We start from the raw sequence: 72,089 nt of genomic DNA, 5'->3' as shown, positions 1-72,089 counted from the left end.
TTTTAAGGTGGTACGTAGGGAAATGTTATCTAATCAATATGAGATCTGACTCAGTAACAAAACTAGGTTTTTATCATATCAAAATTCAATGTCAATCAATCGAGTACTATAGTACGATCGGTAAGCAAGCTATTAAAAAGGATGTTTCACAAATAAAATGGAATATCAATCATAATAGTAAAGAAAAACTGATGATGACACCATAAAATATATCAGCAAACGTACATTGGTGTCCTACGTTAGTAAAATGGTTGCAACACTATTAGGACCGAAAAGGTGAGATTGTTTAATGATGTATAGGTGCCACGCATATGGAACACATTTACGACTCTACACTACACACTCTGCATGCAAATTCTAAGCTTTTCTAATAAAGACATGGGATCGGATGTTCAACAATTGAGTCAGAGTGGCTGTGCAAGTTACAGTAAAGTCTGCCCTACCTTTCGCAAATTTCCACAACATGACCCACACAACCACAGATGCGTTTCCGTACCATGTAGAAGGTAATGATCACTAAACTCTAAACATCATATTAGATCTTCTGTAAACAACCACAGACAACATGAACACACTTGGCACTCAAAATTCTACTATGGCACATTTCACAAGTCACACACAATTTCATCATATTTTGATGCAAAATTTTACATGAACACTACTATGTTAATAATCAGATGACATGTCCCAATGAATTAACCCCTTAGCACTGAGTGAGAACCCATCCCTTACAATGATTTGGCGCAAAGCACAAGGCTCCACCAGTCACCCAAGGACACACACGAAAATGCCATCAAGCACACTGACAAGAAGCATTTTTATTTACTGGTTCGTATTGATGTAATTAAGCACTGAAGGGGCCTTTAGTCACTCATCTGCTCTACTTTGCGACCACAGCGGTTTGGCGCGAAAATTTGCAGTCACCCACAAGAAAAATTCCTCTATTTCAAAAGATATTCTCAAAGCGCGTGTCAGACTGAAGTACTTGATGTAAACTATTAATTTAACAAATACAAATAACTGAAATCCTAAAAGATGCTAACTATGCTGAAGGCAAATGCCATCTGTTTTAAGTGAGACCTCGCAAACGTAGCTATTTCAATATTTACAATAATTACAATTATCCAAGCTCTACTTGAATGGCAACATTCTGCGTAACATCTAACACAATATAAGTCATTTTTAACCAGGTTATCTCACCATTTCTGCTGCCAAACATGGCGGAAAGCTACCCCAACGACCACCTATTCGAACGAAACGAGGAAGATGCCGCTCACTGGCTTTTTACTGCCTCGTTCTCCAGAAACAGGTGAAACTCGAGCAAGCCATTGCCAACTCTACTCTTGCACCACCTTACGTCAAAGATTTGATAATTCAGTTCCACCACCACCCATTTACCTTTGGATAATGATCCATCTTTTACTCACAAAATAATTACTTTCAGTCATTCACACACATACAGGAAGGATGAAGGAATGAAGGAACTGCTCATTGCCCTCAACCTTCGACGTTCCGCCATTTCCTGACGGAATGCTCTTCTTCTAACCACTTACGTTCTCATTTGTATTTGCTGTCTGAGCTATCGGGGGTTCTAGCGAACGACGCACGGGCTGTCGGCATCGTTTTACTTCTATCCGTCCTACCAATATGGCGAAGGACATTTAATCCTTAGTTCAGGACCTCCGTTTCTCTATGGCGTATTTTACATGCCTTTCTCCACGTCCCTGTTTTTAACTGTCTTATCTTCCGTCCCGATTAATTTCTCTCTTTGCCTTCGTTTTCTACAATTCGATATGGGCGCATATGATCCTAGTTGTTTTGCTCCCCAAAACAAAATGAAAACAAACGGGTTCCTCTATATTGCCAACCTCTTCGGCTCAGAGTAGCACTTGCAACCAACGTCCTTCATTATTTCTTGTATGTATTCCAGTCTCTGCCCTTACAGTTTTTACTCTCTACAGCTGCCTCTCGTACAACGGGGACTATCCCTTACATCTTAACAATTGTCCCATCATCCTGGCCCATCAATATTTTCCACACGTTTCTGATTTTCTCGATACAGCGCAGAACCTCTAAATTTTTATCTTATCAGTCCACCTAATTGTCAACATCCTTTTGTAATTATCAATCCACCTAACTGTCAACATCCTTTTGTAAGACCACGTCTCAAGCGCATCAATTCTTCCTAGAATTCCCGATTCACTTTCATTCATTTCTATGCTCCAGACATACAAATTCAGAAATGTTTTACTAAAATTAAACACTGTAAGATTATATTATTGACAGGAGTGACCTGTTTGCCTGAAGTAGATTGCTTCTTATAACCTACTTGCTCCATCGACCACGTGTTTTTCTTTTCCAAGGCAGCAGAATTCCTACACTTCTACCATATGCATGGTCACCAGCATCCAAGTTAAGTTTATCGCTATCTCATTTCTGCTACTCTTATTACTTTCGTCTTTCTTCGGTTTACTCTCAGTCCATTTTCTGTACTCATTAGACTGTTCACTCCACTCAACAGATCCTGTAGTTCTTCCTCACTTTCATTACCATGGCAGTTGTGACATTACAGCCTTTATCACTGCGATTTTTAATATGTAAAAGTTTTTTTTTCTGGATTTGCGTCAGTATGTGCGAACTTCTAACATATACCAATGAATGTTGTAACCAGATATCTTTGCCGCGCTCCTGAAAAGCGCAGAATATCACGATAGCTATAAACTGTTATACGCTGCTATCGATCAGTAAAAAAAAAAAAAACCGATGCACCTATGTTTCAAAATAACAATTGCCAATTTTTACTTCTTCAGGGAGCCGCGCCGCTCTCTAGCTGTTCTGTGAATGTGTTGCGAGTCGGACGCAAAAGTATTGTGCTCCATACTGATATAACCATTTTGTTGTAAATTTAAGAGTTTAAGTGATTGAAAAATATATGTAGCCACAAACAAGCGAGAATGTGTATCATGAAAATTCGCTCCACCGCCACAATGGGTGGCCATGTTAATGTAAGTTTCCGTTTCATAATATAATACTTGAAGCCTTGAAGTTTATTTAATTTCAAAGAAAATCTCTCAACTTTATTTTCATTAGTTATACTTGTGATAATCTTTCCTGTTTAAAAGATTTATGCAGCTTATGATCCAGCGTGTGTTCTGTCGGAACAGGAGGCTGTCGTGACGACATCGCTATAGTATTTATTCCAAGTTCTTTCAGTTCCGTTTATATGTTCGTACAAATCCAATCAGTTGGTCCCTTAGATTTCTTTCATGTAACTTCTGTCTGTTTTCTCCGCGCGATCTTCCTCCGAAAAAAAATAATTTCTGTTCATTTTTTAGTAATTTTCGATATCGCGAATGAGAAAAGACAGCCGCCTCCTGCTCCGAACGGAACACCACGACTTTTCTAACGTCGGAGAGTACCGCACGAATTTTCCGCTAAAAGGTAATAGAATTTCTTAAAGCTGGATCAATTACACATGTTGCTGCTGTTCTCCGACAAATCTGGTGTGATTAATAGTAATTTATTCTGTCACGACAAAAAGAACCAATTTTATTTTTACCAAAGCAACAAAGCTTTCAATTAAATTACTAAAAATCATGCCAGATCTGGCGCCCGAACAGGGACTTGACTAAAATATTGAAAGTGTCACGGTACTAATATATGATTGTCTTATTTCATGTATCGCTCTTTGGAACCCAGTGCTGCATAAAATTACGGATGAGCAATAAATGTACGCAATCTTGAAGGACGCGGTATGTACACAAATATCTTGGGATTTAATAAGACGCAGATTCGCAGTTTTGAAGACAACGCTGAGTGAGTACCAAATTTTCGTTTGCCATAGTTCTGTCTAAAGAGTAGCTCATTGACCTTCAAATTCGACCTCACTCTATCCTTTCTGTAGCTTAACGTAAAAAACCATTTTTTTTCTATGTAAATATTTGAACATTTTCTGTAACCTTTTGCTTGGCCTATTTGTTTTATACTGTAGTTAGTATTCTCGTGTAAGTTCAAGATGGATGCCATTTCAGTCTTTTCTGTGTAACAGCGTTGGCAATCAATTGTTTCAACGGCGTTGACTCCATCTTGTCTTTTTGCTACAGACGTGTGTCAGTTATTACCCACGTAACATTAGACATTTGACGAACGCGCCGCGACTTTAACTTGCGCGGCAAGAATAATTGACAATCAGAATTTCAGTTGGCAGTACCCATTTTAAGTTGGCAATAGTTGAATTTCATTATGGCGGACGGACAATCGAGCGCGAACTCTGCAGACGAAAGCGACGGCACCGTTAACAAACATTACCGACTCCGCTCACGCGGAACGACGGCCAGGACAGACGACAGACAAGAGGTAGCTAACGTGGACGACACTCAGCAGGAAACACCCACCTGCCCGATAACGGTATCAGTTGACATTGTCAAAATGTTACAGGAATTGATACTAGACAGACAGGAGAGGGAACAGCGCGAACGTGATCGCGAACAACATGAGAAAGACAGAGACAAGTTTTTATCAGAGCTGAAAACGGATATGACAACACAGATTGACTCAGTTAGGAATGACGTAAACACCATCATTGATGCGAAAGTAGGTACCCTCACTACGCAAGTAGGCTCTCTCACGGCACAGATAGATTCGGTTAAGGGTGACGTCACGGCACAGATAGATTCGGTTAAGGGTGACGTCACGGAGCAAGTAACCACTTTGACAACCCAGATAAGCACTCTGAATAACAAAATTGATAACATTGGTCAGAATCTCACAACTCAAATCGAAGCGTGTCGAAAAGAAACCGATTCGGTAAAACTTGCGTATAAAACAGTTGCACGACAAGTAGACGAGTTAGCGACAGCGGTAGCCACTGTAGAATCAAAAGTAAGTGCAATGGCGAATGACATTTCGGACCGAACTATTGAGGAAAGAGTTAACAGTAGTGTTGCTTCGCACACTAAAGCACTTACCGAACATTACAAAGAATGGATTGATGTACAAGAGAAGCTAGTTGAGGAGAAGGTTACACGTGACTTGAAAGATGTTGTTAAATCCGCAACCTTAGACATATTATCTGCACCCGGCAGTTCAGGAGACACTGTTTGTACTGAACTAGGCCAAATTAGACGAGTGTTTACCCGGGATTTTCCGGAATGGCGGAAGCAAGTAACAGATGAGATATCCGACCTGAAACAGCAAATTCAAACACTACAGTATGATAACCAGAGCGACGGGAACACTCACTACCTTCTGAGCCAGATGAACATCAATACCAGACAACACAACAACACAACACACCACAGTACATTCCGCGACCGAAAAATGAATTTAACGATCCACACAACAACAACACTGAACAATTGACACTCACAACCCTCATGAAAGAGGAGAGTGTATTGAAACACAGAGTTTTTCAACCATTCCAACCGGAAAAGCGAAATATTCATCCAGTCGTTTTCCTAAAGAACTTTTCAGGAGTCTTTCCAGCTGCCTGGAATGACAAACAGAGAATACAATTCATTACCGGATATATACAAGGAGAAAGTGCTATATGGGGAACCGAGATGGTTGATAAGTGCAAAACATTTAGCGAGTTTGAGAAAAACTTTTTAAGCAAATTTTGGAGCGCAGGTGTTCAGCAACGCCTACGCAAAGAGGTCTACAACGCCGAACCTTTCCATTCGAACAGTGGCGGACTTCGCCGGTACTTTGAAAAGTACTTGAGAAAGATACAATATTGGGACACTCCCATAACAACAAAAGATGTTATTATGATTCTTAAGTCAAAACTACCCATTTCCATACGCGAAAAATTAGTGAACGTGTCAGAGGAAGATCAGGACGCATTTTTATCCGTCCTTGATTCGCTCGATCTTATACACGAAGACGCGCGTGCGAATGCTAACCGTAAGAACAACAACGCAGGCACGTATTCGAATGGAAACGGTAGTAATGGAAATGGTTCACACGAAACACAATACGGAAACAAACAGTACAATAACCGCAATAGAGGCCGAAACAATGGTTACCGTAATGGTAAACACAAAAACAAGCATTACGGCAACCAACGGTACAATCCAATATACAACACGCAACAACAGTATTACGGGAATGCCCCATACCAATCAAACAATAATGGTAGTAACTTCTACCAGAATGGGAACAAATACAAGGGTAAACGTTGCAACAATCAAAATTGCGGAGGTCAGCTACCTCCACCACAACCCTATGGGCAGCCACAACACCAGCAACAACAGCAATACACGCCTCAGCAACAACCATTCATGCAACAACAACAGTACACGCCACCACAACAGGACTTTAGATACGATAACAATAAACCAAGAAAACAATACAATCCACCGGTATATTTTACGCAGGCAAGTAATGTACCGATTTTTCAGCCTGGTAAACAAGTGCAGTACCAACAAGGGTTTGATACAAATCAAAACACACAATGGGTAAAAAACCAGCGAGAATGGTCAAGTGATGTGACAGAAGAATCAAATCAGTCGCATCACAAGAAAGCGGAAAACTAAAGGTGCTTTTACGGACACATTTTAAGCCATCGAAGTTGTTGAAAAGAAATCGGAAATGGAGGCTATTGTACGACGGACCATTTGTAGTAATTAGAAAACCACACACAGGATGTTATCTAATAGCGGATCCAGCATCTGGCAGAATTAAAGGATTGTATCACCACCAGGATCTCAAGAAGTATAACGAGGCAAAGTAACAAGCAAAGGAACATTAGCCTAAGGTTTAACCTGTGAAACACCTCGGTATTCAAACACACCAATACGAGTACTCACACTTTGGCGAAAAAACTATGGAGGTAATTGAAGATTTGGTTTATTATGGCGTACGAAAAAGAAAGCACATTCCATTTGAGAGGACAGATTCTCAGTTAGTTTTAAGTTAGTCATAGGTGTAAGCAGTCCAAGTTGGCTGTTGGCATTGAGGAATGCCGTTATTGGTGAAAGGAGATACGGAAGGAAGTAGCAGATTGCCACCTTCCAACTCCAATGAATATATATGTATGTGAAATGTTAGGTTAAGCAATTTCTTTTTTCAGCCCTCAAGATGGAATGTTAGTCTTTAAGTGTACAGAGTACAGCCTGTTGCGTGTAAACTGTGCGTTATTGTAACACCGCCATGAACTATACCTTTTGTTAGCGCGATCTTTAGAATTAAACAGATTTGTGTAGCCAAGTGTTTGAACTGTCAAAAGCAGTAAATAACAGAGAGAGTATCACGTAGTATTTGATAGTTTTCAGGAGATTCAATCTCAGATTCAAAGTATCATCTACGAACAGTAAGCCTCATAAAGATTTAATAGCTAAGCAACAAAGCATTTCCTTTATTCTGTTTTACAACAGCTGTTAGGTCATGTAGTCGCGAGTGCCACTACATGGAAACATATACGTCGTACTGACAAGTCTGAAGTATTCCTGATGGTAAACGTTTCTTCTTTAAACATATATGATGCACTAAAGTAATTAGTTATTTCACAGCCAAGCCCGACAAGCGCCCAGAAGGAAGCGTGATAAACTAGAAAGCTGTCACCAGATATGACTCACATTATAATAATAAAACTAAGATCTGATATTAGATTAAAGATTAACCACTTGAAGGCACACGTGACGCATGTCATGCATCTAAGGTCACAAAAAATATCCTAGTGTAGTTGTGCTAGAATTTGTATATGTATATAGTATATTTATGTTCATATTTGATCCTCTCCTCTTCCACTTCCCCATCCTATCCCATTAAAAGAAAGTGAGGATTAGAATTTGACAGGCTCATCTGAGTGCTCTTTAGACTGTTGAAGTGGAAACGAAATTTGTGGGAGAGATCCGTTAGCGAAAGTTTTGTTCTAATCGCGTATCGCGAGTAGCAATGTTGAGAGATTATAATACATTCCGCGAGTAGTACTTGCTGCCAGTAACTTTATGAAGCATGAATCTTCCGGAGAGAAATGCATGAGTATGCTCGACCAGTAGAGACAGAATTTGTTCAATCTGTGCTCTACATAAACAGTGACACTAAATTTAGAAGAGAAACGAAATAACAAGCTGCTTAAAAGATTTGTTTAAAACAAAAAAATTTTTTTACCTTTGTAAAAGGGAGAGAGAATAACCGAAATAATCGTGCCTTGATGCACAAGTAGTGGTATTCAATACGCTAATCCGGCGTGGCGTGACTGAAAAGGTTAACAGAATTTTGTGACTGTAAGCAAACTTAAGAAATGTATGTATGTATGTATGTATGTAATTTATGGACATTGTTTAATCTTGTAATGTATGTACCTGTGAGTAACTTGAACTGTGAAATCACAATGTGAGATGGGAGATGTGAATTTGCAGACACTCTAAGACGTTCTAAACAAAATGCGAGTGATAAAGTGTACAAAATACGTGTGCAGTGACATGTGTACACGCAAGTGCAGGTAGTGACAGCGATCATAGCAAAGCATTTTGCAAACTATATGTAAAACGTTGGTTTCACTTACCTGTGTGTAAGCAGCATGGCAGGTCGCAGGGACTGTCGTGTGAAATCCTCGATACAGACGATGGTATTTTCTACCCAAGTTTTCGATACGCCGATCGACGATGGAGGAAGGACACTAGACGTGTGTTTTCCGCGTGTTCTCATTTTAGCAGAGCGCGAGTGACACACGTTAAACTTCATACGAGCATACATGAGCGCGTGTTGCACTGGACTAGTAACCGGCAACAGCGCGGAGCTGCTTGCAGTTGGACTCAACAATTAACATTTGAAACACAACCGACGCGCGCGCTGTGGAGGCGTGTCATTGACCTTAGAATGTTTTCCGTCTCACAACTACGCAAGAGACATTGCTAAAGCTATCACAGTGAAACTTAATTATGAACTTTATTTATTCTGTAAAAAGAGAAGTCTTAGCTTCAAATTAATTTCCATTTAATCAGTCACGTCGGATATTTTGCGATAGATAGTTAAATAAAGACAAGGCATTACTGAGCACTGAAACGTTAACTGGAGGGGAAGGTTATCAATCCTGTCCAGAATCCTATAAAACCTTTACCTGTAAGTCTACATTATAGCACGAACCTAACACAGGTTTCTTTCTGTTTATTTGCATGTAAACGACATGACGCTTGATGCGAGACACTAGAGAGGCAGCACGAGCGAACACAAAAAAGACGCTACCCAGGGTCGTGACCTCTCGGACGACGCCGCTCACCGAACGAGAATAGACGTTGCAGACTCCGGTTGAGTGAGAGTGTGACAAATAAAAGTGTACAGTGTAGTGTCAAGTGAAACGTCCTGATTAACAACGACATTCTAAAAGAATCTAATGAAACGGATAAAAAAAAAAACATTCCGAGACCAAACAGGTCACAGACAATTTTAGAGGACTGTTTAAATAATTATTTCAATGTATCTGTGTATGTTTGTCTACTGACATGTTTTGTTTTCTATATAGAGTATTATTCATTTATCTTTGTGTGTGTTAGACTTAAGATTGTTTTTTGTCATATTTTGTTTCACAGTAACAGCAATTAAGATGACAGTGCAAGGACACCTTACAATGAACTGAGAGAAGTGCCAAAGTGCACAAAAGACACTGAAAGACATTTGTTTTCATAACTGTACTGGAAGCATAAAATAACTAGATGACAAACTCATTCCAATTTTATGTTACAACTAAAGTAAACAGATGATAAAACCCAGTAATGTCTTGAAACTACATGTGAGTCCTGATGATCCTTCCGGAATCATCATGCCTCACATGGGAGGCATTGTGACATTACAGCCTTTATCACTGCGATTTTTAATATGTAAAAGTTTTTTTTTTCTGGATTTGCGTCAGTATGTGCGAACTTCTAACATATACCAATGAATGTTGTAACCAGATATCTTTGCCGCGCTCCTGAAAAGCGCAGAATATCACGATAGCTATAAACTGTTATACGCTGCTATCGATCAGTAAAAAAAAAAAACCGATGCACCTATGTTTCAAAATAACAATTGCCAATTTTTACTTCTTCAGGGAGCCGCGCCGCTCTCTAGCTGTTCTGTGAATGTGTTGCGAGTCGGACGCAAAAGTATTGTGCTCCATACTGATATAACCATTTTGTTGTAAATTTAAGAGTTTAAGTGATTGAAAAATATATGTAGCCACAAACAAGCGAGAATGTGTATCATGAAAATTCGCTCCACCGCCACAATGGGTGGCCATGTTAATGTAAGTTTCCGTTTCATAATATAATACTTGAAGCCTTGAAGTTTATTTAATTTCAAAGAAAATCTCTCAACTTTATTTTCATTAGTTATACTTGTGATAATCTTTCCTGTTTAAAAGATTTATGCAGCTTATGATCCAGCGTGTGTTCTGTCGGAACAGGAGGCTGTCGTGACGACATCGCTATAGTATTTATTCCAAGTTCTTTCAGTTCCGTTTATATGTTCGTACAAATCCAATCAGTTGGTCCCTTAGATTTCTTTCATGTAACTTCTGTCTGTTTTCTCCGCGCGATCTTCCTCCGAAAAAAAATAATTTCTGTTCATTTTTTAGTAATTTTCGATATCGCGAATGAGAAAAGACAGCCGCCTCCTGCTCCGAACGGAACACCACGACTTTTCTAACGTCGGAGAGTACCGCACGAATTTTCCGCTAAAAGGTAATAGAATTTCTTAAAGCTGGATCAATTACACATGTTGCTGCTGTTCTCCGACAAATCTGGTGTGATTAATAGTAATTTATTCTGTCACGACAAAAAGAACCAATTTTATTTTTACCAAAGCAACAAAGCTTTCAATTAATTCAATTATCACTAGCATCCTTTCAATGTGAATTTTACTGTCACTGTTGAACCTTTCTTTTGTTTGCGTCATTGCTTCTTCGATGTATAGACTGAACAGTTGAGGCGATGGATTACATCCCTGTCTTACACCCTCTTTCAATTCTTAGCTTTCATCTTTGATTCTTACATACATTCTATAGTCCCTGTAGCTTACACCCATTATTTCTCATGATTTCGAATCTTGCTCATTTTTGCATAGTCAAATGCTGTTCCCAGGTCAACAAGTCCTATGAACGTTTTCTGATTTTTCTTCAGTCTTGCTTCAGTTATCAAGCTCAAAGTCTCAACTGTCTCTCTATAATTTTCACCTTTCTTAAAGCCAAGCTAATCGTCAATTAATAAGCTGTGAATTTACTTATAAACTTTTCAGTAAATTGTTAATGATAGGGTGCATGAGAAGGTGAGGTGAATGTGTGCTGTTCCTTTTCTGTGTACTCTTATCATCTAAGCACTCTTAGTTCTGCGTTTAACAGTGGAATTTCTCTTATCGTCGTAGTGTAGAAACCTTTGTTTCTAATTTCGCCTACGGTTGTTCTAACTTTTCTATATGCTAAATTACTTCTCTCGGTGACCTTTTCCTATTTATTCACATTTTTCCTGCAGTCTGTACTTTCCTGCGCGTCCTGTTTATTTCATTACTAGTACAGTTTATTAGTGCACTCCAGTCTTCGCTTGAACATACTTATGCTTTCTCTTTCGTCGATCAATTATAGTATTTTGTCTTTAACCCAAAGTTTCTTCACAGTTACCTGTAAGGTACACTATGGTATATATGTTAGCGTTTTTATATACACTACCTGGTCAAAAGTATCCGGACACCACAGTATAATGCCGAATTGACCAGTAGCGAAAGAGAGGCGGACGCGCCAGGTGGGTAGTTGTGAGTAGGGAAGCATCAATTTCAGCATGTGTCTGTCGGAGTGCTTAATGACTTAAACGTGGATGTCAACTGAGTAACAAGGGAGTCAAGGATATTTCGAAGCTATTAAAAGCGCCATTGTTGACAGCTGGGGATTTGACGGTGAAGTGGGTACGTGAAGGGCCAACCACAGCTAATCCAAGTCAACTCTGCACCATCATCGGAGACCATGGACTTTTGGATTAATGAATTTAAACGTTGTGTGATAATCACCGAAGACGAAGCGAGCTCCGGCCGTCCTATTGAGTTCTCCACAAAGGAACCCACTCCCAAAATCCCCCGATTAAAAATTTGTGAGACTGTTGATACTGTACGTATCTCAATTAAGTGAATGCATAACATTCTACACGGAGATTTGGCTATGAAGAAGCAGTGAGCGGAGTCGGTCCCGCGATTGCCCCTGTCTGCCAAAATGTATCCGGCACAGCAACTCAACAGAGTATCTGGCGATGTTTGATCGCAATCCACAAGACTTTTTGTGCCGATTTGTGACTGTTGATGAAGCCTGGATCAGTCATTTCACATCAGAGTCAAAGCGGCAGTCAATTGGAGAAAAAATACTGAAAAAGGCAAAGACCATTTTGTCAGGTGGCAAGGTGATGACCACTGTTATTTTCTCCTTTCTAATTTTTTTTTCTTACTTCTAAGGAATACTCCTCATAGATTACTTGAAAAAAGGCAGAAACATATCTGGGATCCAATTACCCTTCGTTATTGGATCGTTCGAAAGTTGCGTTGCCGGAAAAGAACCAAGATTTTAAGCAAAAAAGTGCTTCTTAGCCAGGATAAAGGGTTATTCCACGCATCAGCGACAACAATGGCTAAAGTGCATGAATTGAGCTATGAATTGATTCCCCCTTCCACACTATTCACCAGATAAGCCCTAGAGTGTCCTTCCTGTTCCTTAACTTGAAACTTTGGTTTGCTGGGACTAAATTTTCATAAACTGAGGAGGTGATAGTTGCAGTGAAAGAGTACTCTGCACAGTCTGACGAAACCAATTTTTTGCAACGGTATGAAGAAGATGGAGGGTCGGTGGACCAAGTGTATATCCCTCAAAGGAGACTATGCACAGAAGTAAGGTGATTTGTTTGTTAAAAGTTTTTTTCTTGCTATTTTACCAGACTTATCAAAGCAACCTCGTACATGCTTTCCATCAAAGAGTTAACACAGTAACGCATTTGATGAGTAATTAGAAGCCGTGTGCTGCGATACATGGGAATTCGATTCTTTAACGAATCGATAGAGGGATACTGGTGAAGAGGGAAAAAAATGCCACTCATGATATCGAAGTAAAACATATTTGAGCACTACATTTTGTCGCAATTGCGAATATTTTTCACATCACCTTAATTACGTACGGAAAACATGCTTATTGAAGAGACATGAAAATCTGAGCTAGGCCAAGACTCCGACCCGGATTTCCCGCTTAACGCTAGCGGTCAGCTAAGCAATCTCGGCTATCCATGTTCGATTTCAGGTGTGAACCAAACCTCCATATGCCACTGTGACTAATAATACACTACTGGCCATTAAAATTGCTGCACCAAGAAGAAATGCAGATAATACACGGGTATTCATTGGACAGATATATTATACTAGAACTGACATGTGATTACATTTTCACGCAATTTGGGTGCATAGATCCTGAGAAATCAGTACCCAGAACAACCACCTCTGGCCGCAATAACGGCCTTGATACGCCTGGGGATTGACTCAAACAGAGCTTGGATGGTGTGTACAGGTATAGCTGCCCATGCATCTTCAACACGATACCACAGTTCATCAAGAGTAGTGACTGGCGTATTGTGACGAGCCAGTTGCTCGGCCACCATTGACCAGGCGTTTTCAATTGGTGAGAGCTCTGGAGAATGTGCTGGCCAGGGCAGCAGTCGAACATTACCTGTATCCAGAGAGGCCCGTACAGGACCTGCAACATGCGGTCGTGCATTGTCCTGCTGAAATGTAGGGTTTCGCAGGGATCGAAAGAAGGGCAGAGCCACGGGTCGTAACACATCTGAAATGCAACGTCCTCTGTTCAAAGTGCCGTCAATGCGAACAAGACATGACCGAGACGTATAACCAATGGCACCCCATACCATCACACCGGGTGATACGCCAGTATGGCGATGACGAATACACGCTTCCAATGTGCGTTCACCGCGATGTCACCAATCACGGATGCGTCCATCATGATGCTGTAAACAGAACCTGGATTCATCCGAAAAAATGACGTTTTGCCATTCGTGCACCCAGGTTCGTCGTTGAGTACACCATCGCAGGTGCTCTTGTCTGTGATGCAGCGTCAAGAGTAACCGCAGCCGTGCTCTCCGAGCTGATAGTCCATGCTGCTGCAAACGTCGTCGAACTGTTCGGGCAGATAGTTGTTGTCTTGCAAACGTCCCCAGCTGTTCTCAGGAATAAAGACGTGGCTGCACGCTCATTTACAGCCATGCGGATAAGATCCCTGCCATCTCGACTGCTAGTGATTCGAGGCCGTTGGGATCGAGCACGGCATTTCGTGTTACCTTCCTGAACTCACTGATTCCATATTCTGCTAACAGTCATTGGATCTCGACCAACGGGAGCAGCAATGTCGCGATACGATAAACCACAATCGTGATAGGCTACAATCCGACCTTTATCAAAGTCGGAAACGTGATGGTACCTGCCGGCCGGAGTGGCCGTGCGGTTCTAGGCGCTACAATCTGGAGCCGAACGACCGCTACGGTCGCAGGTTCGAATCCTGCCTCGGGCATGGATGTGTGTGACGTACTTTGGTTTGGTTTAATTAGTTCTAAGTTCTAGGCGTCTGATGACCTCAGCAGTTAAGTCGCTTAGTGCTCAGGGCCATTTGAACCATTTTCGTGATGGTACGCATTTCTCCTCCTTACACGAGGCATCACAACAACGTTTCACCAGGTAACGCTGGTCAACTGCTGTTTGTGTATGAGAAATCGGTCGTAAACATTCCTCATGTCAGCACATTGTAGGCGTCGCCACCGGCGCCAACCTTGTGTGAATGCTCTGAAAAGCTAATTATTTGCACAGCATCTTCTTACTGTCGGTTAAATTTCGCGTCTGTAGCACGTCATCTTCGTGGTGTAGCAATTTTAATGGCCAGTAGTGTATAATTTTTTGGGCACTTTGCTTTCAGACAGACGCTGATCTTCGGAACTTCTTTCTCTCCATTGGAATGGAACAGTTTCCGAATGCTCTCATCTCCCCAGCTGTATTATACGACACTGGGAGGTTGAATGACTGTACGGTCGTCAAATTTATCTTGGCCAGTTTCATTCCGGCCAGTCCAAATATCATCCGAGGCGAGCGACAGAAAGACGCTGTACTGTGTCCACTCGTTACGGACCTGTTTGCCCTTATATCACTCACACTCCGGGCCTGGAGAGCGGAAGTCCAGCCCCTGGAGTCGGCGGCTGACGTCGGCGGCGCCGGTCCACTATCGATTGGTGTCGCGGGCGCCTGGTCGAGAATGGGACACCGTGGAGCCCGTGCCACCCGCCCTGTGGAGGTGGAGGGGGCGGCTAACGCGATTACCCACGCTAGGGCGCACCGCCCACGCACTATCTGTGTGTGTGTATGTGTGTGTGTGCGCACAGGGACGGCTTCAGGACGGCTTCAATCAGTCGGGCAGACTACTATGGCAGTACAACACGACTGCAATTCAATATGTTGCGACGCTTCCCTTATAGAAGAAAGGAGGAGACGTGTATTTGAATGTCATTAGACAGCCTAGAAGGCCGAGCGCTGGTAGGTGCTAAGGAGCTCGATAAAGTTTCGAGATTGGCCTGTCCAGTCTTTACAGGAAATATTAACGACACATTCACTGCTGGGATGCCGCAATTAGAAATAGCTGTAATAGAGGCAGCAGTAGGGGGTAGGGTTCAAACACTTTAGGATATCCAGAGTACCGTACTAATATAAAGGGTGCCGTCAGAAATGCCCAAGGAAACTGTGACGGGACTGTTCTTGTTCTCTACTAGTGAAAAGGCCAATGCTTCGCCACTGACGTGTTTGAGAATTGGATATACGTTCTAATCTCCTTCCCTACAAGGAAGGTAGTAGGAGTAATGCATCAAATTACATACTCATATCGTTATCGATATGCAGCCGGAGTTTAGAACATATATTGAGTTGGAAAATTATGAATTACTTCGAAGAAAACGGTCTATTGCCGCGTGGGACTATCCGAGCGGACTAAGGCACTGCAGTCATGGACTGTGCACCTGGTCTCGGTGGAGGTTCGAGTCCTCCCTCGGGCATGGGTGTGTGTGTTTGTCCTTAGGATAATTTAGGGTTAAGTAGTATGTAAGCTCAGGGACTGATGACCTCAGCAGTTAAGTCCCATAACATTTCACACGCATTGGAACTTTTTTGGTTTGTTTTGAAAACGGTCTATTGACACACAGTCAACATGGGTTTAGAAAACATCGTTCCTGTGAAACACAACCAGCTCTTTATTCACATGAAATGTTGAGTGCTATTGACTAGGGATTTCAGATCGATTCCGTGTTTCTGGATTTTCAGGAGGCTTTTGACACTGTACCACACAAGCGTCTCGTAGTGTAATTGCGTGCTTACGGAATATCGTCTCAGTTATGTGACTGGATTTGTGATTTCCTGTCAGAGACGTCACAGTTCGTAGTAACTGACGGAAAGTCATCGAGTAAAACAGAAGTGATTTCTGGCGTTAGTGTTACAGGCCCTCTGCTGTTCCTTATCTACATAAACGATTTGAGAGACAATCTGAGCAGCCGTCTTCGGTTGTTTGGAGATGACGCTGTCGTTTATCGACTAATAAAGTTATCAGAAGATCAAAACAAACTGCAAAACGATTTAGAAAAGATATCTGAATGGTGCTAAAAGTGGAAGTTAACCCTAAATAAGGAAAAGTGTGAGGTCATCCACATGAGCGCTAAAAGGAACTCGTTACACTTCGGTTACACGATAAATCAGTCTAATCTAAATGCCGTACATTCAACTAAATATCTAGGTATTACAGTTACGAACAACTTAAATTGGAAGGAACAGATAGAAAACGTTGTGAAGGCTAATCAAAGAATGCGTTTTATTGGCAGAACACTTAGAAAATGTAACAGACCTACCAAGAAGACTGCCTACACTACGCTTGTCCGTCCTCTTTTAGAATACTGCTGCACGGTGTGGGATCCTTAGCAGATAGGACTGACGAAGTACATTGAAAAAGTTCAAAGGAAGGCAGCAAGTTTTGTATTATCACGAAATATGCGAGAGAGTGTCACAGAAATTATACAGTATTTGGGCTGGAAATCATTAAAAGAAAGGCGTTTTTCGTTGCGACGGAATCCTCTCACGAAATTCCAATCAACAACTTTCTCCTCCGAATGCGAAAATATTTTGTTGACACCGACTTACATAGGGAGAAACGATTACCACGATGAAATAAGGGAAATCAGAGCTCGTTCGGAAAGATATAGGTGTTCATTTTTTCCACGCGCAATACTAGATTGGAATAATAGAGAATTGTGAAGGTGGTTCGATGAACTCTCTGCCAGGCACTTAAATGTGATTTGCAGAGTATCCATGTAGATGTAGATGTACCTGTCTCCACCTCCTTCCCTTTCTCACTGTTCATCTCCACTTTATCCCTATGTCTTCCTCCATCCACCTCTGTCCACCTACTCTCTCCCCCTTACTCTGACGTTGAACCGTGTTTATTGTTATCGTCAACAAATCCTTGATTAGGTATTGAAGTCGCTTAAAATGATTGGTAAATCTGTTGGGATCATTAACATGACAGTATTTCAGTCTGGTAATGGGAAGATTACATTCAGGCGATTGATACTCCACAATAATTAACAGTAATACATGACTGATAATCCATAAGCCCAACTTCTCCGTTTTCTGTTAAAACCAACTGAGGAGAAGAAAACAAGCAGTACATAGTTGTCTACACATCTCTTGTTTGAAGTTACACCAGGTGACACACGCATCTCGTCCTCCGTTGAAGTTTCTCTGAGTCCATCCGTTTGACTGGAGGTCTGTGGGATTACGGCCAATCGCTATTGTAAGAAAATGAATCACCTACCTTAAGGTCTTATTTATTGTGTGATTTGACAATTGACGGTTGGATAGATGACATCACAATTACAGATAGTCTGCGGAAACCAGTTACGTTGACATCGTATATATGCATCGTGATAACCACTTCATCATCAACTAAGGCCTGAAGATGGCGCACTGAAGCGCCGAAAATGGTAGCTACACAACAAATAAGATCATAAGAACTGCTGTAGGCGTTTCGTTTTCTTACAATCCGTTGACGTTAGTTTATCCCAGATACCACAGGCGCAGAAAGGTTTGCCTAAGCAGAACAGTAAAGAGGCTTCCACACCAACAGAGGGACACCTTGCTAAACGTAATACCAGCGCTAGAAAACAAACACTTTACAACTGGTCCTGCAGCTTATCACCATAAAACTTGATTCTTAGGAGTTCCGGGTTCGATTTCTGGCCTCAAGAAAAGTATCTGTATAGAAGAATGATTGTCCCTGGCCAAAAAAATATGAACAAGAGCCAAAGCATATTAATTATCTCTTTCAAGGCATATCAACATATTGCAGCTAATGTAGTAACAACATATAATGTGATAATTCGTGCTTCGCAGTTGGCAAGTACACTACCGGCAATTAAAATTGCTACACCAAGAAGAAATGCAGATGATAAACGGGTATTCATTGGACATGTGACAACATTTTCACGCAGTTTGGGTGCACAGATCCTGAGAAATCAGTACCCAGAACAACCGCCTCTTGCCGTAATAACGGACTAGATACGTCTGGGCATTGAGTCATACAGAGCTTGGATGGCGTGTACAGGCAGCTTCAACACGATACCACAGTTCATCAAGAGTAGTGACTGGCGTATTGTGACGAGCCAGTTTCTCGGCCACCATTGACCAGACGTTTTCAGTTGGTGAGAGATCTGGATAATGTGCTGGCCAGGGCAGCAGTCGAACATTTTCTGCTTCCAGAAAGGCTCGTACAGGACCTGCAACATGCGGTCGAGTGTTATCCTGCTGAAATGTAGGGTTTTGCAGGGATCGAATGAAGGGCAGAGCCACGTGTCTGCACGATCCGTTACAGCCATGCGGATAAGATGCCTGTCATCTCAACTGCTAGTGATACGAGGTCGTTGGGATCTAGCACGGCGTTTCGTATTACCCTCCTGAACCCACCGATTTCATATTCTGCTAACACTCATTGGATCTCGACCAACGCGAACAGCAATTTCGCGATATGATGAACCGTTATCGCGATAGGCTACAATTTGTCCTTTATCGAAGTCGAAAACGTGATGGTACGCATTTCTCCTCCTTACACGAGGCATCCCAATAACGTTTCACCAGGCAAAGCCGGTCAACTGCTGTTTGTGTATGAGAAATCGGTTGGAAACTTTCCTCATGTAAGCACTTTGTAGGTGTCGCCATCGGCGCCAACCTTGTGTGAATGCTCTGAAAAGCTAATCATTTGCATATCACAGCATCTTCTTCCTGTCGCTTAAAGTTCGAGTCTATAGCACGTCATCTTCGTGGTGAAGCAATTTTAATGGCCAGTAGTGTATTACATAAATACTATCACATATTTTATTCCAATAAAGAACGATGAATATAATGAATATCATAAATGATGAAACTTCCTGGCAGATTAAAACTGTGCGCCCGACCAAGACTCGAACTCGGGACCTTTGCCTTTCGCGGGCAAGTGGTCTACCAGGAGCTTCTGTAAAGTTTGGAAGGTAGGAGACGAGGTACTGCCAGAAGTAAAGCTGTGAGTATCCAGCGTGAGTCGTGGTTGGGTGGCTCAGTTGGTAGAGCACTTGCCCGCGAAAGGCAAAGGTCCCGAGTTCGAGTCTCGGTCGGGCGCACAGTTTTAATCTGACAGGAAGTTTCATATCAGCACACACTCCGCTGCAGAGAGAAAATCTCATTCTGGATCATAAATGATGTTCCTTTAAACCTATCTTATAGACTGACAGATCTTTATAATTGCATTATTCATAACACAAATGTTCAGATGTATGTCCACCATGTCAGATGCATTTATGCAAGCATCTCTCAATATTGGCATTTGCACTTCTTAATATTTCTGCAGATCCTGAAGCGGAAACATGACGTATTTGTTCTTTTAATGCATCAGGATTTTCCAGCTTCGTATCGTGAACCCTGGCTTTGATATAACGCAATAAGAAAATATCCTAGAACAGGCCACATCGCTGGCCATGAAATGCAACCACCACACGCCATCCATCGTCGGGTGTACAAAGTGTTGAGATATTCCTTAACCCCTCTACAATAGTGTGGCGGTGCATTACCGTGCTGAAACCAGTGCCTCCCAGATAACTGAAGCGGGATATCTTCCAGAAGATGCTCAAGGTTCAGCTCGTTCTGTAGGAATTGCAAATACAACAGACCAGTTGGTCTGGAGGACAAATAAAGTGATCCAATGATGTGGTCTCCTAGAATGCTGCACCCTAGTGCGTTTGCAGGTGATTGGTCGTAATCAGTGAGGTCTTACAGGAACCCAGTAATGTAGATTGTGTCTATTGACAGTGGCGTCATTAGAGAAATAGCATTCATCTCCTTATAAAGTTTGCCACATCTAGATTTACGGCTGTTTAGTTACGAGACATCTGCAGAACGATATTTGTTTTCATTTAAGGCTTTGTTTACCACGCTTACCACGCATGTGCTGTTCTCCAAAATACTCAATAGCGTTCCAGGCAACATTGGGTGCATCGCGGATTGGTATTTCCATGACACGTTGTACCTGGAAAGCTCCCTCGGTTCTTAAATATATGTTTGAAGTTAAAAACTTGAGCAGTAAAGAGATGCCACGTTGAAAAACGTTGTGAATATAGGCTTCGGGCTTCAGCTGAAACGCTGTGCGTCTCTCCATAGAGTCCATTGCATTTGTTACCCGGCTGACTGTACGTAACACCTGACTGGAACTACAAACAGACTGCCACTGGACCTTATCAGAGCGGAACCAGGAGGAAAACCCACGCAAATGGCGCCAAAGCTCTGTGGACGTTCGCTTGTGCGTGCACTTCCCCTATGGACAGCAGTGATGAGGCAACCCTTCTACCACTATCGTACTGTGGGAAACATAAAACTACAGAGGAAGGCTCGTGTGGGCCACCTGATGTACACTGCTGGCCACCGTAATTGCAACACCCTGAAGGAAGCATCCGAATCAAGTGAAATTTACACCATGGGTTTGCAGCGATGAGATTTGCAACTGATTAGAATTTCAGCGCAGACGCACATCACGCGAGCCTGTGGCGCCACCTCATAGCGCCATTTAAGGCTTGGCGATTTCGACGAGTGTACGTTCGGCACGTGTGTTTACCTTGTGGTTGTTTCACAAGACGATCAGTTATGCCTCGTAGAAAACAGCGAACATCTTTTGATCAAGTATCTGAGTTCGACAGAGGAAGGATATTGGCTTACCGAGATTGTGGATTATCATACAGAGAAATCGCTAGTCGTGTTGGACGAAACCAAACAACTGTAATGCGAATATGTGACCGTTGGATGCAGGTGGGTACGACGGACCGACGTGGTCGATTGCATTCACCTCGGTGCACCACTGCACGTGCTGATAGGCAAATTGTGCGCATGGCAGTGACGGATCGCTCAGTGACATCCAGAACCATAGCACAGCACATTGCGTCTGTAATGCATCATCCAGTGTCTGCGCGTACCATTCGACGCCGTTTACAGCAGAGTGGTCTGTCCGCAAGACGTCCATTGCTTCGTCTACCATTGACGCAGAACCACAGACGTCTCCGTCGCCAATGGTGTGATGACAGACAGATGTGGACGGCAGAATGGAATGACGTTGTCTTTACTGACGAGGCACGCTTCTGTCTGCAGCACCACGATGGTCGGATTCGAGTGTGGAGACACCGTGGAGAGAGGATGCTGGACAGCTGCATTATGCACCGCCACACTGGTCTTGCACCGGGTATTATAGTATTGAGCGGTATTGGATATTACTCTCGCACGCCTCTAGTACGCATTGCCGGTACTTTAAATAGCCGGCGCTACATATGCGAGGTGCTGGAGCCAGTTGTCCTTCCTTACCTTCAGGGCTCGGCCACAGCCATATTTCAACAGGATAATGCGCGACCACACGTGGCACGCATTGTCCAAAGGTTCTTCGTCAATAACCAGATTGAAGTGCTTCCATGGCCGGCTCACTCTCCGGATCTTTCGCCGATAGAAAACATGCGGTCCATGGTTGCTCAACGAGTGACCCAGGTTACATCCCCAGCTGCCACACCAGATGATCTTTGGCAACGTGTGGAAGCTGCTTGGGCTGCTGTACCCCAGGAACACATCCAACGTCTCTTTGACTCAATGCCGAGACGTGTGGCAGCGGTGATCTCCAACAATGGCGGCTACTCTGGCTACTGATTCTGGCGGGAACCACATGTCACAGACGTCTGTAAACGTAATCATTTGATACTTGGTCAACATGTTATCTACAAAATAAATCTTGTTGTGCTACCTCTTGTCTTTCTTGGTGTTGCGTTTACGGTGGCCAGCAGTGTATAAGGAGAAATAGAACTTACATGGGAGAAACAATTTGTCGAATGTAACTGTTGAGAATTTTTCTCTTGGAGAAACAGCGACCTTATTTATATTACTTTCAAACTGGATTAAAGACAGTCTAGAACGTGACGGCAGTTGGCAACACAGGCAGTGGAGGATATATTAAATGTGCCTGGTGCGACACAAAGCTCTTCACTGTTACACGCAAATGGAGCGACTGATCTGTCGTTCAAAAGGTCATGAACACGGGCTTTAGTGCCAAGGGTGGAAGTATTTCTGATATGGCTAAATTTGTAAACTGATTACACGCCGCCATGGTTAAAGTATATCGAACATGGCAGAATAACATATCGCTTGATCAGTGCCGAGGCAATTGTTGTGCAGCACGGGCCATAAATGACAGGGGTGAACAACAGCTGGATTAAGGTGTATGGACGAACAGAAGTGCAACTGCTGCACGGTGGACCACCTACATGAACCAAGGAGCTACCAGTCGTGTCTCGTCAACGACCGTTCAGCAAACGTTGCTACGTGTGGGCCTTCGCAGCAGGTGCCTGTTTTATGGACCCACGTTGACAGTTGTTCATCTGCAACAAAGCTGGTGACAGGTGGCCTTTCCAGATGAACCACATTTCATGCTCTCCCAGGGTGAAACGCCCGTGAGCATACACTCTGCAACAACCGTCGAAAGGGACCAAACCAGTGTGTAGAATGTTCTCGTGGCACTCCCTGGACTATCCCGTCATTCTGTACAGCACACCGGATCAAGACAAGGGTGGATCTGTCTTTGGGGCCCATGTCGACCCCTAGATGCAGTTTGTTTTGCATCGGCACGATGCCAGCAGGATAATGCAATGTACCTCGCAGCTCGCAGTGTACATGCGTCGTCTGAATAGCACCATGATGAGTTTAAACACCTCCTCGGCCACCAAACTCCCCAGTTTTGAACCAAATTAAGAGCCTGTCGGACCACTGGTTTAATTCATACCTAACTGGAAGAGTGCAGTTCTCATAATTTGCAAAGATCAGCACATTCCTCAAACTGGGGAACTATCAAGAATGGGGTTTCACAAGGGTCGGTCTTGTGTCGTTTGTTGTTCTTAATATATATTAATGACTTGTCACTCTATATTCATGAAGAGGCAAAGTTAGTTCTCTTTGCTGATGATACAAGTATAGTAATCACACCTGACATACAAGAATTAACTGATGAAATTGTCAATAATGTATTTCAGAAAATTACTACGTGGTTCCTCGTAAACGGACTCTCACTGAATTTTGATAGGACACAGTACAAACAGTTCCGTACAGTAAATGGTATGACGCCATTAATAAATATAGACCTTAATCAGAAGCATATAGCTAAGGTAGAATATTCAAAAATTTTAGGTGTGTCCATTGATGAGAGATTAAATTGGAAGAAACACATTGATGATCTGCTGAAACGTTTGAGTTCAGCTACTTATGCAATAAGGGTCATTGCAAAAATGGTTCAAATGGCTCTGAGCACTATGCGACTTAACTTCTGAGGTCATCAGTCGCTTAGAACTTAGAACTAATTAAACCTAACTAACCTAAGGACATCACACACATCCATGCCCGAGGCAGGATTCGAACCTGCGACCGTAGCAGTCACGCGGTTCCAGACTGAAGCGCCTTTAACCGCACGGCCACACCGGCCGGCAGGGTCATTGCAAATTTTGGTGATAAACGTCTTAGTAAACTAGCTTACTACGCCTATTTTCACTCATTGCTTGCATAAGGCATCATATTTTGGGGTAATTCATCACCGAGGAATAAAATATTTATTGCACAAAAGCGTGTAATCAGAATAATAGCTGGAGTTCATCCAAGACCATCCTGCAGACATTTATTTAAGGATCTAGCGATATTCACAGTAGCTTCTCAATATATATACTCTCTTATGAAATTTGTTATTAACACCCAAACCCAATTCAAAAGTAATAGCATTGTCCATAAATACAATACTAGGAGAAAGGATGATCTTCACTATTCAAGATTAAATCTAACTTTGGCAGAGAAAGGGGTGAATTGTGCTGCCACTAAAGTCTTTGGTCACTTACCAAATAGTATCAAAAGTCTGACAGATAACCAACAAGTATTTAAGAAGAAATTAAAAGAATTTCTGAATGATAGCTCCTTCTACTCCATAGAGGAATTTTTAGATACAAATTAAGAAAAAAAGAAAAAAGTATTAAAAAAATTAAAAAACAAAAAATGAAAAAGTTGTTATATTAACTTAATTATGTTGTTAAATTAACTTAATTATGTAATGTATTGAAAAATTTGACTCGTTCCACATCATTACGAAATATCGTATTCATGATCCATGGAACTAGTATTAATCTAATCTAATCCACTGAGCGCAAAAATTTGGGGCAGCTGGTCGTGGTGCTGGAGTCAGCATGGTTCCACACCGCTGTCAGTCTCTTCAAGAACCGCGGTGACTGTCTTCCTGGACGTCTCTCAGCGGTGACGCTGCAAAAGGTGGTTACTACTACTTTCGACAGTTGGTCACAGTAATTTGGACAATGCACTTTTCCTTATACAAAAGTCGTACATGAGGTAGACTACAGCGTGTGGCTGAAGTCGGAGAGATTGGCATCGAGACTGCCATTGCCCGAATCACTGTAACGGCGGCGGGATAAGCCCTTTGTCGTCACGGAGGACGTTTCTGTTTGCGCGGGATATTGAAAGCGGGCCCTCCAGGCGGCCAGCGGCCCTTCATTAGGAGCGCGCATTCCAACCCCGATATGAGCCTCATATTACGGCCCGCAGCACAGCGCGCCGACGGGCGTGGCTCGGGCGCGTTCCGCCCCCGCCGCCGCCACCACCGCCGCCCCCGCCGCCGCAACGGCGCCGCTGTGACGGTCGTCATGGCAACGCCGTCCTCCCTCGCGGCCGTTACGCCGAACGACGCCGTGGGAATCCCAAACACCAGCCCCCCGCCGCCAAGTTGGGCAGAGCGAGCACAGTGTGTATCGGAACGGATGTTCCGCGCGCACACTCGTTTGCTCGGCTCTATACACACTGCGGGCCAACTCCGGCAGGCAAACTTTGCCAACTCGTGCGGAACTCTCGGCTGGTTGTTTCACTTTAATGGCGAACCTAGTCTCTAGTTCCTCGCCGCTGACTATGCACGAGTGACACGTATTCTTCATTTAATTTATGCCTCATAAAAATGGACGCACAAGCATACATGATCGAGCTCTTCCTACAAGCTTGCTTGTCCGCCTTGTTATGGTACTTGAATTACGCAACCATTACGGCACCTCACCTGAACCTCTCGACACCAGTAATATTCTACCGTGTTTCTGCAAAGTAGTTGACATATTTCTGAGACAACATTCAGATTTGATTTCATTTTCGATACATCGATATGTTTATATTGCAATGATATTATTCTTATGTGTATCATTTCTTTTGTCACTATGATCTTTGATGTAACTCTGATTTTTGGGCGCTTAAGTGATTATTAGCTAGTTTTAACTTGTTAGAGAGTCGGACCTTGAGAAGGTCAAGTCTTGGACGTCATGTTGGAAAGACGCTTAACGTAGTCAGCTTATAAAATGTGAACTTTAACAGTGACTGTGAGGAAGATGTTTTCAAGTATGTTATGTATTGTGAAGTGATGTTAGTGTGTTACGTGATATTGCAATAAAAGCAATTAAAAGGAAGAATAACTTAAATTCGGAGTGCTGATTATTTTTTTTTACATCACTATTGTGCTAACTTTGAAAGGTTTAATCTTCAAGGATGGTTTGTGAAGCGCATCTACAAAACTTTTGAATATAGCAGAATAAAACCTAGGCCTCTTTGCATCCGAGCTTGGAATCATAACCACCTAGATTTTCAACGATTGAGCCATGATTTTCCGACGAGACCAGCGTGGGAAACACAAAAAGATGAGTGCCTAGTTTTTTCATTATTACATGAAATGACTATTAACTGTGCTCTAATGACACCTGCCACATAATAACCTTGTTGTTGCCCGTAAATGCAGTATTTAGCAGCGTGAGCAACACTACAATCGTTATTAAAATTTTGACCTTTGTTGTGGTAGGGTTGTTAGAGCCTCTACGGTAATTTTTAGCGAAAATTCGGACAGTTTTAAGCTTGTCGTGTGTTTGAAAAATATGAACTATTCTCTTAGTGAATCAGGCCCTGAATCTTTAATGATATGCGGATGAGAAATGTATGATACCTAAGAGAGGGAAGTTATAACCCAGTCTGTCTCAAAAGTATAAGGTCATTATAAATAAAATTCCACATTCAGGAAGCTGAATAAAACGAGCCAGTGCTGACAGTGATGTTAAATTTCAACCGAATATTAGTGAAGAAGGAATAAACATGCTGGACACAAAAGAAATTTAACGAAAATTTTACCACTAGATGCCTCTGTAAGCGGCAGAGTACGGAAAATAAAAGACGCTAGGTACTCAGTTCGCGCCCAGGACGCCCAACATGATTTTCTCCATGAAGAATCACGCGCTGTAGAAAAATCTCTTCCACAGGAACAACGCCTGTGCGCCAGTAGGCCTGCAGAAGTTCCGGACACTCAAAGATATGGAAAAAGCATTGGTCTGACGTCCGCTACGGGTTTGGAGAAAATGACAACAAAATTAAAAAAGACGGGTTCTTTCGAAGTGCAATGAGGGAGAGGAAGGAAAGCAGTTTATCCAACGTCTGCTTGTAATGCCACTTCCTCGGACGAGAAATAAAAATCAAAAATTAGCTTCCAATACCCCAAAGATTTTCCCCCAAGTCCCAAATTCCCAGAAAAGTGAATAAGCGAACGAAGTTCCATTTATCACTATTATTAGGACAATAACAAGTAATTAAATCAGGAATCTAAGACTTGACAATTTAGCAATCTACGAAAGAAAGATTAAATTTCAGTAAAATTAAAATCAAAATCATAATAAATTACAAAATTAGCATAAATTAACATTCGCAAAGTAGAACCAACGATCCCAAAGAATACTTCGTGTGAGTACTCTTTGGGAATCGTGAGTAATGGCTAAGTATAATTCACTGCATTGTCACTACGTTACGAGAGTTAGCCGAAGCAGGTCATATATTTGAATGCTCGTACGTGTAGGCGCGCTTAGATTGTTTTTGAGATTGAATAATTGCGATCTATTATGACGCAGTAATACGATCTTCTGACTTCAAATATCACGACATTAGAATTCGAACGGAGGACTTTTACCTACTAGAATAAAGTGAAATTTTGAACTAAACATTACTTAGACAGTGATTTAGGCAACGAACACTGATAGACAATTTTCATTTATAATAGCCAGAGGTTTATGGATAGGTCCGAAGCATATAATTTAAATCCCCCCAGCACCTGAGAAAGTTTTCTTCTCAAGGCTCGGTTAGGAAGTGATTGATATTGTACAATAAAACACCCTCTCGTGCCAAGTCGTGCATTTGTGATTTAAAATTCTATCAAATTATTGACATGAAACTCCCGAATAATAATTACGCGCAGTGATAATATTTGACTGTTGCGCTCGGCGCTTGTGTAGAATCTTTGACTCAAATAACAAGCCCACTGTTACGATTTCTTAGATACTTGAAATTACGACCAGCTTGTAGGGAATTTGTTGTGGATGTGACTGTATTGGTTTTATCATTAATATTTCATCATTAATCAGTTAAACATCGATTACGAACGATTAATTACGATTCTTGGAGAAGTAATTATCTCACGCACGTCGACATTTCGGTTCACCGCTGTTATTTTATGTAACGTCGTCTTCGTAACTTGATAACGATCTCAACACTCTACAGACTGTCGCCGAGTTTCAGCCGAGGCCAAGTACAAATCAAACCAAATCATCAAGAAGAAGAGGAGTTATATGCTGCTGAGGTAGCTACAGCATTGCAGGAGTAGTCGAGCGGTGGAGCGCAGGCACACAGCACACGGGGAATTGCCCGAACATTGGACATGCCAGCGAGCACGGTGCATAAAATCCTACGAAACATTTCATCTCCCGAAGCTACACATTCTTTTTCTACTGTATTCCTTACCCCATTTCTTGGAAATCGGTCCCTGATGTTCCATCTGAAACTATTTACAACGTCTGGTTGTTTCAGTTTATCCAGGTCTCATCTCCTTAAATTCCTACCTTTCTGCAGTTTTTTTTAGCTTTAATCTAGAGTGATAACCAATAAGTTGTGATCAGAGTCGACATCTCCCCCTGGAAACGTCCTACAATTTAAAACTTGGTTTATAAATCTGTGTCTTACCATTATATAGTCAAAATGAAACCTTGCGGTGTCTCCAAGTCTCTTCCACGTACACAAACTTCTTATGATTCTTAAACGAAGTGAGGATTAAGTTACGCTCTGTGCAAAGTTGTACCAGTCGGCTTCCTTTTTCATTCCTTACCCCCTGTCCATATTCGACACCTACTTTTCCTTCTCTTCCTTTTCCTACTATGGAGTTCCAGTATCTCACGACTATTAAATTTTCATCTCCGTTAACTATTTGAACAATTTCTTTTATCTCCTCACACACTTCTTCAATCTCTTCATCATCTGCGTAGCTAGTTGCCATATAAAATTGTATAACGGTGGTAGTCGTGGACTTCGTGTCTATCTTGGCTACAATAATGCGCTGGCTATGCTGTTTGTAATAGCGTTCATATTTTTTATTCATTATTAAACCTACTTCTGCATTATCCCTATTTGCTTTGTATTTATAACAGTACATTCACCTGACCGGAAGTCCTGTTCACTAATCCCCTTTATACTAACGTTAACCTATTCATTTCCTTTTCTAAATGTTCTAACCTACCTGCCCGATTAAGGGAACTGACATTCTACGCTCCGTTCCGTAGAACGCCAGTTTTGTTTCTCCTCATAACGACGTCCTCCTGGGTAGTCTCCACCAAGAGATCCGAATGAGAGGACTATTTTACCTCCGAATAATTTTACCCAAGAGGAAGCCATCATCATTTAACGATACAGTAAAGCTTTGTGGCCTCCGGAAAAATCACGGCTGTAGTACCAGCACAGCAAGGCCGTATGGTGGATATTACGAGGCCAGATCAGTCACCCAGAGTGTTGCCCTTGCAACTACTGAAAGGGCTGCTGCCCCTCTCCTAGAGCCACACGTTTGTCTGGCCTCTCAACAGATACCCGTCCGTTGTGGTTGTACCTACGATACGGCCATCTGTATCGCTGAGGCACGCAAGCGTCCCCGTCAACGGCAACGTCCATGGTTCACAGGAGGGGGCGGGGGAGGGGGGGGGGGGAATAACTGATATTTTTCCGTAGTATTTTGGTCTCGGTTAGAAGAGGTACTTTTTGTTTGTTTACTAATAACTGAGTAAAAAACCGAAATAACAATTAGTCATAGCAGCAGTAGTAAGCATTTCGTTTTTAAATAAACCTTTTTTTAAAGAGGGAGTAATTTTTATTCTTAAAATTTGCATTGTTTTGAAATATTACTTTATTACAGAACATGGGAAAAGCTATCAAAACTTCTATGTTATGTAACCTGATGCAAGCCTGAAATTGGTTAAAGTGAAACTTAGTAAGCTAGTCCTTGGCTTCAAAGGATCTTATGAAAAACTGAATACATGTACAGTCGCCCTAAAATACACAGAAGGAACTGCTCCTCACGCCCTGAAATCGAAAATATTACCTGCGCAACGGAAGATCTGCCCCGCTCCGCTCTGCAACATCACCAGAAACATAAGCCTCTGCATCTTCACCTCACGTTGGTGTGCTGTGCGAGTGCGCTTACTTGTGCAAGCTGAGCCTTCAGCCCTAAACGGGAAGTATGGAGTCGTAACGTAATATGAGTCAAATATACTAGCGGACAAGAAGTCACAGTACCAAGACGGAATTGTACGACATAAATGAAAAGTTGGTAGACGTATTCTGCATCTGAAATATGAAGCCTATTCAAATTTCGCACCTATCGCATAAGAGTGGTACTAATAGCTCCACTGTAAGGATGAAAAACAAGTTTTGCTCTAAATTCATGGTGTAACGGTCGCGAGCGTTAGTTTGCTTTGAAATTGGACGTAGTGAGTCGATGTCAGTCAAGAACGTCTTCAGAGCGACGAAGACGCTGTTTTCAGCACCTCACTGAGTTGTGTAATAGGGTTCTGCGATACTGCAGAACGAGTTGGCAGGAATGCAACCATTGTACATGACTGCTGGCAGTGGTGGTCAGGAGAACGTACATTCGCACGAAGAACGAGGACGGAAGACCATCGCGTTTGTGTATGGCTCTGGCACATCGTACTCCATCTACAGCAGCAATCTGAGCAGCAGTTGGCACCACAGTGACGCAACGAACTGTTACAAATCGGTAACATCAAAGACATTTCAGAACCAGATACTCTGTAGCGTGCATTACATTGACCCCAAACTACCTCAGTTTGCTACTTCAGTGGTGCCAAGCGAGAGGTCTTTGGAGGGCGGAGTGGTGGTCTATTACTTTTCCTGATGAAACTGGGTCCTGCCTCATTGCCAGCAGTGGTCGTATGTTAGTTATGACAAGGCCAGTTGAAGGCTTGCAACCGACATGTCTGCTAGCTAGACACACTGGACCTATAACTGGATTTACGGTCTGGGTTGCTATTTCGTATGACGTATGTTCGATGTTATCCCGCGCACGCTGACCGCAAAATTGTACATAAGTTTGGTGATTCGACCTGTTGTGCTGCTATTCATGAAGAGTATTGCAGGGAGTCTTTTCCAACAGGATAACGGTCGCCCACATAACGCTGTTGTAAGTGAAATGTCACTTCAGCCTGCTCTGTCATCACCGGATCCATCTGAAATCGAGCGCATATGGGACATCGTGGTAGGACAATTGTAGCATAATCCACTAACAGCGTTAACCGTCCTTGTATTGACCGATCACGTGCAGAGGCATGGAAATCCATCCATAAAACTGACATCCAGTACCTGCACAATGCAATGCATGCATGTCTGCATCCTCGCATTCAGCATCCTGGCGGTAACACCGTTTATTAAAATAGATGACACACACACACACACACACACACACACACACACACACACACACGCACACGCAAATGCAACTTACATACACCCTGGCAGCTGAAGCCACAATGCATGCAGCTGAAGCCACACTGCAAGCAAGAGCAGCAGAGCACGGTGCGATTAACAACTGGTTGGGGTTGAGGAAGAGGCTGGGGTGGGGACGTGGAGGGAGGGCAAGGTAGGAGTGGGGACAGTGAAGTGCTGCTGGGAAGCATGCAAGGATGAGGTGGAGAGAGGGTAGGGCAGCTAGGTGCAATCGAGAGATTAGATGGAGGGCAGGGGAAAGGTGGGGGGTTGTTACAAGGAGAGAAGTAAAAAGAATGGGTGCATTGGTGGATTGAGGGCTGTGTAGTTCTGGTGGGAAGGATCCATATGGCTGCGAAGCAGTCACTGAAATGAAGGATGTAGTGTTGGGCAGCGTGCTCAGCAACAGGACATTTCTGCCCGCTATTCTTCCCACCCCTTCCACAGTTGTAGTCTGCTGAGCACTGAACCTACACAATATACTCGTCCATCCCTTCACAACACCTGTCCTCAGTCCCTTACCTTATGGCTCATATCCCTGTAATAAATCTAGATCCAAGACCTGTCCCATAAATCCTTCCACCACCACCTACTTCTGTCTAGTCACAAACCTCTGCAAGGCACATAAATGCGATTTGCAGAGTATCCACGTAGATGTAGATCACCTATCCATCAAAGGCAGGGCTACTGTGAAACCAGTAATGTAGTCTACAAACTAAGGGGCAACCACTGTGCTGCATTCTATATGGGTATGACAACCAACAAGCTGTCTGTCGGCATGAATGTCCACCAACAAACTGTGGCCAAGAAACAAGTGGACCATCCTGTTGCTGACCACGCTACCCAACACAACATCCTCCATTTCAGTAACTGATTTACAGTCTCAGCATATGGATCCTTCCCACCAGCTTTTCTGAATTGCAATATATCCTATGTTTTCCTAACCCTCCTGGCCTCATCCTTCATTAGTCATTTTTCTCACCCATCCAGCCACTTCCCAGTTCCCATTCCAACCCTCATTCCATCAGCACACCCAATCGTTTTACTTCTCTCCTTTTCCACTACCCCACTACAATCTATTCCCTGCCCTATGTCTAACCTCCCAACTGCACCTAGCTGCCATACCCTCTCTCGACCTCATCCTTGCATGCTCCCCAGCAGCACTTCACTGTCCCCCACTCCTACCCTGCTATCCCTCCCCCTCCTTACCACCACCCAGTTGCTACTCCCATCATGCTCTGCTGCTGTTGCTCACAATGTGGCTTCAGCTGATCACATAGTGGCCTCACCTGCCAGAGGCTACAGTGATATGTGTGTGAGTTGCATGTGTGTATGTGTGTGTGTGTGTGCGTGTGTGTGTGTGTGTGTGTGTGTGTGTGTGTGTGTGCCATCTATTTTCGACAGAGGCCTTGTTGGTCAAAAGCTTATATTGTGTCAGTCTTTTTGTAATACCTTTCTGCGACTCAGCATCTCTGCTATAGTGAGTAGCAACTTCCCTTTTCATAATCTTGGATTTTCCACTGTTTGTATATTGTAACAGACGTTTCAAGAGTAATACGTAAAATGTTACACTGTGTGATTCGAGTGCTATATTGCTTGCTGAAATAGGTTTCGGCTGTTGCTAAAACTCTTAACCTAACCATGATACGATCTTTAGCAGAAATAGCACTCATGACTTAAATAACGAAAAACTGCGCCAATTATGCATTTTTTCACTATTTGCACTAGGCTTTACGACGATTTATTCTCATGATCGAGTGCAAATATTTACATATATGTTTTATGTGATGTTTCGGAGAATCGGACAAAAGAAATCCCTCTGAATGCAGTAAACCATAAAAATACAACAGAAGGTCAAGAGAGGCAGAACAACACACACAGAAATATCACATAAAACAACTGTGTGAATATTTCCTCTTAACTATGAGAATAAATTCTCTAAATGCATCGAATGAGGCATGAAAAAAATATGCAACTAGTGCAGTGATTCATTATTTAAATCGTGACTGACGCAGTTGCAGGCTTTCCAGAAACATAGATTATGATGAATGAAATTAAGAAGTGACATTTCGTAAATGGATCTCGTGTATACAGATAAGAGGAGGGTAAACTGGATTGTTTATTCGCCCACTCTCGAATAATTTTCGCTGTGCTTTAAGTTCTCACACTGTAGCTCGCGAAGAGAGTTCTGGTGAACACTTCGTGCTTCTCTTCTCGCTGTCAATGGTTTCGGCCACAGTCTTTTGTATTTCTCTTTCTTTTCAAGTAATACACTCACTAACATTAGCTATTATACAGGCGATTAACTGTTCGACATCTATTCCCAAACAACTATTACGCAACGTTTTATATCGTGTAAGGTCCATAGAAGTAGTTTGGTCAAGGAAATCTGATGAAATCTTTGACAAAGATCATTGTCAAAGATATTTTACAGTGTAATACAGGGCTCATGATTCATGCATTTGTGTCAGCCAGCAGTGACACTACATTGCTGACGTCACACAGATGTGAGCATAGGCCTTTTTTTGGCATTGGGAATGTTATCAACCAGACAAAAAATGGTTCAAATGGCTCTGAGCACTATGGACTTAACATTTGAGGTCATCAGTCCCCTAGAACTTAGAACTACTTAAACCTAACTAACCTAAGGTCATCACACACGACCATACCCGAGGCAGGATTCAAACCTGCGACCGTAGCGGTCGCACGGTTCCAGACTGAAGCGCCTAGAACCTCTTGACCACACTGGCCAGCTCAACCAGACACAGCCTACGACAGTAGTCTACCATACGCATGTGTTCAGATCTCTTTGGCTGATTTAGCAGGCAATAACTAACGCTATAGTGGAGAAGCTTAAAAACAAAGGAAACAATAGCCGCCTCTGATGCCTACCAAAGCCCACATGCCTATTTTTGAGTGTAGGTACCGACAAGAAAACTGGATCGCCTCACCCCAGCCCCATCTTAAAAAATTTTGGGAAGGGAGGCACTTATTCGTCAGCACGCTCAATGTCACTCGCAGCCAGCTGAATTTAAACTGCCTACTGTGCCGCTCCTCAGGCGATGTTTGGGAGCTCGGAAGAGGGTGGCATCTGGTCCTCGAGGAGTGGGCGGTGATGTGCTCGCTTGAGGTCGAGGGTGTATGACCACCAACGGCTTGGTGAACTATGGCTCTCTTGGTTTGGACTCAGTAAGCAGCGATGATAAAGTATATGGCTGTGTCGTGCTTCTGGTCTGCATGTACACAGCCATGTGGAGTACATACTGCAGTTCCTGGCCCATAAACTGGTTTTGGCCCATCAGTTATTAACACGTACGGCGGTTGTATACAGTGACTAGTGCTAGCCATCATCCACACATGTGACTTTGACATTTTGACTTTTTTTCGTACATTGTTTGATCAGAAATATCTGAACACTTGTTAGGAGCATTCATATAGGGTGTGTACATCCTTCACTTTTATGGCGAACACTTCTGCCGGCCGTTGGTGGCCGAGCGGTTCTGGCGTACAGTCTGGAACCGCGCGACCGCTACGGTCGCAGGTTCGAATCCTGCCTCGAGCATGGGTGTGTGTGTTGTCCTTAGGTTAGTCAGGTTTAAGTAGTTTTAAGTTCTAGGGGACTTATGACCCCAGCAGTTGAGTCCCACAGCGCTCAGAGCCATTTGAACCAGTTTTTGAACACTTCTGGGGACACTTTAAATGAGCTGTCTGAATGTCTGTGGCGGAATGGCAGACTACTCTTCTTCACGAGCCGAAATTAGAGAAGGAAGCGATGTCGCACACTGGTGTCCAGTGCAAAGTCAACGTTCTAAATCATCCCAAAGGAGGTCCGCCGGTTTCTTGTCGGGACGCTGCACAGGCTCTAAGTTTCAGTGATTCAGCACTCCAATTCACTCAAAACCAGTCATCAACTGTCCAGTGGCGTCCCTCTTTGCATTACCTCAAATGTCACTTACCAGTGACTACAGAAATGTGTGTGTTCTGATGAGCTTCTCGCCCATTGTACTCCATCCCTTTTAACTTCCTACACACGGTCATTGTGCTAGCTGTTGGCAGCAGTTTGTAACTCACGACCGATTCCTCCTCCAATACGCGGAGGTCCCTGCCGTCAGTACATGAGGTCTACCTGGTCTTCGTGCAGCTGTGATTCATTCCACTTCACAGACACATCACCAACAGTGGACGGCAGCAGTTATAGAAAGGTTGAAATGACCTTGCTGAATTTGTTACGCAGATGTCACGCAATCACTATATAATATTTGGTGTCTTCGAGCTCTCATGACATACCTATTCTTCTGTTATTGCTTCTCTACTGACACCAAAATACTCCTCACCCTATTTTATATTTGCATGTCCACTTCTCGTGAAATCTAGCGGTAAAGTCTGCATTACGGAGTAGTGACTGGATATTTTCCTTAGCGCGTATTACCAAGGGGACTTTACATGATGCCCACCCTACAAAAATTAAATTACAGTAACAGCATACTTGTTAAAGAGGTACTGGTTTATAAGTAGGGACCATAACCTGAAAATATCTTTTAGCACACTCTTAGCAACAACAAACCTCTTTCAATAACGTTGGGTACTTTATGACCACTACAAACAATTTTAAAAATGAAAATGTCATTTATTCTTGTTGACTTTTATGCTCAATGTATTTTTGAAGAGATATTGTTGTGTAAGTAAGTCCTTGAACTTGGAAATATTGAATGCGACATTTATTGGGAAAAGCGGCATTTACTACTCAGATTTAAATTTTGGATTTATGTTTAATTGAAAAATTTCAAGCATAAATCGAATCTGACAGAAGAAGTAATCATATAAACTAATTGACTAGATCACAATATTTTCAGAAGGCGGGCATAAAGTTTCTTCGCCCCCCCCCCCCCCCCTCCACTGCAATGGTAAATTACATGGTGTATTTTGGTTTGTATAAAGATCCTTTTTGGCTCTACTTAATTTTATACACACTCCAAGTGTTGCCAATCTTAAAATTTGCAGGTTTTATTGAGGCCTGTCCGCCTCTGTCGTGTCGGGAACCAAGATTCGATTCTCTGTACTGCCAGATATTTTTCTTTGCTGCGAGGGCTGGACCAGGGTGGACATGGCCTCCTGCGACCAACTGAGCGGTAGTAGTAGGTCAAGTCACGGAAAACAATAAAGGCTCGGAGATCAGTTTGCTGACCTCACACCACACCATAGCACATCGAATCATGCCATTGGCAAAGGATGGCACGGCTATCGGTCCAGAATGATCGGCTTTCCGAGATCCGTGGAAGGAGTTTATTGAGGCCCATCTGTTCTAAGATACTTCAAGTTATATTTATTACATTTAATGAATGTAGTTTTAAATTGTTTCTGTTTCCAAATTGTTAACGTTCTGTACGCGATTTCCTATTTATATATAATTTTTTGTAATGCTTCACCAAATCAGAGGGATCACAATCGATAACAGCCTTCTACTTCCCTTCCTTATTCGCGCTCCAGCCACATTAATGTGACCACCTCTCGAAATCCTAAATAACCACCTTTTGCGTAATAGACTACTACGAGACATGCAAGAAGAGAGTCATTGAGGTTCTGAGAGGTACCGACACGAAAGTGGAGCCATGCCGACTCCACTGCCGCGGTCAGTTGCGCTAGGTTTGTCGTTTGAGGACCCATGGCAGGAACAGTCGATCGAGTGGGTCCCAGAGATTGTCGATTGGGTTTCAATGGTTCAAATGGCTCTTAGCACTATGGGACTTAACATCTATGGTCATCAGTCCCCTAGAACTTAGAACTACTTAAACTTAACTACCCTAAGGACAGCAAAAAACACCCAGTCATCACGAGGCAGAGAAAATCCCTGACCCCGCCGGGAATCGAACCCGGGAACCCGGGCGCGGGAAGCGAGAACGCTACCGCACGACCACGAGCTGCGGACGATTGGATTTAAATCTGGGGAGTCTGGTGGCTAGAAGAGTTCAGTAAACTCATCCTGGTGATTTTCAAACCTCTCACACTGCAAGATGTGTGACACGTTGCATTGTCCTGCTGGTAGATGCCAACACCCCGGGAAAATATAAATTTCATGTAGATGCAGACATGATCCACAACGACAAATGCAAAGTTCTTTTGATGCTGCGTACCTTCCACAATGACGAGCTCATTCAGGGAATCCCACGAAAATATCCCCATAATATAACGCTCCCTCATCCAGGCTAGACCCTCCAGATGATTGCCAACGGCCATGTGTCAGATTGAGCATAAAACGCGATTCAGCTGAAAAGGTCACCAGTCTCAATCCAGTGGACGCCCAGTTGCGTGGAAATTCCAACCTGTGTTGCCGATGAACAGTAGTTAGCATGGGTGCACGAACCAGAGACCTGCTACAGAGGCCAACACGCGGCATAGTTCCCTGAACGGTCGATGAGGAGACGCTGTTGGTAGCCCCATGGTTCACCTGGATGGTCTCTTGCTCAGCAGTTGCACACAGCCGTTGGTCACCTCAGTTATTTGTGGGTTGTGGTATACCACAGTTACCTCGGTATTGGTTTCGGACAGCACCATTTTACCATGCACGGTATATTTCAACCACGGCCATATGGGAACAGTTTAGAAGCTTGGCTGTTACGAAAATGGCCCAAAAGTCAATGTTCATGCCGTTCCACCAGTCGTCTATGAGAGGTTATTTATTGCTCGTTGACGTCGAACATGGTTGGTGGCCACCTTAATATAACTGGGCGATTAATAGCTACTTCACTACTTTACAGTTTACATTTTATTAGTTAGTAGGGGGTCCAAAGAACAACTTTCAGATCATTTTTCGACCATTCCACTCTCGAATCTTCCCGTGGCAGCTGCGACGTCTCTTATTTTATTACGATAATCAGTTCTGTCCATGCAGGTGCTAGTCAGTTAAATATTTCGGCATTCGGACGAGAAAGTTGGTAGATGAAATTTCGTGCAAATATCTACCCGCAACTAGAAACGTCTTTCTTTTTAAGACTGCCACTCTCTCATCTATTTAGTGATAGTAAAATACTAGCTGACTTCCTGTTAACTTTTTAAATCTTCTCCACCAACACTATCTGGTAAGGATCCTGTATCACACAGCAACAGTCCATGAGGAGGTGGACAAGCGTAGTGGACTGAGCCGTGTATCGACTCGTGCTACACCTTGTGATTAGATTGCATTGGTTTTCCTGTTCTTCCCCTGACATGTTTGTTTGATATGTTGTCTGTCATTAAGTGGCTGCTTGGTTGTCTTTTCCCTCTGCTATCGATATCTGCGTTTGTGCTCCCGGGAAACTGCTATGGAGGAAGTGAGATCTTTGACCGGTGGTAATCTCGTGTGGTGGCGCGGAAGTAGGGGCGTTGCGCGCAGATAGAGTGTGGTGAACACGGGAGGGCAGTGTGGCTCTCCAGCGCGAAGCAGGCGTGGTCGGTTGCATCGAGTCGCCACGTGATGTATGTCGGTTGTGTGTAACGAGCGGGTCGAGTTGACGGAAGAGCTCCCCGCGTGTTGGTTGTATACAGAATCGCCCCACGAGTTGTTGCTGTTCATTTCGCCTTGGTGGGACGTTAACAAGCTTCTTTAAATCCTCCGTTTCAACACTGGAGTCTAAAAGGAGACACCTAACATGAAGGAGCGGTCACTACCCGTCAACGTTGCAGAGAAGACGTGAACTCCGGTGACAGAGCGTGTTGTCGCGTGACCGTGGCGTGTTGGGTACGCTGGCGACGCGTGCGCGGTCGGATGTGTGGATCCTTGCCATCGGAGGTCGTGTACTGCCTGTTCGAGCACAACTGCAAGTTAAGTTCGTGGAAGGTTTAATCATTAAGTAATAATTTTGTGTAACCAGCGTCTCTTCTGCCTTGTGGCCTCCGGCGACCGGGTTTCCTGTCCCTGGCACCGGTGTAATTAAAGACAGTGATCTTTCCTCCTCCTCTCGTTACTGTCCGATGGGAGATGTAGTTTATGCAGTGTAATTGTTTCTCTATTCTGTCATGGGTTATGAGTAAATTCCTGCTTCTTGCTGGTTGATCATGTGGTCGCTCATTCAGGACTGTGTGGTGTAATGTTTCCTTGCACGGGGCTAGCTCTAATTCTGTCAGCAAGTTAAGCCATCTTATAACAAGTTTTCGCTGGCTAAAAGTCGGTGCAGTGACCAGCCTGAGAGTGGCAGTTGTGTTTACGGGCCTATTTAAATTAGGCAGTACTCTCTCTAACCTGAGCATCCATGAGTGGGTGATTTGTGGCCGCCTTACACAGGTCCGTCATACTTGTTATGTTCTAATGATATTCCAGGACACTTGTTTAAAATTGTTTTAAATTCCTCCAAGTTTGTAAATCCCCTTTATGGCCATTAATCGTGTGTTTGCTGAGACCTCTTTAATTTTTTTAATGGCGGTGTTGGTAGCTTCACTACCTCACTGTACTTTATTAACAAAGTTCTGTATTTACTTTAGTAGCCTGTATTATGTTCTTTAAATTTTTTTAAAAAATTGTTGTATTGCTATAAATTACTTTATTGCCGTTCGAGGCGTGTTTAAAAGGCTGTTTATTGTTGTACTGCTAGTTTCTGTAAGATACGAATAAAACTTTAGTGATAATCTCAACTCGACAGTAAACTTGTGGTGTGGCTTGTAGTAACCGTAAGCACTGTGTGTGTCATGGACGCAGTATCAATGACAGATTTCTGCCAATAAAGACCATGAGCATTTGTAACACTCCCGCACGCGCTGTGATTAGTCTAATCTTGTCCTTCTGGTCCCTACAGAACCAATATCACGGTGACGTATATTTGTAGCATGTTGACTTTAAGCTGCTCTACTGGTACGGTCTGCAACTACAGCAAATGGGAGAAATGTATTCAGAATTGCTAACACGATCGGTTGCTCAATTTATTCGTGACGAATGAAAATTTGTGCCTGACCAGGACTGGAAACAGGATCTCATGCTTTACGCGAGCGATCGCCTTAGCCGTCTTAGCTATCCAGGTGCGCCTCCAGGACCGAGACAAACCTCCATGTGTCAGCGTGTGTCCACGTCACGCTCCTGCACAATTCATCCGAGTCGTGCACTTTATTACTGTATTAATTTCGCGGTATCTCTGGTCACGTAATACTATTTGCTGTGTCCATCTTTTACAGTGTAGTATGCAATGTCCTTTAGGACGGGGACAGCCAGTAACAAACTGAGGTTTGGGTCGGTCCTGGAGGCGCGTTCGGATGGCTGAAGTGACTAAGGTGATTGCTCTCATGAGGGGAGAAATCCGGGATCGAATGCCTGTCTGACACACGATTAAATTTCCAATCTGAAATTAGATCCTACCGAAATTCCCAATATATTTCTTCCATTTCGCAGGATAGTCACAAGAGCTTATTAGTTTACGTTCTTCATTATTTCCAAGACGCTGTCCCACGGATCAAACAAACTGATGAATGTATATGTTGTCTTCTTCGTATAAATTCAATATCCTCTGTTTCGTATGGGTCCCACATATTTCAGAAATATTTTAATATGGATCGTGTCTTCCCACCTTTATTTATCTCCAAAAACTCCCTCCCTCCATCTCTCTCTCTCGCTCGCTCGCTCGCTCTTCATCTATTCCTTCCCCTCTTTGTTCATTTCCTCCACCCCCATCTCCCTCTGACCGTATCTTCCTCCGCCTTCCTCTGACAATATCCTACTCTCTCTGTCCATCTCTGTCTCCACTTTTTCGATGTGCCCACTACCGCTCCACAACTTCCTCCTGCATCTCCCCTCAGCTTTCTCTTTCTCTCTGTCCATTCCCTCCTCCCTGTTGTTGCGTCCAACCCCCCTTCTAATTATCTCAACCTGCCCCAATCATTCTCATCGGCACATGTAGCCACAGCGATGCAGTTCAATAAAGCAGGCCACTACTACTCCTACAACAAGTACATCCTCCAGTGCAAGATATCATTTATTTGCCCCTGATGTACAGGCCACTATGTAGAGCAGGTCTACAAGGCACAGTTATACTATACGCAACAAGGGTGTCGTGCAGGGCAGCCTACATGCTGGGGACAGAAAACCGTTTTTTACCCCTGACATGTAGGTCCCCCTGCAAAACAGACTGATTTGTCAGGTCGATACTCTTCCCAAGGCAAAGCAGTTTACAACATATGGTATAATTTTAACTAAATACACAGCTTTTCATCGCATATTTAACAAATATATTGTTATTAAAGCGATAAATTATTGCAGACTAAGTGAAAGGAGTGAAAGGGAAGAAGATGGTTCTTTTTTCATATAGGGCAGGAAGATATGTTCTATCAGGTGCCTTCAAAAAGAGCAGAGCCAGACACTGTAAAATGTAAATCGCTGAAGGGGTCCTAATGCTTTTGTTTACAAAAGAATGAAAGAAGGTCTGGCGCCTGTAAAAGAGTCCTGAGGTCCACAAATCATGCAAACACTGAAATGAGGCCCCCAGAAAAGAACAAAGGAGTGTAATGCAGGGAATGGAAATTCATCGAAGAACGGTACAAATGTGTGGAGAGCACTGCATGCCTGCTGCAAAGCTAAAGGCGTGGCATGAGCTATTCATTAAAGGAGGGGTGTCGTCGGCAGATACGGCACGATCTGGAATGTCACACTGCATTAGTGACAGCAGTTGTCCAGCGGGTGGATGCCTCCATTGCTGAACACCGGCGAGTTACCGTCGTAGCCACTGAAAATTTCAACTGCAGTAGACATGCATTGCCCTCCCTGCACTTGTGCCACTTTTTGGTGAATTTCCGATCCCTGGATCCAAAAAAGTTCAAATGTTTTTGAAATCTTATGGGACTTAACGGCTAAGGTCATCAGTCCCTAAGCTTACACACTAGTTAACCTAAATTATCCAAAGGACAAACACACACACCCATGCCCGAGGGAAGACTCGAACCACCGCCGGGACCAGCCGCACAGTCCATGACTGCAGTGCCTCTGACCGCTCGGCTAATCCCGTGCGGCTCCCTGGATCCCTTTTGCTGTAGGGAAACGCACTGCATCCCTTTGCTCTTCCTCTGAAATCTCCATATCAATTTCTTCTTCCGTAGGCAATGACATTACAATGGCTTTAACGATTTTCATTCTACAGCCTCCGAGTCTTTTTGTTTTATGTCTTTTTGTTTATATACCTTATACACAAGTCAACTGTAGAAAATTGTGGATTTGTGTTTGAGGTCTTCATAATGCATTAAACGAGAGAGAAATCGATATAATGCTGTCAGTCTTACATGTGGTTTAATCACTTCTCTCATGACTCTATCCTGTCTTGTAAAGAAAGTTGTTGTATGTGATAGGAGAGTCAAACATATGTTTCCGTTGATTTTGATGTAATAATACTAAAGTAGGTGTATCTTCCATTCATAGAGAAGCATATATGAGAGTAAATATTTCGTTTCATTGTCCGGTCTTTACCTCTTTATTGTATTTCTTCCTTCGATTCTTTTAATATTTTTCTTCATTAGAATGGCAATGTTGACTAAAACGTGCAAATCTTTGTAGTGCTAGTTTCACATAACCAAAACAGAATCCGATGACGGTACGGACATACTTGAACTGCGTGGAGACGAATGGAATATATGTATACTTACACAAAATACTTGATCATGCACGCCTGCGTAGCTTACAGTTAAATTTTATGCGATACTCCATCGGTGTTCGGCAACAGAGACATATTAAAAAGTTCACTGTACTGCTGTTGCACAATAATATTTATTTTATACTTAGTTTCAACCTATTTTCGGCATTCTGTGCCATCTCAGGCAACTTAGTTTTTAATTAAGTGGGAGACCTATTAAGTAGACATATTTACGTCTTATTAATTCATGCATGTAATGGAGAATTATTAGGTGACGATCATTGTTGGTATGTGAAAGATAAGCGCACCAGGCAGACAGTTCTTACGTTAGCGTCTTCGCTCCTTTATTTACACAAGATGCAAGAGAGAAAAGAGTAATTTACGTCAGCACATGCACAGGAGCTCTTTCAGCTGGAACGGGAAACGGTCTCGAAAACAGCTCAAAGTCACATGCATGATTGTCAGTGTCATAAAACGTTTGGAGACCGAACCTTCTAATTCTTTCTACGCCACAACGAATTCTTCAAAATTCGTGTTTTCTTTGACTACCGTGAGCTTAGGGAAATGGACAGCGTTTTTTAACAGAATCTGTCCCTTCTGTACTACAATTTTCTATTTAAATGTATCCACATCAAATCAGAAATAAGTCGTCTCTCATGCTGCAGTGTCTTCTTGCTGGCTGTGTGCACTCGAGTCCACTTAAAATACTAGGTCTGCAATCCATTTCGCTTCTTCTAAGTTTTCGCCTGCTTACATTTTTCCTTCAGAAGTTCAATAGCAGCAGGGCTTAAATAGAAAAATCTTTCCAGACATGCCTCTTGTCTTAGCCAACGTACTTTGTAATAGCGTACAACGGCTCCACGCTCTTAGATCAGTTCCACCAAAAACTGATGCAACTGACAGTACCGTAATCTTCCAAACGTGCAAGATACCACGAGTGGGAGGGAGAAAGAGGTGTGAATTTTGATTTAAATCCTATAAATGAAATGCAAGGAGTGCTGTTCAACATATAAGTGGTTTATTCAGTGAAACTGCATTAAACGGCATATGCAATAATTATTGAAATTTTATCAAATTCATTTAACAATCACTCACAAATTATTCAAATAATGATAAACAAAAACAAAAAATTTGGGTCGCCAGATACTGTAGAAAGTATCAAATAAAAAACAACAAATAGAATTGAATTGGCACCAAGAGCTCACAACAAGTGAATTATATAAGGTACCTGCCCTGCCTTTTAACATGAGCATTGTATGATTTCATTCTCATTTAACATGTAAATAAACTAGGCGAGACGGGTTGACCTGGTGTATTAAATGAGGAAGGAATAAAAAAAAAAACAGCTGAACATGTGACTCTCTTAACGGGAAAACGGTGAATACTGTGCCTTACATCTTTATGAGCATCTAACACATTGCAAGGAAACTGAAGAAAGCGAAAGAAGACTGCGCAGCTAGAAAAGCGGGCGTTTTCTGTATTACCATGTTCACAGGGTGGCGGTGGAGTCGGCTGATTGCGTTCTGCTGCATCAAGACTCTGCCGGCGTCGTAGTTGATAGCGTCTAACATGCCCTACGCTAAAAATAGTGACCGAAACCTGCTACTGGAAGTTATCATTACTGGACGACGGTATGCGTCCATTTGCAAGTGCAAACCTAAGTGAAACTGCATTAAACAAAGCTCAAAACTGTTCTAACAGGACTACCGTCATCGGACATGTAGTATACCAAAATGTGATCCTGAGTTAAGCTCTTGATAACGCGCACAGTGAGTGAAGCTCGCCTCTTGGATCTGACAAACTTTGCTCTCTACGCTGTTTGCGACGAATACAAAGTGCATCGTCTCGTGGCAAGCGATAAGAGAATCCTTGCGACCAATCGGAAGCAGTCAAGAGAGAACTCCTGCCTACTCAGAAGCAAAATTCGGAATCCTCAAAACCAGTGCGCTCCTCGCACCTGGAGAGAGAGAGAGAGAGAGAGAGAGAGAGAGAGAGAGAGAGAGAGAGAGAGAGCCGCTCCCCTCCAGCGTCTTGTCTCCGCCCTTCCGCAAATTACGTAGCTCGTACAATTTTTCAGAGCGAACATTAGATTCCTGCCAATGAAGAAGTCCCTTTCAAAATTTCCTCCCTCCTTGCCGTCGCATTCCACGAGGAAAAGAGAGCGACACTCTGTGTGAGACGGAGTATACAAATAAACCAAGACTTCTCCCTTTGAGTACTGCCGCTACGTTCCCGGATGTTCTGCTCGCGAGCTGGCCAGTGTGGCCGAGCGGTTCTAGGCGCTTCAGTCCGGAACCGCACGACCGCTACGGTCGCAGGTTCGAATCCTGCCTAGGGCATGGATGTGTGTGATGTCCTTAGGTTAGTTAGGTTTAGGTAGTTCTAAGTTCTAGGGGACTGATGACCTAAGATGTTAAGTCCCATAGTGCTCAGAGCCATTTGAACCATTTTTTTCTGCTCGCGGGAAACTGCCAAAATTCCCCGGGCCACTTGAGATTCTTGGACACCGAAGTCGTGTTGTTGCTATTCAACTCGCCGCTCTGTCCGCGTTACCTAGAATCGTGACAAAACTGTTTTTCGCTCTAAGTTTGTAGTTTCCGCTGCCTCGGGCACACGTGCGAATGTCCACGGCTTCCCTTGGAAGCGTGTTGATGTATGCAGTGTCTTCGCCTGTCGCTAATCCTCTGGGGGCCTGCCCTCTGTGAAGCGTGCCGACATAGGCGCGCGACCGCCGCTCGCCCGTGGGCGCACTAACTGTGTCCACCTGATCGCCGAGCTTCCCAGCTAGGAACGCATCAGAAGAAATCCTTTCATGCACAAAGTGTACCAAGTTTGCAAAGAGAAGAACCATAGCCCTTTACCGATGCTTAATGGCACAATAATTCACCCCCATCACACTTCATATATTGCAATAAACTGATGACTGATTTTAAAAGCAATTATCTCCTTTAATTATAAACATGAAAAGCTTTGACGCTTTTCAAACGGTGTAACAATTCGTACAACTTCAGAAAATTTACTATTCTTAACACCAATTTCGTTACTTGCTCTGTGCCTAAAAATTTAGCAAAATATTCTTCTTCGTGTACACAACAATGAAACCAGTACGAAACGTCTGTCGATTGTCGCGTAAACTGAATTTTAAAATGTACTGCATAATACTTGTTGAGAATTGTCATCCTTCGAAAAGTAACTGTGATTCCCATTTATCTTTAAAGATTTCTGACGACAGATCGCTAGATTGCCTCTCTTTTCTTCACACAGCCACAGGACGTCGGAACCTCTATTGTACTACGAGTAAGTTAGCAGGAGTTAAACGGCGTTGCCATTACGATTCTGCCGAATTGAAGACTTTCGTTCCGACCGAAAAATGCCTCGCAGAATGGCGGAAGAACAGCACTGCACAGCACTGCTAAGTAAGACGTCGCGCTGCGCCGACCATTCCTGAGAAGGACCGCACAGGGCCCAGGCTTTCCGAGCAGAGCGGAGACCGGCTGAGCCCCGGACCACAAGCGTTCAGCTTCACGGCCCTGCTCTAGCCTCTATCATCGCCAGCATTTGACCCGTTCTGTACAAAATTCGAATTCCGAAGTGAATAAAAAGATTCTCAAATGAAAGATCGTTTTTCGCCTGTATATACGTACCTCTCTCATACGTTATATCGTGTCCTCTCCATTAAAAAATTACGTATTGTATCGAAGGTAATGACAGGCAAAATAACAAAAATTTGGTAGCGGAGCCAAACAGGTTTTCTCCTTCTCCCGTCTCATACTATAAGGGGCAGCCGAATGAAAACCGATCACCTGTCACAGCCGGTCCATGGAATGGTTCCATTCGGAAGTAATCGCAATACTCGTTTGGACATTTATCCCACTGGGAGACGATTGAGACATCGAACACACGTTCAAGGACGTTTCAACTCAATAAATACAAGGTAGTAATCACCAATCAAACAGAAACTCTGGCTTTCCAACAGATTTTATTTAACAATTGTACAACAGCAAACTGCTGTTACCCCAGATAAATGTACATAATTGCCGTAGAATCTGAAATATTACTAAACAAACAAAATGTGTATGTGCATCAAAGCCCACCCCAAACAACTAATTTTAAAACCCTCTTTACATAAATCTTAAGAACCATACAAACAATAAATGGTTTACTAGGAAAACTTCCACAGAAGCAGGGCACGTTTTGAGATATAACAGCAGAACCAATTCACAATTTCTCTTCCTGAATAAAATATTAAAAACCCAGTACAATGAAAGGCATCTTTCAGGTGTTACAAAATTTCAGTGACAAGTAATCGCACTTCAGGAGTGTGCGGAAGCTACAAATCAGATAGAGCAGGAATGAAAACTGAAAGGAACGGTGAAGAAGGAAAGATGGACGCCTCGGCGTCACCAGGAAAAAATAATAAAATACTTAACTTAAATGCGCCGAAGAACTGGAGTCTACTGATAAACACAGATGTCGCGCTATCGCTTACAATTCAAACTGGCCGCCGCCAACGCGTCGTCTCCCAGTTAAACGACCAGCTGGAACAAATGAAGCGTGCCGCTAATTATACCACTGAAACAACAACATAAAACCGCACAGTAAGTGGACAGTATACTGAGTAACACAATCCTCAAAACACGAAAAAATTTTCGAAATAGGAATACGGCCACAGCGGACCCACAAGCCATTCGCATTCATAATGTGATTAATTATGTTACATATATTGCATAAAGACACACTGAATAATTACAGTACGACAGGATTCCATCACGCGCTAAATTTTTCATCTTTAGGCTCCTGCTTGTTTGCGTCTGAACACGTTACCTAAAACCCACCAGAGAGCCAGAAAATCGAGCCTGCGGTTATTTCGGAGTTCACACATACACTTAGAGATACACTCCTTGACCATATCTTCAGTGCGTCCAAAACAGGCAAACATCATTCAAACAGCTAACCACGGTTGAATAAGTTGTGCACCAGTGGTCAGTACGAAACAGATAACATGGGCGCCCAAACACTGGGAGAGCCGTTAACTGCAAACAGCACGAAATTTGATATACATACGAGGGTAAGTGCGACCGCAAAGTAGTTATAAAGCTTTATTGTAATTAAATAGGAAACTTCCAAGGACATCATTTTTCGACACAGCCTCCTTGCGTTTCAACGCACTCGGTCCATCGTTGTACAAGCTCCCTGACGCCTTCATAAAAGAAGATTCTCGGTTGAGCTGCGAGCCAGGAATGCACCGCTTCGTCGGAGGCAAATCGACGGCCTGTTAGTACCTGTTTGAGTGGGCTGGCTCTGAGCACTATGCGACTAAACTTCCGAGGTCATCAGTCGCCTAGAACTTAGAACTAATTAAACCTAACTAACCTAAGGACATCACACACGTCAACGCCCGAGGCAGGATTCGAACCTGTGACCGTAGCGGTCACTCGGCTCCAGCCTGTAGCGCCTAGAACCGCACGGCCACTCCGGCCGGCCCTGTTTGAGTGGACCAAAAAAGTGATTTTTTTTTGTCATCAGTCCACTGACTGGTTTGATGCGGCCCGCCACGAATTCCTATCCTGTGCTAACCTCTTCATCTCAGAGTAGCACTTGCAACCTACGTCCTCAATTATTTGCTTGGCGTATTCCAATCTCTGTCTTCCTCTACAGTTTTTGCCCTCTACAGCTCCCTCTAGTACCATGGAAGTCATTCCCTCATGTCTTAGCAGATGTCCTATCATCCTGTCCCTTCTCCTTATCACAGTTTCCCACATGTTCCTTTCCTCTCCGATTCTGCACAGAATCTCCTCATTCCATACCTAATCAGTCCACAAAATTTTCAACATTCGTTTATAGCACCACATCTCAAATGCTTCGATTCTCTTCTGTTCCGGTTTTCCCACAGTCCATGTTTCACTACCATACAATGCTGTACTCCAGACGTACATCCTCAGAAATTTCTTCCCCAAATTAAGGCCGGTATTTGATATTAGTAGACTTCTCTTGGCAAGAAATGCCTTTTTGCCATAGCGAATCTGCTTTTCATGTCCTCCTTGCTCCGTCCGTCATTGGTTATTTTACTGCCTAGGGAGCAGAATTACTTAACTTCATTGACTTCGTGACCATCAATCCTGATGTTAAGTTTCTTACTGTTCTCATTTCTACTACTTCTCATTACCTTCGTCTTTCTCCGATTTACTTTCAAACCATACTGTGTGCTCATGAGACTGTTCATTCCGTTCTTTTATTTCCGTCATTGCTTCCTCGATGTACAGATTGAAGAGTAGGGGCGAAAGGCTACAGCCTTGTCTTACACCCTTCTTAATGCGAGCACTTCGTTCTTGATCGTTCACTCTTATTATTCCCTCTTGTTTGTTGTACATATTGTATATGACCCGTCTCTCCCTATAGCTTACCCCTACTTTTTTCAGAATCTCGAACAGCTTGCACCATTTTATATTGTCGAACGCTTTTTCCAGGTCGACAAATCCTATGAAAGTGTCTTGATTTTTCTTTAGCCTTGCTTCCATTATTAGCCGTAACGTCAGAATTGCCTCTCTCGTCCCTTTACTTTTCCTAAAACCGAACTGATCGTCACCTAGCGCATTCTCAATTTTCTTTTCCATTCTTCTGTATATTATTCTTGTAAGCAGCTTCGATGCATGAGCTGTTAAGCTGATTGTGCGATAATTCTCGCACTTGTCAGCTCTTGCCGTCTTCGGAATTGTGTGGATCATGCTTTACCGAAAGTACGATGGTATATCGCCAGACTCATATATTCTACACACCAAAGTGAATAATCGTTTTGTTGCCACTTCCCCCAATGATTTTAGAAATTCTGATGGAATGTTATCTATCCCTTCTGCCTTATTTGTCCCTAAGTCCTCCAAAGCTCTTTTAAAAATCCGATTCCAATACTGGATCCCCTATCTCTTCTAAATCGACTCCTGTTTCTTCTTCTATCACATCAGACAAATCTTCACCCTCATAGAGGCTTTCAATGTATTCTTTCCACCTATCTGCTCTCTCCTCTGCATTTAACAGTGGAATTCCCGTTGCACTCTTAATGTTACCACCGTTGCTTTTAATGTCACCAAAGGTTGTTTTGACTTTCCTGTATGCTGAGTCTGTCCTTCCGACAATCATATCTTTTTCGATGTCCACATTTTTCCTGCAGCCATTTCGTCTTAGCTACCCTGCACTTCCTATTTATTTCATTCCTCAGCGACTTGTATTTCTGTATTCCTGATTTTCCCGGAACATGTTTGTACTTCCTCCTTTATCAGTCAACTGAAGTATTTCTTATGTTACCCATGGTTTCTTCGCAGCTACCTTCTTTGTACCTATGTTTTCCTTCCCAACTTCTGTGATGGCCCTTTTTAGAGATGTCCATTCCTTTTCAACTGTACTGCCTACTGCGCTATTCCTTATTGCTGTATCTATAGCGTTAGAGAACTTCAAACGTATCTCGTCATTCCTTATTACTTCCGTATCCCACTTCTTTGCGTATCGATTCTTCCTGACTAATGACTTGAACTTCAGCCTACTCTTCATCACTACTATATTGTGATCTGAGTCTATATCTGCTCCTGGGTACGCCTTGCAATCCAGTATCTGATTTCGGAATCTCTGTTTGACCATGATGTAATCTAATTGAAATCTTCCCGTATCCCCCGCCTTTTCCAAGTATACCTCCTCCTATTGTGATTCTTGAACGGGGTATTCGCTATTACTAGCGAAACTTGTTGCAGAACTCAATTAGTCTTTCTCCTCTTTCATTCCTTGTCCCAAGCCCATATTCTCCTGTAACCTTTTCTTCTACTCCTTCCCCTACAACTGCATTCCAGTCGCCCATGACTATTAGATTTTCGTCCCCCTTTACATACTGCATTACCCTTTCAATATCCTCGTACACTTTCTCTATCTGTTCATCTTCAGCTTGCGACGTCGGCATGTATCCCCGAACTATCGTTGTCGGTGTTGGTCTGCTGTCGATTCTGATTAGAACAACCTGGTCACTGAACTGTTCACAGTAACACACCCTCTGCCCTACCTTCCTATTCATAACGATTCCTACACCTGTTATACCATTTTCTGCTGCTGTTGATATTACCCGATACTCATCTGACCAGAAATCCTTGTCTTCCTTCCACTTCACTTCACTGACCTCTACTATATCTAGATTGAGCCTTTGCATTTCCCTTTACTGGTTTTCTAGTTTCCCTGCCACGTTCAAGCTTCTGACATTCCACGCCCCGACTCGTAGAACGTTATCCTTTCGTTGATTATTCAGTCTTTTCTCATGGTAACCTCCCACCTGGCAGTCCCCTCCCGGAGATCCGAATGGGGGACTATTCCGGAATCTTTTGCCGATGGAGAGATCATCATGACACTTCTTCAATTACAGGCCACATGTCCTGTGGATGCACGTTACGTGTCTTTAATGCAGTGGTTTCCATTGCCTTCTGCATCCTCATGTCGTTGATCATTGCTGATTCTTCCACCTTTAGGGGAAATTCCCCACCCCTAAGACAAGAGGGTGCCCTGACCCTCTGTCCGCTCCTCCGCCCTCTTTGACAATTTTGACAAGGCCGTTGGCAGAATGAGGCTGACTTCTTATGCGGGAAGTCTTCGGCCGCCAATGCTGATTATTTATCAAAATTTAGGTAGTGGCGGGGATCGAACCCAGGACCGAAGACGTTTTGATTATGAATCAAAGACGCTACCCCTAGACCACGGGTGTAGAGAAACAAGTGATAGAAAGGGCAAAATCAGGACTGTATGGAGGATGATCCAGGACTTCAAATTTGAGTTCCTGGAGCGTTTCAGCAGTGTGGGCAACAGTATGCGGACGGGCATTGTGCAACAACACAACATCCATCTTTTGACAGCAATCCTCGGCGTTTACTTCGGATTGCAGGCTTTAGCCTGGCAGTAAGCATCTCACTGTAACGTACACTGTTTATTGTTGTGTCCCTTTCCCCATAATGTTCCAGTACTGGACCTTGCGCATCCCAAGAAACAGTGAACATCAGTTTTACTGCGGACGGTTGGGCCTTGAACTTTTCCTTGAACGACGAATTTGGATGTTTCCATTCCATAACCTGTTGTGTACTCTCCGGCTCGTAATGATGGATCCATGTTTCGTCACCAGTAATGATCCTGTCTAAGAAGTTGTCCCCTTCGTTACCATAGCGTTCAAAATGTTTTGGCAGATGCCCAAGCTCGTTTGCTTGTGCAACTGTGTGAGTTGTTTTGGGACCCATCTTACATAAACTTTATGAAACCCAAGTCTATTGTGGATGATTTCGTTGGCAGAATCGTGACTAATTTTCAGACGATGTGTCACTTCGTCAATAGTCAATCGTCTCTCTAAGAGAATCATATCACGTGAACGCTCAGCGGTTTCTTCATTTGTGGCGGTAAACGATCGTCCGGCTCCTTCCTGTCGCGTGTCCGCCCCTGTAGCTGAGTAGTCAGCGTGACGGATTGCTGTCCTACGGGTCCGGGTTCGATTCCCGGCTGGGTCGGGGATTTTCTCCACTCAGGGACTGGGTGTTGTGCTGTCTTCCTCATCATTTCATCCCCATCTGGGGATTACATTCGCCCAATGTGGCTTCGAATGTAATAAGACCTGCACCAAGGCGGTCGGACCTGCCCCGCAGGGAGCGTCCCGGCGAATGGCGCCAAACGCTCGCTTCCATTTGCATCTTATGTAAGACTTGTGCGACCATCTCGGAATTTTTCTATCCATTCGTAGACACTCCGTTTTGGCAAAACGCTATTTTCGTACTGTTAAGGTCCTCGTTAAATTTCGGCCCCTGATACGCCTTCCGACCACAAGGAACGGATACTAAACGTTGCTCTTCTTTGGTGAAAATAGACAGCGGAGCAGCCACGATTAACAGCACGGCAGCGGTAACGAAACTAACCTAGCCGTTTGAAAAATGTGAAGATATAACAACAAACACACAAAGCATGCGTCATCAAGGTAAAACGACAGTACTGCTAAAATAAACAAAAATATAACTAAGTCGCGGATAATAATTGACTTACCCTCGTTTATACAGCTGGACTATAAGAACCTGAACAATTCCCAGCGTTTGATTCTGGAACGTATCGGGTTGCAGGCCGATCAAAGCCACTTTCCCAGACTAGACCATGGTCCTGTCACTAGAGGCAGTACACACTCGCCGACCGCACCTATGTCTCTGACCGCAGCCCCACTGCCCACGTGACAGAAAGAGGCACAGCATGAGCAAAGAGCGACAGCCGACGACCAGACTGCACACCGGAGCGCCAACCAATCGAACAAAACCAGCCAACTGAAACCACCCCCTCCCCACAGCGACGTGCCCTTAAATAACCGAAAAGCGAACAAAGAGGAAAACCGCGGACACGCGATACAGTCGACCGAAGAGATCTTAAATGAATAGAGAGAAGCGATTGGGGCCAACGGCGTCACGTATCAACGATCAGTTCCTACACTACTGGCCATAAAAATTGCTGCACCAAGAAGAAATGCAGATGATAAATGGGTATTCATTGAACAAATATATTATACTAGAACTGACATGTGATTATATTTTCAAGCAATTTGGGTGCATAGATCTTGAGAAATCAGTACCCAGAACAACCACCTCTGGCCGTAATAACAGCCTTGGTACTGCTGGGCATTTAGTCAAACAGAGCTTGGATGGCGTGCACTGGTACAGCTGCCCATGCAGAACACGATACCACAGTTCATCAGGAATAGTAACTGGGGTATTGTGACGAGCCAGACGTTTTCAATTGGTGAGAGATCTGGAGTATGTGCTGGCCAGGGCAGCAGCCGAACACTTTCTGTATCCAGAAAGCCCCCTACAGGATCTGCAACATGCGGTCGTGCATTATCCTGCTGAAATGTAGGGGTTCCCAGGGACCGAATGAAGGGTAGAGCCACGGGTCGTAACACATCTGAGATGTAACGTCCACTGTTCAATGCGAACAAGACGTGACCGAGACATGTAACTACAGTGGCACCCCATACCATGTCGCCAAATACGGATGCGACCATCATTATGCTGTAAACAGAAGCTGGGTTCATCCGAAAAATTGACGTTTTGCCATTCCTGCACCCAGATTCGTCGTTGAGTACACCATCGCAGGCGCTCCTGTGATGCAGCGTCAAGTGTAACCGAAGCCATGGTCTCCGAGCTGATAGTCCATGCTGCTGCAAACGTCGTCGAACCGTTCGTGCACACGGTTGTTGTCTTGCAAACGTCCTCATCTGTTGACTCAGGGATCGAGACGTGGCTGCACCATCCGTTAGAGCCATGCGGATAAGATGCCTGTCATCTCGACTGCTAGTGATACGAGACCGTTGGGATCCAGCACGGCGTTCCGTATTACCCTCCTGAACCCACCGATTCCATATTCTGCTATCAGTCATTGGATCTGGACCGTATCGCGAACAGCAATGTCGCGATACGGTAAACCACAATCGCGTTAGGCTACAATCCGACCTTTATCAAATTCGTAAACTTGATGGTACGCATTTCTCCTCCTTACACGAGGCATCACAACAACGTTTCACCAGGCAACGCTGGTCAACTGCTGTTTGTGTATGAGAAATCGGTTGGAAACTTTCGCCATGTCAGCATGTTGTAGGTGTCGCCACCGGCGCCAACCTTGTGTGAATGCTCTGAAAAGTTAATCATTTGCATATCACAGCATCTTCTTCCTGTAGGTTAAATTTCGCGTCTGTTGCACGTCATCTTCGTGGTTTAGCAATTTTAACGGCCAGTAGCGTATTTCGTAGGAAGCTGTCGGCTGCTGATGGATCCACAATCGCACGCTCTCTTGCAGTTCTTCGTCCAACTGAAACTGACGTCCATGAACTTCTTACTTCAGGTCGGCAGAAATTTGAAAATCACGCGACGAAAGCTCTGTGCTGTATGGAGGATGTTGTATTGTTTGTTCCATTGGCAGTTTGGGGGCGGGCGTTATAGTGCAACATGATCATTCCGCCCGACAACATTCTTCCGCGTTTTGACTTTATGGTGCGTCGCAGTTTCTGCAAAGTGTCTTAGAAGAACTACACGTTGATTGTGGGTCCACGCTCGAGGAACTCGACGTGCAGAGGATCCGTGCAGTCGAAGAAGAAAGCCATCGCGACCTTACCGGAACAAGTTTTGTATTTCTCTGACGGGTGAGATGTGGGATATTTCCGTTATTGGCTTTACCGCTTGCCTAGGACAGTCAGAACGTTGTCGGGTGGATTCATCCTGTTTCATGACAACACCCGCCCCCACACTGCCGATCGGATAAAGACTGCGCTTCAGCGATTTGCTTGGGGCGATAGCTTTCTACAAAACAAAAATTGACCGTTTGTCACCTAGTGGAGTAAATGTCTCATTGCGTGGGGTGATTACCTTTGAACGGAACCATTCCCTAATTTCGTTGTGGCGGATTTTACGTTTTTATTCGGCTGCCTCATACTTCAGTTAATTTGCTTTTTATTCACCTACATTTGTTTGATAAGGGTGGTTACACAAGTGTTAACCACCCCACGCAAACTGAACAATGAACCCGCAGACAGCCATACATATGAAGGCGCGTTGTAGCTACAACGGTTGAATTACGACAGTTTGGTTAGCGCCTAATCCTCAAATGCATACTGCCACAATATTACGTCCCTTCTAGTTGTACTGTTCACAATCCAATAGATCTTACGGTTCCTGGAACTCAAACATCCGTTATTTCCGTAGGTGGGGAAAATCTAGTCTAGCTATTACGGGAGCGTAATAATGTTTAGTCAGGGCACACAGTTAGCTCAGCAGGTGTTTGCTGCGCTACATTTTTACATACGGCTTTGTAGCACGGGTATCCGGTAATTGTACACACCGGTCGCAGTTCATTCCAGTAATCGGATGAAGCAGGCACAACTACTGTCTGTCTCGTTAAAAATAAGCTACTGTGTGCACGATTGCTCATCAGCTAAGGCAAACATTGCATTTCGCGTGAAATCCAGCACAATACCGGTGTCCGCGATGTTATTCGTGCAGCAGAGTGTATTTAGTATACTGAGCACCTTGTAATGATACTGCTTTCCGTATCTGCTAATATAATCAGTTTTTCCTTTTATCATTTTGGTTCGCTGTTTCGTTATGTAAATTACTCTGTACGTAGAAGTAGAAATTCCATCTGTTGTTGCTTTATGGTGCTTTCTGTATCGTACAGAAAATGCAGTCACTTATAGCGATTGGTTGTAATAAGTTTTTTTCTGAATTAACTTCTTTATCGTTACTTAAATGCAATCTGATATGGTTGTAATTAAATACCGGTATGTATGAGAGCTATTAATAGAGCTTTGGAAGACTTGAGATCCAATACGACAGAAGGGATAAATAACATTCCTTCGGAACTGCTGAAAACATGAAGGGAAGCGACTCCTAAGTGAATATTAAGGTTGGTGTGTAGAATCTGTGATTGTTGATATACCATCAGACTTTCTAAAATTTTTCATTCAACCAATTCTGAAGATAGGAAGGGCTACAAAGTGCGAGAACTAATGTATAATTAGCTTAACGGCAGATGCGTTCAAGTTGCTGACAAGAATAATACACTGTAGGATGGAAAACTAAATTGAGGAACTGTTAAGTGACGACCAGTTTGGATTTCGGAACGGTAAGGGCACCAGAGAGGCAGTTTTGGCGTTGCGCTTGATAATGGTGGCAAGTGTCAAGAAAATCGAGACACGTACGTTGGATTTGTCGATCAGGAATAAGCTTTCGACACTGTAAAGTGATGCAAGATGTTCGAAATTCTAAGAAAAACTGGAGTAAGCTCTCAGAAAACGCGGATGCTGTACACTTTGTATTTTATTTTATTTTATTTTATTTCTTATTTGGTCCTGTTGATTACTTACTGTAAAAATGTTGTACTGATAAAACAGAACAGGTCAGCTGAAATAATACAAAATTATGTAAGCATTTTATGTGTTATATAAATACTTGTTTTCTCTGAACGATTCGTTGGGGACAGTATTACAACCTACATTTTGCTGGTATAAGTCAAGTGAATGTTTATATAGCAGAATGAGTCGAAGTACACATTTTTATCCCAGTATCTCAAATAAATAATTAAATTTACATTTTGTCATTATGACATAAAATATAAAAATTTTATCTTCACCGCATAAGGAATTTGAAGTGATTACTTAATAGTGTAGCATAGAAGGTAGGGCAAATTTTAGCCTATGATATAAATAAATTTACATTTTATCATTGTAATTTATATTACGAATACACAATTTTGTCTTCATGTCATGAGTAAAGATATTCTTTTTCTCAATATTCTTGTTTTTCTAAGTGGTTTCCTCTATTTTGCTCAAAGGATGCCTTATTGCTTTATGAATTCACTCATTTTATAAAACGTTTGTTCTGAGGAATGTTTTTAATCTCCTTTTGAATACCTGAATGTTGTTAATTTTCTTTTTTATATTGATTGGAAGCTTGTTGTATTACTTTTATTCGTGACTCAGCTACTCCTGTATGGACTTCTGTGAGAGTTGAGGAGCCCTGGTGAAAATTTTTCCCGTGTCAAGTGTTATACTTGTGAAGGTCACAGTTTTACTGGAATAATTTCTTACTTCTGGCAACAAACATCATCAGTTGGTATGTATATTGATTTGTAACAGTAAATATCCTGAGAGTCTTAAAGAGACCTCTGCAGGATGTACTGTTTCGGATCCCACATATTAATTTCAGTGCTCGCTTTTGTAGTTTGAAGACTTCTGCAAATGTTATAGCGTTTCTCCAGAAGATAACACCATAGGAGGGTATAGGCTGGAAATACACAAAATATGACAAAAGCAATATTTTTTTGTTAACATGATGAGAAATAGCTCTCAGGGAAAAACATGCTGTGCTAAGTTTTTTGATCAACTGATCAATTTGCTCTTTTCACCTCAGTTGACTGTCTATCTGGATACCTAGGAATTTTGTATCAGTGGTTTCATTAATTTCCTCTTTGAAACTGAATAATGATAGTTTGAAAACTTTAGGGTTAGGATATTTGCTGTGAACCGTTTGTGTACTTGCTTAGTGACTGTCATGGTTGTTTCCTACATTGATGAGTTGGGGCCATAGACGAAAATACTCAGTATGATTATTAATTGTAACTGGTAGGTCATTAATATAGACCAGGAAAATCACCGATCCAAGGATCGAGCCTTGGGGGGCATCGCATTTTACATTTCTCCAGTCTGAGTTTACTGTTACACCTGCCTCCATTAAGATAACTCTTTTCTTCCTGTTACGTAGATAGAATTCTAGCCACGTCAAAGCTTTGTCTTTGATACCATAGTGTGGAAGTTTTATAAGCAATGAGTTAATATCTATAGAGACGAAAACTTCAGCAAGGTCCCAAACGATACCCATGGATACCTCCTGAGATTCAATTCACCTACAGTCTCATGTGTTAGGCTAAGAATAGCTGTCTGTGTGCAGAATTCCTTAGATTCTAGTAAATCATTTTGTGTCATATGGCTATATAAATCCTATCAGAAACTACTCTCTCAAACACTTTTGAGAACACTGGCAGCAAAGAGATGTGCCGATAATTGGATAATATATTCCTTTCCCCACTTTTGTTGATGGGCATCACTACTGCATGTTTCAGACTATCTGAAAATGTCCCAGTATTCATCGACTGGTTGTATAAAGAGCTAAATATGTGACTGTACAAGAATTATGAGGGAACAATAAGAAAAGAAGACAAAATCGAAGTGCTCGGATTATTAAGGGTGTAAGATGGGGATGTAATGCGTCGCCCCCGCTGATCAATTTATGCACTGAAAAAGCAATGACGGAAATAAAAAGAAGTTTCAAGCACTGGGTAGAAATTAAGTGTGAAATGATTTCAGTAATAAAGTTCGCTGATTACATTACCATTCTCGGTCGAACTGATCAAGAATGAACAGTTTAATGAATACAAAACATGAACTGAGGGTAAACTAAAGAAAGACAGATGTTGTGAGGAGCATTAAAAATGAAATTAGTCATGAACTTAACGTCATATCTGGAGACCACGAAGTTGATTAAGTGCAGAGATAGTGATACATAAAAGCAAAATCACACATAATGAACGAAGCATGTGCCTATATGTAGCAGAACAGTGTATGTGTGTGGGTGTTATGTTGACGAGTTGAGCAACGGATTGATCTGACAAGAACCCTGCAAGAAACAATTTCCGCCCACACTACTACAGAGGTCAGACAGACGCTCCCAATGTACCAAACCGAAATGTCCAAAAAACGTTCAGCAATAAATGTCTTCGGGAGTCATCCGCTGTAAGGAAAAGACACAAAAATATTTTATTTTCTTAAGTAACTAGTGGGATACTTGGGTACTGGAGCATTGCTATTTAGTGTACGAAAAACATTAAACGAACGGAAAATATTATTTATTGCAAAATCTGAGAAAATAAAGTGAAACTTTTATTTATAAACTGATACACAAATTTCTGGGTTCTTTTTGGAGTAGGAGATTACCTGTTATGGATAGGAATCCTGTTTATGAAATTTATATACAATATGTGGGAAAGCTCTTTTAACCCTTTTCTTTAAGAATGTTATTTACTCGACAGAGAGCTGCGCCTACTCAACATGAATAATGATCCGATTGAATTTTTCTAAGTAGGGTCGAGGCTGTCATGTGAGAAAAGTAATGGAGTTACGTGAATGAAGTATGTTATTTCTAATGGAGGAAAGATGGGGCTCGCGCACTGTAGCGGACAATACCGTGAGCTGCGACGACTGCTGCCTGCGTCGTTCGCCGCTGAAAAATAACACAACTATCTCTTTCTATCTGGATTAACATTCGCCAGTCGAACACTCACTATGCCTTGATGAAATCAAGGACTCTTATCTGCCCCTTGTCTAGCTATTGGCGTGGTACAGCGGTCAGATAACCACTCCACCACGATGCCACTTAGTGTTCACTCACAGGCGGTAATACTCCGTCTGTGTTCACACCGCACAGTAAGTGTCACGGTCAACACAGTGAACAAACGCTTAATCGCGAGCGACAGAGGTGCTCTCTCAGTGCAATATTGAGTGGAGACTTTGTTCCTCGCTCTCTGCGTGAACACACGAGCGCACTCGCTCCCGCTACATGTTCCCGCTTCAAGAGCGTCACCGGAACGACCCCTCGCCACGCAAAAAGCGAAAAAGTATATCATCCACTGTCTTTCCCTCACTCCTCCTGTCCACCTGTGAGAACTCTGAAACCGCGCACTAGGTCCGTCAAAAATGCATATGCTGGGGCTCTCCCAAACAATACAGATGGTTTTGCTTTTAGGGTGAACACGTAGGCCATTATCCCTTTTCTCTGGCAAAAACTGTTTTGGTCCCTGGGCGGTCAGCCGGCCGGCGTAGCTGCATGCTAACTCACCCTCCTATGGACTTTCCAGCGGGCTGGTTGCCTCCGCCGAACAAAAATTTCTGTGGCCATCGTGTCTTGAATGTTTGTGTACGTCAGCCTCGACTTTTTAATCTCGGTGTGCACTTGCGATTTATTTATTAGATTTGCATACCGATTAAATGGAGATATATAAAATTGACTGCGCCCTATGGAGTTTGGGCTCGAATGAAACGTCTTGATGCGCAGAATACGATGGTGAGGTCGGAATATGTAAGAAATGAAGGTCAGGAGACAATGCCACCTTACAACAGCACAGAAAAAGACAGCATTCCAGGAAAAAGAAGACACCTAGTATAAAAAATGGAACTTTATTTCAGAAAGAAGGCTCTGAGATTATATGTTTGAGTCACAGCACTGCATGGCTGTGCATCACTGACTGTGGGAAAACTGGGAAAGAAGAAAATCGAAACATCTGATATATTATGATGCTACGGAGGGATGTTGAATATTAAATGGAAGATATGAAAAGTGGAAGTTCTCCACAGACTCGAGAAGGAAGGAAGATATGGGAAACTCAGTCAAAAATAATAGGACACAAGTTAAGGCATCTGGAATAAAACATATTGTACCAGAGGGAGCTGAAGATGGGAAAATCTGTAGGGGAAGATAGAAACTTGCAGCAAATAATACAGGACGTAGAGGGAAAGACATACTCCGATACAGACATATTGGCGCAGGAGATGAATCTGTTCCTGCAAGCATAAAAAAGGGATATGTTGGAGTCTGACTCGCTTACCGATCATTGAGTGTGTTCCGCCATCATCATCAGTTATCTGCTATACTAGCAGGTCCTTTGCCTCTCCATTTTCTGCGATCCTTTGCTTCCTTCTTAAGACTGCTGTATGTTGTACCATCCATCACATCATCCAGTATCTGGAATCTCTTCCTTCCTCGCTTCCTTTTCCCTTCTCCTAACCTTCTAAAACTGTTTTCATCAGTCCATCATTATTTCTTAATATATGCCCAGTCCAATTTCTTTGTCTTCTCTTTATTACATCTAGTAACACGAATTGACCGAGGATGGCCAGATAGGAAAGAAAAAAGTGAGGAGCCTGGCATAAGTAAGTGGAAGCAATGCCAGGACTCAGCTCGGGACCCCGTGGTCACCAGCCACGTATCACTAGGTGTGACTCCCTGTTCTGTACAAACTTCATTATGCATGAAGACTTCATCCATCTGGGGATTCGATAATGTCGACGTCTTCTGCCTGTTATCGATGTCGATACTCGCAAGATATCGCTACTGGAAGTTCCAGAGCTTTCATGTAATATAATTACAAACTATCAATTTTCGGATTCTTTCCTTTACTATACTTTGAAACCTTGCTTCTTGCCAAATTTCGTGATTATATGTCGACGGAAAGTACACCATAGGTTTTAATGCACAAGCTTACGCCTGTCAAAATATCTGCTCCAACGTCTATATGATTACTCTCCAATTCACGATTAAGTAGCTGAAAGAGAGTTCATCGAATCACCTTGAAGCCATTTCTCTGTCGTTCAGCCCTCGACCAGCGTGAGGTAAGAACTAAGTCTCAGATCTTTCCGTGCGATCCCTGGTTTCTCTTATCATCATTTCTTCCTATGCAGGTGGGCGCGAAGAAAATATCTTCACACTGTGAGTAGGAAGTTGGTTATCGAAATTTCAGTAGGAGATCCTGATGCACCGAAAAACACCTTTGTTTAATAATTGCCACCCCGTCTGCTTATCATATCTATGGAACTCTCTCCCCTATTTAGAGATACTAGAAAACGATCTGACGTTCTTTAGACGTTTTAGAAGTCATCAATCCCAAATGATGCGGATCCCACACTGCACAGGAATATTCCAGAAGATGGCGGACAAGCTTAGTGTAAACAGTCTCTTTAGTAGACCTGTTGGATTTTCTAAGTGTTCTGCCAGTAAATCGCAGTCCTTCTTTTGCTTTCTCCTATGTGATCGTTCCAGTTTGTTATTCGTAACTGTAATACCTAATATGTGATACAAACGGCAGTATCTTTTGATTGTTTTGACTTAGTAGCTTAGCTTTTTTACACCACCAACGGATCATATACCTTAGCTTGTGATACGAATCTCAACTGTAAATCTGCCCGTTCCTGCGAAAAAGGAATTTTAAGAGGCCGGGGGATAGAAAGACAGTCATGCAACAAATGACAAAAGAGATTTTCTTTCATGTGATATAATTACAGGTTAACACTCTCTGGTTTCTCTTATGATCATTTCTTCCTATTCAGGTGGGCGTGAAGAAAATATCTTCACACTGTGAGTAGGCAGTTTGTTATCGAAATTTCAGTAGGAGATCCTGATGCACCGAAAAACGCCTTTGTTTTAATAATTGCTTATCATATCCATGGAACTCCCTCCCCTATTTAGAGATACTAAACTGTACTGTTAAATATTTCTTCTTGCCATCTTTCATGATCCTAGGCGAACGGGAAACATCGAGTACGTTCTCGTGAGTGAATTTTGAGTTTCAAAACATAAATGCCCATCTACACTCCTACCTACACTCAGCTTTCTCTTTTACTTGATTTTTTCCCTCCTAATCGTTCTTACTCGATCTTAGCGATGATAGTACCCCCTGCACTCAAGTTCAGCTCGTTCAGGTTAATCGCTTCGACAAGAGCAGGTGTAATTCTTCAAGTTACATGGATCTGCAGCCAAACAACGCATCCCAAGGTTTTTTACCATTCAAGCGGTGGTGCAGGCCATACGTGCGAAAATAAACTCACATAAGCGACTTTGTCCAAGGGAAGAAAGAAGAAACTTTAGTGTTTAACTCCCAGTTAGTAAAGAGGTAATCACAAATGAAGAATAAACTCAATAAACAATTGGTCATACATTATTATTTATTGTTTTGATCAAGCCTTTCAGCTAACTAACATCACCAGATGTCATGAGACAGAAAGTAGAAACATGGGATGTACCATTCATTGCACATACTACAAAAGTGCTTTTCGTAGGTAGAGAAAATTATGCACTAGAAACAAATTATTTCACAAAACCAAAAAAATGAGAAATGCGCACAATAAATAACGTACAAATACAGTAATATATACCAAATACTTCGAAACACTAACGCGATGAATATCGTCAAATGTTCGAAAACGCACATAGAAACGAGACTTTACCGGGGCTCATACCCTAGGTTCTGTTCGTCACAGAAGGGGCCGATCAAGTGTTTTGGATAGCTCCCGGCTAGGGATAATTAGTATACCCAACATAAGGATCGTCTTACTGTAACTGTCCTACAGTATGTTACACACTTCTTGCAGATCGAACAAATGGAACAAATCGGTTGGTTCTCTTTACGTTGGACGCTGTCTACGGTGCGGCTTAAGGGGACTATGGAGGCAGCATTAGTTCATGAGCGCTTTCCTCCTCCGCCCCCCCCCCCCCAACAAAGCTTTTTTTAACATTTTTTCGTACCAAAATCTATTCAGTATACTTCTTATCTCCGCTAACAGTCTGCAGCGGGGCACCGTGTCAAATGCTTTCCGAAAATTAGGAATATTATTTATTTAATAAAACTGCAGCCTAATACCGATATACAGATAGTTTGCTTAACATTTTACATTTAGATTTACATCTTTGCATATTCATTTATAGATTTCACTTTTTCACTGCACAGTTCCATGTGATATCGTTCACAGGCTTCGTTACACAGTTCACACACACATTTTGTGGTTGGGTCGTCAAACGTTTTATGTTTGCAAATTAGATGATGAAAGCAGTGAATAGAAAATCTAGTTACGACATTACGCAGTTCGAAGTTTGGTCCTGTCTATGAGCGGTTCGTCATTGCTTCTGTGCCATAGAACTCCAACCATACTTTTTCTCTTTTATCCTCCATGATCTTCAGTTGATTTCTGGAAGCCCTGGTGTGTGACATCATATATCGAAGTTTGATGTCTTCAATTAGGAATGTCTCTCTCGCTAGCAGGTAAACTAGTTTAGAATTTGTTGTCTTTGAGAGACATAGTGTTCTGTTGAGATAAGTCGATTTTACCTTTTCTAATGTTTCTAAATTTTTATCTGTCAGGTGGTCCCACAAAACCTCCATCCCATAGGCCAGGATTGGCAAGATTTTTGCGTTGAATAATTTCATGGCCGTTTCTAGACTGAGCAGGCGGATGTTTCTGATGTCCTGTATTGCTATTATTGCTTGGGCTGCACGTTCTGTTGTATGTTTTGTGAAGCATTTGGCTGTTGGTTGCAATGTCACCCCTAGGTATTTAAAGTCTGATGAGATTTTAATTTTTTGTCCTCTGATGTTGATTTCCGAATTCTTGGGTGTTTTGCCTCCTTTTCTGAAAGTCACCATTTCTGTCTTTGTCATGTTCGTGCGTAGTTTGTGTTCTCTGCATCATTTGTCTATTTTCTCAGCGATTTTCTGCAGCTTCTGTATATCTGTTCAACCTACGGCTATGTTGTCAGCGTATGCATATATGCAATGCATACATCTTCTTCATTTTCTCCAATTCGCAGTACTTCTGCAGTGGCAAGAATGTACAGCAAAGGGCTCATTGGGTCACCCTGTAAGACTCCGTTCGATTGCAGAATGAGGTTCGAAAAAGAGAGGTTGTCTGACATTGTGATTAAGTTGTATTCGAGGATTGAATTGATTATTCTTGCCCATACGCTATCTTCTTCCATTGTGTTTTCCAGTTTTCGGGCTGTGAGATGTCTTTCCAGTAGGTCAAAAGCTTTCGTAAAGTCTATGAACACTGTGTAGAAAGTTTTTTTTCTTTTGTAGCTCTTCGTCGATGTTGTTTAGAAGAAGCCTGACTGCCGTAAATGTTGATCTTCCAGATCTGAAGCCCATTTGTCGTTCTGGAAGGTGACTATCCACACAGGCTTGGATTTTCGTGTAATTATCTTTGAAAACATCTTGAACTGAGTATTTTCCAGGGCTATGCCTCTGTACTTGTTTGTGTCCGTTGGGTCTCCTCTGCCTAATTAGAGAACTTTTATTATCGAGTGTCTCCATTGGGTCGGAATTCTTCCACGTTCCAGGCATTTGTTGAATAGTGTGATCCATGTGTTTTGGAGAGCCTCTTTCGCATCTTGTATATGTTCGTTATATATATTATCGGGTCCTGCTGTTTCTTGTACTTCAGTGTTTTTATTACTTCTTTTACATCTTCTTAATTTAGAGGTGCCCATAGATTGTCTTCTTCCTTCGTTTGATGTTGTTTCTCTTACTTTGGTGTTGTTTCGATTCCTCGTTTGTTCAGTATCTTACTGAAGCGGTCTTCCCGTTTGGTGTATGAACCAGCCTTCTTGGCTTGCCGTAATGTATGGGTCTTTCTCTGCTTCATGCGCTTCTCTTTTTAACTCTCTTTCTATGTATTCTTTTTTATTCTCTTCTATTAGGTTTTTTTTTAGATTCCCCTCTCTTCTGCATATAGTTTGCATATTTCCTCGTCGTGCTGGTTTCTTAATCTATGGAGCGTTCTTAGATCAGTGTTTCTTTTACTGTAGCATTCAACATCGAACCATCTTTTCGCCGTTCTTGTTTTTGGGTTTTTTTAGGCGGTCTTCTATTTTGTCTGTCGCTTTCTCAAAGTCTCCTTCCTCTATTAAAATTTCTATTTGTGTTATTTGTTCTTGCTGGTTTGTTAATTTTTCTTCATCTATTTTTCTTTGTGTGATTTGGTGGGTCTTTCTTGCTGGCGGTGACGTGACGTTATTTATTTTTATTTTCACTGGAATAAGTTTTCGTATAGGAGTGATGGAGTCATGTTTTGTTGCTTGAATACTTCCTTTTATTTCTTGTTAATGCGATATCAATGGTGCTTTTCCCATTGTGGCATAATAAGCAGGTATCTGTCTTTCAGTAGGGTGAAACCATCTTCTTCTAGGGTTTCAATGATAGTCTTGTTTTATAGTTCGCCGTGTCTGTTCTGCACTTGAGATCGCCTGCAATAATGGTAGGTTTGCTGTCGCATTGTTTGATGAGTGTGACTATTTCGTCTATTATTTCTACAGCATTTGTGTGCGGTTTAAAATAGGCTGCAATTATATTTATGTTTGCTGCTTCTACTAGCATACTATTTTCTTGTTTTGGAATATTTTTGGTGGAGGTCATCCAGGGTTTCATTAGGATCTATATTCCTCCCATGGGACGTCTTCTTTCTTCCTTCTTTGCCATTAGGTGAAAATTGTAGAACTCTTAATGTTGCCAGTTGTCTATCAGGAAGGTTTCTGTTAGAATTGTAAGATCCGAGTTTTGCAGAATGTTCAAATGTTCAAATGAGTGTGAAATCCTATGGGACTTAACTGCTAAGGTCGTCAGTCCCTAAGCTTACACACTATTTAACCTAAATTATCCTAAGGACAAACACACACATCCATGCCCGAGGGAGGACTCGAACCTCCGCTGGGATCAGCCGTACAGTCCATGACTGCAGCGCCCTAGACCGCTCGGCTGTGCAGAATGTCTGTTGGTGTTAGGTTTAGAGTAGTCTACATTTTATTCCCTCTGTATTTCACAAGACTGCATTTATTTCTTGCTCTTCTGATTTTATTCTTAGTTTAGTTGAGCTCTGTTCTCTTTTGGGAAACGAAATCGACGTACTTTGAAATTAGGAATATGGAATTTACCTGTTGCCCTTCATCCATAGTTGCCAGGATACCATGTGGGAAAAGTGAAAACTGAGTTTAGTACAAACAATGCTTTCTAAGTTTTTCCGTCTCAATGAAATTTATTACATTCGAACTGAGAATATGTTCAAGAATTTTGCAGAAAAGAAATGTTTAGGATGCTGGTCTGTAATTTTGCTACTCCGTGCCTTTACCCTTCTTACGCTATATGATCAAATGTATCCGGTTACTTGACTGACTATGACTTACAAATATGTGGCACCCTCCATCCGTAATACTGGAATTCAATTCGGTGTTGGCCCACCCTTAGTCTTGACGACAGCTTCCACTCCTGCAGGCATACTTTCAATCAAGTGCTGCACTGCACTGAGGAGAGGTATCGATATTGGTCTGTAAGGCCTGGCACGAAGTCGGCGTTCCAAAACGTCCCAGAGGTTTTCTATAGGATTCAGGTCAGGACTTCGTACAGGCCAGTCCATTAGAGGGATGTTATGATCGTGCAACCACTCCTCCACAGGCCGTCCATTATGGATAGGTGCTCGATCGTGTTGAAAGATGCAATCGCCATCCCCGAATTGCTCTTCAACAGTGGGAAGCAAGAACGTTGTTAAAACATCAGTGTAGGCCTGCGCTGTGATAGTGCCACGCAAAATAACTAGGGGTGCAAGCCCTCTCCATGAAAAACACTACACCATAACACCACCGTCTCCGAATTTTACTGTTGGCAGATGGCGTTCACCGGACATTCGCCACACACACACCCTGTCATCGGATTGCACATTGTGTACCGTGATTCTTCACTCCACACAACGTTTTTCCACTGTTCAATCGTCCAATGTTTTCGCTCCTTACACCAAGCGAGGTGTCGTTCGGCAATTACCGGCGTGATGTGTGGCTCCTCGACCATGAAATCCAAGTTTTCTCATCTCCCACCTAACTGTCAGAGTACATGCAGTGGATGCTGATGCAGTTTAGAATTCCTTTGTGATGGTCTGGATAAATGTCTACCTATTACACATCACAACCCTCTTCAATTGTCGGCGGTCTCTGTCAGTCAACAGACGAGGTTGGCCCGTACGCTTTTGTGCTGTTTGTGTCCCTTCAAGTTTCCACTTCACTATCACGTGGGAAACAGTGGACCTAGAGATGTTTGGGAGTGTGGAAATCTCGCGTACAGACGTACGACCCAAGTGACATCCAATCATCTGCCCACGTTCGAAATCCGTGAGTTGCGCGGAGCGCCCCATTCTGTTTTGTGATGATGTCTAATGACTACTGAGGTCGCTGATATGGAGTACCTGGCAGCATAATTCACTTAATACGAAAAACGTATGTTTTTGGGGGTGTCTGGATACTTTTAATCACGTAACTCCTTGGGACTTAACGTTGGACGAGAGACAGTTGTAAGCTAAGTAAGGCGTGAATGCCATTGAGTACTTTTTGTAAAACTGGGGTTCCATCCGGACCTGGTGCCTTACACGTTTTCAGTTCTTTCAACTGTATCTCTACGTCAGGGATGGATATCTCTTTGCCGTCCGTACGAGACTCCTTACGATGTCATACGACGGCACGTTTGTACGATTTTCCTGTGTGAACAATTTCTTACACGCGATATTTAATACTTTGGCTTCCGTTTTGCTGTCTTCTGCAGCCACAGCAGGCTGCTGAGTGACTGACTTAGACCAGCCGATGTTATGTAGGACCAGAATTCTCTCCTATTCTTGGCAAGATCTTTCGCTAACGTATGGTGGTGGTAATTACTGTGTGCTTCAGGCATAGATCATTTTAGAGACTCTCGAAATTTTAGCACATCGTCATTTGCTTGTCTTTTGCTTCCTCAACATTTTACGAATTTCGTTGTTAAACCGCGTTTGGTCTTTTCCGTCCTTAATCCACGCACTTGGCACATACTCCTCCAGAGCGCATTTTACGATCGGTGTAAGTCTGTAGCTAAGGCAGAACATTCAAAATTTTGGGTGTGGGCATTGACGAGAGATTGGATTCGAAGAAACACATTGATCATCTGTTGAAACGTTTAAGCTCAGCTACTTATTCCATTAGATTTATTGCAAATTTTGGTGATAGACATGTCAGTAAACTAGCTTACTAAGCGTATTTTCAATCACTGCTTTCGTATGGGGTCATATTTTTGGGTAATTCACCATTAAGGAAATATTTATTCATTGCATAGAAGTGTGTAATCAGAATAATAGTTGGAGCCTACCACGGACCTCTTGCAGACATTATCAAGGGAACAAGGTTATTCACAGTGGCTTCGCAATGACAGGGTGAACAGTAATAAAACAGACAAACCGCAGAGATAGATTCCTTACTGAAGGAAAAAATGTGCTGTGGGCATGTTTCTAGAAATGGACGGTGAACGTACAATGACAAAAAATCCTTTTAGAATGTAGAACAGTGCCGCATCGCATCCATGTGAGAACAGATACTGGAAGTGGCCTCCATGGGATACGATGCACACGTTCAGAAAACGCATCATGAACTGCAGCACTCTTTCGCACGTTCGGGCCTCTCTCCAAATAGCGTCATAAGGATCGTGAACACACTGTTGAAGAGTCTGCACCTTATGAACTGCTTCAGAATACACAACGCTTTTCAGATCCCCCCAGGGATAAAAATCCAGTTGGTTAGAGTCCAGCGATGTACCAGGCGATGCTACAGGGCCTCCAGGTCTGACCAACGTGCGGGGAAGATGTTATTGGAATTCCTGCGAACTCTAATGCGGAAGTGGGGTGGTGCTCCATCACGCAGAAACCACATAATTTTTGGCATTGCGAAAGGCAGATTGTCAAGCAGCCCAGGCAGAGTATTCGGCAGGAAGTCCAGGTACGTTCCTCCGACGAGTTGTTGTGGTGTAATGGCCGGTCCAAGTATGTGGTCGCCAAGAATCTCTACCCACAGTAATCGTGAATACGTGGTGATGAGATGCCTCAACCATTCTCCAAGAATTTTCTGTAGCCCACTGATGACGACTGGCCAGTCGATGTGGTCAAGCGCTTCAGTCTGGAACCGCCCGACCGCTATAGGCGCAGGCTCGAATCCTGTCGCGGGCATGGGTGTGTGTAAGATATCCTTAGGTTAGGTAGGTTTAAGTAGTTCTAAGTCTAGGGGACTGTTTGTCTCAGATGTTAAGTCCCATAGTGCTCAGAGCCTTTTGAACCATTTGATGACGACTGTGAAGATTGATGATGCCAGTTCTGGTAAAGGTAGCTTCGTCTGGAAAGAAGATTAACGACAGACATCCCGTAATTGTGATGCTCTGGCGCGGAAAATATCGACAAATTCCTTCCCACAGAGGGAAATCCACTGCAGATAATACTTGCACTCGTTGCAGGTAACAGAGATAGCAGAGGTTGTCATGCAGGATACACGTAATCATACTCTTGCTACATCATGTTGGTGGGCCACTGGCTCGTCTCAATACGAGCTGTAGAACCGAAAGCTGGTGTACCCACAGTCCTCCGCCTCCCTGCACCTGAAAGGACCCATGATCACACAAACGGCCAAAAAGGGCTTGAAATGTTGTATGATGTGGTTGCTGTCTGTGAGGGTACTCGTTTTGGTATAGCCGTGGTGCCTCTCGACCGTTTCCATCTGGCTTGGCCGTACATCTCGTCTTGCTCCCGACACAAACGCCATCTGGCTTGTTCCCGGCGCTAATACCGGACCATTCCGCTGCTTGCAGCACGCTGCGGCCGGCCGGTGTGGCCGTGAGGTTTAGACGCTTCAGTCTGGAGCCGCATGACCGCTACGGTCGCAGGTTCGAATCCTGCCTCGGGCATGAATGTGTGTGATGTCCTTAGGTTGGTTAGGTTTAATTAGTTCTAAGTTCTAGGTGACTGATGACCTCAGAAGTTAAGTCGCATAGTGCTCAGAACAATTTGCACCTTTTTTTTGCAGCACGCTGCGTCAATCACACAGCCTGCAACACATAGCCACAGGAAATTTCATTCGTCAGCTCATCTACCGAGGTAACGATGCCTTTGCTGACTCATGTTCATAGGTCCTTCTCTTTCCACTTCCAGACGGGAATTGGGTTCCTGCAGCTGTCAGTTTTATTAATGTTCGCCCTGTATACACTCACTTATGAAATTTGTTCTAATAACTCATTCCAGTTCAGAAGCCATATCAGTGTGTGCTACAACACTTGGAGAAATGCTGATCTTCACTATTCTGGGTTAAATCCAAATTTGGCACAAATATGGGTGAATTATGTTGCCTCAAAAGTCTTACTCACTTACCAAAGAGTATCAAAAGCCTCACAATAACTAACCAGCATTAAAAAACAAACTAAAAACTGATTTGAATGAAGTATTCTTTTATTCAATAAATGAAATTTTAAATAAAATTTATTGATTTTACAATTATTAAAAAAACTTTTATTTGAACTAGGTCATACAAAAAGAAACTTTTCTTAATCCGACACGTTCTACACTGAAGTGGCAAAGAAACTAGTAAAGGCACGCGTTTTCAAATACGATGATATGTAAACAAGCAATATACGACGCTGCTGTCGGCAACGCCCATATAAGACAACAAGTGTCTGGCGTAATTGTGAGATCGATTACTGCTGCTACAATGGCCGGTTATCATGATTTAAGTCAGTCTTAACGTTTTGTTACAGCGATGGGCCACAGTATCTCCGAGGTAACGATGAAGTGAGGTTTTCCCGTATGACCATTTCACGAGTTATCGTGAATGTCAAGAATCAGGTAAAACATCAAATCTCCGACGTCCCTGCGGCCGGAAAAAAGAACCTGTAAAAACTGGATCAACTACGACTGAAGAGAATCGTTCAACGTGACAAAAGTGCAACCATTCCGCAAATTGTTCCAGATTTCAACACTATGGCATCAACAAGTGTCAGCGTGCGAACCATATCACGAAACATAGCCAATGTGGGGCTCAGAAGCCCTGATGACTGCACGACACAAAGCTTTACGCCTCGCCTGGCTGTGGCAACACTGTTGAT

This window comes from Schistocerca piceifrons, chromosome 9 (genome assembly GCF_021461385.2).
Source record: "Schistocerca piceifrons isolate TAMUIC-IGC-003096 chromosome 9, iqSchPice1.1, whole genome shotgun sequence".
Lineage (NCBI taxonomy): Eukaryota > Metazoa > Arthropoda > Insecta > Orthoptera > Acrididae > Schistocerca > Schistocerca piceifrons.
Note: the sequence above shows the minus strand (reverse complement) of the source record.